The 72,089-nt window shown below is 37.2% G+C and overlaps 1 protein-coding gene across 2 annotated transcripts; it reads left to right on the forward strand.

Annotated features, from left to right (window-relative positions):
• Positions 1-16,612: 16,612 nt before the first annotated feature.
• Hasp (Hig-anchoring scaffold protein) lies at positions 16,613-28,564 on the forward strand. 2 transcript variants are annotated; one of them, XR_013059523.1, is made up of 6 exons: positions 16,613-18,460; positions 19,405-19,535; positions 20,453-20,693; positions 21,522-22,323; positions 22,948-24,458; positions 26,019-28,564. XR_013059523.1 is itself a non-coding variant. In XM_033342234.2 (5 exons), exons 1-5 carry the CDS (start codon positions 17,662-17,664, stop codon positions 24,374-24,376), a joined length of 3,402 nt encoding a protein of 1,133 aa, XP_033198125.2. In that variant the 5' UTR covers positions 16,613-17,661; the 3' UTR covers positions 24,377-25,912. The 2 variants fall into 2 exon arrangements, 1 of the variants encoding a protein (XP_033198125.2); XM_033342234.2 differs by lacking the exon at positions 26,019-28,564 and having other exon boundaries at positions 22,948-25,912.
• The last annotated feature ends 43,525 nt before the right edge of the window (positions 28,565-72,089 follow it).

Genomic DNA, 72,089 nt, shown 5'->3' on the forward strand with positions numbered 1-72,089 from the left:
GAAAAATGCTTAGTTTCCTCAATATCCTATTTCTTCAAATAATTTTTATAGACTTCTAATGTGTGCAATATCTAGTCATTGAAGAACTTTTGTGAAGACAAAATTTTACGAAACAAAATAAATGACAACGAGATTCTAGCTAAGATTTAATAACTTTTATTGGTTCTCCGTCGAGAAAATGAAATGAACAATATTCTTTATATCACAGCGCAGCAGCTGAGGATTCATTTCGAAATACGTTATGGGGGATTTTAAAATCGCCTCCAATCCGTGGCGAGTGTAAATTCTCCAAGGTTTTAATGGCATAACGGTGGAACTGCAATAAATCCGCATTTGCTTTTCGCACTTGTTAATTCCACGAAGTTATCCGGCGTCTTTCGATTCGGCCAATGTTAACGCCATCGTATTTTTCATCTTGAAACGTTAAATGGTACAAATGAAAAGACTCATCTTTACGTAGCCGCTTGTGGCTACAATCGTTCTTCCTTCTAGCCGAATCGAGGAAAAAGAGAGAAAGAAATCAATAAAAAAATATGCACGTGAACATACACGTTCTTCGATGCGCGAGAGACTTTGTTCAAAGAGAATGCGATTGTTTAAATTAATATTACTAGCGATGAGATGGAAGCAAGACGAGATGCTTTCAGACATTTTTCATATAAAAAGAAGGTACAAAGTAAACCCTAAATCGCCAATATAGAAAAAATGAGACTAACTTGTTTCAAGAATTTTAAACTGCGTATTACAAAAAAAAAGTCAATAAATTCTCATTTCACTTTAATAAATTTATGAGGACTCTTCAAAAATTGGAAATCTGAAAAATTTTTATTCCGAATATTTTTTCAAAAATCCTAATATTTATTACTGTAAATAATATTATTAACCTACCTTTAAACTTTTAAAGGAACATGAGATATTTTCGGCGCATCGAGCATCCATTGCTGCACCCAAAGCTTCCGTAAAACGATCCCAAACGTTATACATACAACGATACGAGTCAAAGTCACTGAGAAGTAAATATTCCAAGATTGTTTCCTCTTTTGACTCTCGTTTACGAGCACTTCGCACCTACGGCTTAAAGATCGATCTTATCGAATTGGAACGACCACTCGATGCACCGTTAATACCCTCCGCCGAGATTTAATCAGCCTGCAATTTGCAGTTACGATGATTTCATTTTCATGAAACAATCTTCCCGTTACAACTGGCAACATGAATATTTTCGGAAGAACCTGCGCGTTTATTATTTTAAATTTGTCGATTTATTAAACCGAGCTGCTCCAATTAACGTGTAAAACCTGTTTCCGATAACAGTTGTACCTATATGGCGGTTCAGAGACTGCGTTTATTGCTGTTCAACCTGCTTTTTTGTTTGACAAATTAAGTTTTTTGCTGATACGCAAGACACGACTATAAAGCGAAATTAAAATTATTTACCTGGATATTAAAGATGATGTTAAGACTGAAAATTGCATTTAAAATCAGTTGTACTGGATTGGAAATGTTTTGATTTACGATAACTTTGAGAATTAAAGATTAATGAAATTTGATTTTTTAAGTATTACAGGCACATTTCATGCGGCATAATTTTTTACAAAACGAGTGGTTTAAGATAGACGGCAAATGTTTAACTTCTTAGATATCTTTCGTGTTATTTCGTTTATTATTCTCGTGCAGATGATTTTCGAATTATTTCAAATTACTAGATTTGCGTAATATTATAGTCGTAAAGTTTAGACTGTGAAAAATTGCAGGAAATTAGGAAAATCTTACGGATCTTCGAAAACAAACCTTTTCTTACACGTTTCTATCAAACCCCAAATTTTCGTTTGAATTAATCTCTTTACTCTGAGAAAAAGAATTTAAAATTCAACAACTCGAAAGCAAATCCCCGACTATTTATTTTTCTAAACCACAGAAAATCCACGAATTACAGCCTAACCTTTTATTTTCAACCATCACAGAGTCATCTGTAGCAGCCTATCTAATAGTCTGAAAACGGCAGATTTCCCTATTTACGATCAGTAGGAATTGGCGAGCGTGTCTCGATCGTAATCACAGTCATAATCCTGCGGGTATCGATAAGAGCTCGCGGTCCACTCGTCGAAATTCTCAAGTTTACGAGCCAGCCAAGCCGTAACGTCGCAAACTGACTTCACGTCCGGTAATAAAACGACGAGACTGTCGTACCTTGCCTCTCTCTCTCTTTCTGGCCCGTTGTTAATGAGAAAGTTTATGCATCGCCATAACGACACCCGGTTTCCATTAACAAGTCATAATCGTCACTTTATCGATTACTTGAACGGTACGGCGCTCTCATAAACACGAAGACGCGCTATCACACGCTCGTGGTACCTAATACCACGTGAACAACGCAGAGTACCACAGGTACCGCTTGAATTCGGGGACGTTTGCCGTCTTTATGACTGCCGCTGAATAAATGATAAAACTTTCCTTCCTCTTGTGAATCGCGCTTTTAGCAGCGTTAGTCTAGTAACGACAACGTTTATGATTTTATTTCGTGAAATAAACGAAGCTTAATGGTGAGGTTGCAAGGGAAGATCGTTTAGGGGGGAGGAATATTCATGAGCCGTAATGATGATGCAATGACAATAGGCAAGATAGTGTGTGTAAGGTTTTGTTGGGAGACAGAAATGTTGATTGTGGGGATTGATTGATGGGTTTATGTAAGTGTGTAATCTTGGAACGTGTAAAAGGTGGTGAGAGAATTATACGTTATTCATAAGATGAAAGAATTGTGCGGTGAGCCATTGAATTATTACGATCATTATTGAAAATTATCATTTGTTTGAAGTTGAAACAATAATATAATTAGAATCCTATATAAAATGATTGTTATGTTTTTAATGTAGCATAAGGGATTTTTAATTTGTAACTTTTGAACCTGATTATAATAGCAATAAATAGAAGCTTTTAAGTGAAAGTTGAAATTGGCATGAAAGCGTATTCAGCATCTGCTATTCAAGTAAGATAGTTTCAAACTTTGAAGTTGAATTTGAGGAACTTTCGTGTTCCTTATCAACTTTCTCGCGTATCTTGCTTCCTTTAAATTGTTAGTAATAAAACTATTTGGCTTTGACAATATTTTATGAAACACAAGAATTATGTCAAGCGGATCCTAATTGTTTTTATTTTAAATGTGTTCACTATCTTCGCAAATTTTTCACACAAATTTTGTGTTGTATCCTAAATTTACGAGTACAAAAGATAAAAGATACTCCGAAATGTCATAAAAATGGAACGAGGCCTAGTCTTTGGAACCGCAACGATTTTTCTCATTCGCAAGCCGCGATTACGAGGTGAAAGTGCTTAGGAATGGGAATAATAGCAGCAACCTAGGAGAATATTATCCATTATTCGCTTTGGATATCCCCCTGCTCTACTTTCACCTTCGGGGTAAGAAATTATGATGGATATGGCATAGTGGTTCTAAAACAAGCTCTTAAAACGCAGCCCTCGCGTTGAATGCGCCGGTCGTTAGGCATGCAACGCGCGAGCCTCAGGTGTATTATAATCAACCACCGTTCGTGTTATGTTCGGGGGCGTGAGAGAATAACGTATTACTCGAAATATTTTACGGGCCGGGCTATCGTCATTTCTTATTCGTGGTAATAATACACTGGCATGTTTAGGATCAGCGTTAGAAATCACGACTTTTATTGCAGAAGTGCTTCTTTCTTACAGAAGTTTTTCGTGAACAAGTGATGAAAATGTGAGTAAACGAATCAAAATCTTCTGCTTCTAAAATTCTATTTAATCATATTTCTTTACCGCTACTGCATTTTTTACTTCTATTTCTATTATTTCTGTTATATTTCTTTAAGAAAACGTTAGTATCCATCTAGAACAATATCAAGATATAAGCTTACCCCTTCTCACAAAATCATCTAAAAAGATACCATCATCGTTCACCGAAAGAAGCCACATAACGCAAATTCCATAATCATAATCCATATTCACATCTACATTCTCAATAATGATTCCATCCTTCAATCGCTTCATCTTTAAATTGCACTACAAGATAGGAAAACGAAAACCAGAAACGTCTCTTCTCGAACCACTTCACCGTTAATATCCTCCGCAAGATAAGAGAGCGAAAAACAAACAATCGAACGAACGCGAGACGAATTACAATTCATTTCCTGCACCACGAATCGTGTAACGCAATTCGCCTTTGAAATTCTGCGATAGCGCCCAAGCCACGCCCGTCCATCAGCCTGATAAATAACATTTTAAATAACACTTTGCGTCCGGTAATTACGTTTTAATTACACGCTGCTCTCCCTCCGTAACATCGTTCCGTCACCGGTGCCTGCTGCTTTTTCTTCTCTTTTTCAATGTACACCAGCTGGTACATTCGCGTGCGTTCATCCCATGTTTGGTGCGTCGAGTTGACACGTTCTCTCCCCGTTTTATCCACGTTTTCGCCAGTCGTCGTTTGCTTGGTCGTCCACGTGCCATGATCGAGGACGTCACATCCGTTTGTACACGCGTCGCTGCTGGGAAATAATCGTTGAATGGCTAATTAGAGGGACAATGATGCGGAACCGGCGCGCGAACCGGAAGCAGACGGAGGAGGAACTGTTCTCGGGCGACGACCGTCTCTTCCGCATCGTAATTACACGCCGAGGACTTCTCCGCGTTCCGGATGTTAATTAAGATGCACGTTGGAAAGTCCACCGAGGATGTATTATACTCGTGAAAATTCGCGCTGGCCCAATTTCCTTAAGGGTGAACGTAGTAATGGCGTAATAACGAACCCAGAAGTTTCTGCTTCTTGGAGAGACGGCTAATTTGTCCTTGAGGGAGTTTCGCGACGCAATGTAAATCGTTGAGCTCGATTCGGCTATTTCTTGAACTCGGAATGTGAAACAGGGCTGGGATATTTCCCGCTGGTATTTTATGTGGAAGAGTAGTTCCGATTTTATCTATTTTATTATATTATATATTATTCACTAAGCTAAATTCCTTAAATCTTTTATTTGAATATGGAAATCACAATGAAATTTTCTCTTCGAATATATAAAATTCTGTAGTTATTTATATATACAGATCCTAACTATGTGTAGTAAAATCTCAATTGCAGTTTCATATTACATCTCACTTATATAATTACTTTTATTATTTACGTACTGGTTAGGATATTACATTTTCTTTTCGAATATATATACATTTCTGAAGTTATCTATCTGTCATAAAGGTATTTATATCGAGGTAAAGTCTCGAGCTTCATATTACAAATTCAATTATTTTATTACTTTTATTATTTACACATCGGTTAAGATATTAAATTTTATTTCTATATGTTCAAATAACTAATCTTTACTACATAACATTTTCTACATCACACTTCTACAACTAAAGAATGTTACTTGCCTTTGAAAAAACTTGCAAATATTATTGAAACACGATTAAGTACAAGCGTAACTTATATAGTTTCCTTGTAAAAAGATGCCAAAAACAATCTAACAAAATACGTTTTGCAGTAGAATGTTTCCTTAAAACTCCTAAACTATCTCCTTACGAGCGATTCACACACATATAACAGCACCATAAATTGAGCTTATTCAGAGGTAAATAGCAACGGAACAATTTGATTAAAGAACGATCGTCGCGATATCGAGAATTACAAAGCGGCATAACTTCGAAGCGGAGTGGAACAACCGTTGGACGATTATGGAAATTCGACGCGCGTGACGACAATCGACACGTACCTGGTGGTAAAATTTGGTCGCGAGCGGAACGCGGCGTACCGCCGTTCGGCTACGCCTTAATTGAATGTCAAATATGAGGAAAGGGGCAAGAGTTATGGCTCTTAATGACGCCAACGTCCGTACAAAGCTTCGTCGATCGATTTATAGGTCATTGTTTGCCATCGTGTGCGTGTAATTTTTCAGGTTCGCGAGCCACGTTGACGCGGAACCCTTCCTACCCAACCTATGTATCGCATTCACGTAAATCATCGAGTAAATTGTGCAAACTTAGATCGGTCTAGACATTGCCGGGAATGTCCATTCGTTTGAATCGGACGTAAAACGAATTTCAATCACAGGGATATTAAGTTCGACCGCGGCATTGGTGAAGAGGCTTGGAAGTTAAATTTGGTGTACTCGTGGAATGGCTTGCTTGTTGCGTTGAGAAATGTAATTGCTCGATGATAGTGTGTAACGAGGAACGTTAGTCAAATGCTTAAGATCGCGCGCCTGGGAAATACATCGCACTGGAATCTAATAAAGAGCACGTGGCGCGCTCGTGGGACGATAATATTCTATCTTCGAGTGGCTGTTTCAATTCTTAACGTCGATGTAGTTACGGTTATGGTTTGAGGTGCACAATGATTCATTATACATATGTGTATACTATTGACTACAAGTATGTACACATTCTGATCTATTTTTTTAATGTCTGATTATTGATAAGAATGTGTATATATGAATATATATAAATTGATGGCAGACTAATGACCGAAATCAACGTTTCCTGTGGAATTCTACATCTTCTTGTGAAATCGGAAGTTGTATATCGTAAAACTTAAATCGCTTAAAACCTTATCAATGGTATATTAAATCATATTCTTTGTCAAAAATTGACGATTTAAGCATCTCAAATGATCTTTTTCAACATGTTCGACAATTTAAACGATTTTGTTCGCTTTGAGTAAATCAAGATCGCTTTAACTTCGCTTGAATTTTCCACACAATGCACCTGAATCTATACTTTAATCTACGTCCAGCAATTTTATGTTTCGTCTATTCTATTTCATTTTCACTCACAAATTTTTAAGATCTACTTCTTTATGCATAAAAGGACGATCGTTTAACAAACCAAAAATCCGTCACTTTCCACTGGCATCGTGGGTGAAAACCAACGAAAAAATATGTTCGCGAGAACGGATAAGAGCTACGTTATACACATGACGGCTTAATAATTGTATGCGCCGTGGCTCAGAGTGGGCTCGGGTGGGCCCACGGGAATCTGTTTTACATGGTGCCGCATAATTACTATGATCCCGCGCTTCACGGTGCTCCAGTTCTCCGCGTGAGCGAGGGACAGCCGGATTCACGTGACCCCCGCCAGAAAGCGGCTCAAAAAGCGCCGCCGCGAAAGAAAACCTGCAATCAACGCGTCAAAAAGCAGAACTTTCACCCGGCTCGAACGTTGTTATGGATCTGCTTGTTGTTCCACCATTCTCCGCTTTGGCTTCCATGAAACGGTGCACCGTATCTGGAACGACGTCTTCTCGACTTTTTCGATGTCTGTTCGATGTTCGATGACTCTCGAATTGGGTGCACTTTTTCGAGGTGAGATACACCTTTTCGATAGAAGATACTTTATTGTGCCGAATTTCGTTGATTTTTATCATTTTATCTTCTGATTAACGTGAATCTTTAGTCTTTCTCTGTTTCCTATTTTTGACTTATTGGAATTTTAAATTGATTTAGCGTTTTCGACTGTAAATTGTTTCGTTTAAATTTTGAAGATATCGTTCTGCATACAGTCATTCCTCGAGACCTAAAATGAGAAAACTAGAAAATTTGAAATGGCGAAATTGAATGTATCGTTCGTATTACACGTGTCACGTTACAAAATAAAGGAAATTTGTTAGAGTTTTTTCACAAATGTAACAAGTAGGTATCCTAATATTTCTGGCTAGCTAGTGTATATTAGTGTACGCATTGATATCTTTTTCAAGAAACTTTACTTTTCTACGTTTATCCATAATTTTGTTTTAGAATAATTTGCTGCGTAAGGGCAAATCGAATTGTTATAAGTTTGAAGACGAAGTATATAAAGTTTCGAATTCGTTGTATTACACTGAATGAGCACAATGTTTTAGGGTCAGACTTTTGATCATTGAATATTGATACAGAGTTATTCTCCGGAGTAATTAAAATTTGTCCACCGCATGATTTATATGTTTGCGCAGCATGTAAAGTTAAGGAACACATATCATTTGCCAGCGTGGAAACTTGAATTTAAGGAACAGACGACAAAGTTTCTGTGTCTGATACTGCCTCGGAGGCTATAAAACAGAGAAAACTTTTCAAACAAATGTTTCATGGCTTGTTACGTAAATTAACGTTCTTCGAGGCATTTACGAATGATCGAACGAGAAACGTATTTTTTTCGTTTTTATTAAAAATTTAATGATACGATATTTACATGTGCAAGAACGATTTTGAAATTGTCAACTTTTAATTGTATAATTATTGATGTTTTCAGCTAACAAACTAAATTCTACCGATTAACAAGTTAAGGTTAAACATTCCCAAGTTTCAATACACAGAATAATAGTATTATTTTCTATCAAACATAAACTATAACAAAATATATCTATCCATCTAACCCTTGTCAAAGTCAGTAACCTGTAACTCTCAAAATTTCTCTGGTATCCGATGTCCAGAAATTAAGCTCTTACCAGTTAACATGTTAGAGCTACAAGAGCTATATTCTAAGTAGCAACATACAGGATAATAGTACATTTTTACATCAAACACAAGCTAAAATAAAGTAGATCTACCTATTTAACTTTGACTAAAGTCTTTAATCCTCGACTCTAAAATGTCCCTGGTAGCCAAAGTCCGGACACTGGAAACCATTTACTCCACCTCCCTAACGTCTCCTACGAGCACACTGCACTTCTCTGAACAAGACTACATCCCTAACCGAATCAACAGTTCCGTCAAAACACATCCCAATCATCCTGTAAACTTTCAACAGCAAGAAGTCGGACGCCATTCACCCCCTGAACTGCACTCGAAATTTCCTCTTCTTTCTCGAGTACGCTCGAGAGCGAACGCGTCGTCGTCTACTCAGAAGATCATTCCGCTGCAATCACTGGCCTCTCCTTTGTCCGCTTGGTGCACGACGGATACACGAAGCTGGGCTTTCATGTTCGTACGTGCCTTAAGCCAACGCTCGGGCTCTTTCGCGACTGCATCCAATTCAGAGGCAATTGAATTCACGATTCCGGCCATTACGGGTGTCGGGAAAGGATTACGGGAGCGTAGAGATCGGCGCGCGTGCCGCATCTGCGAGCGGACGCGGACGAGTGCATCTCTCCAGCGAATAACGGGAACCAAGCTGGGAAATAGTCTCGTAGAGATGCTGCACCGAGATTCGTGCTCCTTAACGACCGATTCTCACTGGTAATAAGCACGCTCTCGGCCAATAATGTCACCGTTATCGAGTTAATTATGGCGTGGATCCAGACGATCTGGCGACCAGACACTGGAAATTCTGCTGACTTTCTATGAACTTGTTTGGGATCTTAGTTACCACGATTATGGGATTTTCTTGCCATTTCTTGGAAACTTGCTATGTTTGAGATTTCTGGAAGTTTTGGATTGGTAATAATTGAAGAAGGTTAGAAAATGCTGGAAGGATTCGTAAGTAACTTTATGATTAATTTACGATTCGAAATAATTAACTGCTTAAGTTTCAATTTTTTTTATTTTTTTCATTTTAGCAGAATTGTTTCTTAGCCACCTAATATATATCGTTTCGTGATCATAGATTTTACTATAGTAGGAAGTGAAAGGAAAGCAAGTGTTTCTATAAATACGAAAGAGACGAGATTGTTTATTAATACGAAAAATGTGTCATAACAAAAATGGTTGAGGGATTAACTTTTTTATCAACTTTGATAACATAACACGAGAAAGATAGAAAATTCTTAGATAAAGAAACCATTCCACCAGACGAAATTGATCACTCTGAGTTATCGAATTCTTTCGTTAACAAAATAGCTGTTTGAAATACCTGAATTCAAGCTTGAATTTCATAAAATCTATACTCTGGACTGTGGAGTAAAATAGAACTCAAAGTCAGAATAGGTAGTACATAGTAATACAAATTACTTATGAATTACTTATGAATTACTTATGAATTTAGAGAATTTATACAGGGGTTGAATACATGCGTGATGAAAATTTGTAAATTCTAATTGGATAATTTTTGAAGGAGTCGTAGTACAACTAGACGAGAAAGGCTCGTAGTTGGTGATCTGGAATGCAAATTGACAGATGGATGTTTGAAGATGCAACATTTTAGAACGCTTAACACGATAGTTTCTGTTATGCAGGATGTAGGTGATGCAGCAGCCAGATGTAGGTTACCAATTGACTGCTTTGAACACCCATTCAAGGGGCGTTCGTAGTGAATAGAGTGATTAGAGTGAATCTAAGCGCCTTACCACCCACTTAACTTTGCGTGTGTAAGTCGTCGGTCATGCGTTCCTTCTATTTAATCCCGACAGAAATACTAATCTCCCTTTGATAACCATCCCTCCCAGAAACAAAGGAAGAATTGAAGGGGAAAATGGTACAAATATCAACATTTTTCATTTGATGAAACCTAAGTTTTTAGAAAAGAAATTATTTTAATGAAGTTTCAAGAAAGATGAAATTCTTTCCTTCGTACATTATGTAAAATTTAAATTAAATTCTTCTTTCTTATAACAAATTTTATAACTTGAACATCCCATTAAAGAATAGTAACGTTGGTCACCGATCTGTGAAGGACTTTGACTCTTAATTCTTCGAATTTCACTCGTTATTTACTATGATTATATTACACTTTGATTACCTTGCAACAATCTTTGAATCTTTATACTCCAACCTTATTTATGTTTCAATAAACAGAAAGGCTTTTAATGTTTCATGGAAACAATTTAATATAAAATTGGATAATCACGGTACTTTCATATCTGTTTCGATTTGAGATACTTTTCAACATTAGGAAAATACGATCGGGCCGATAACGGCTAAAAGAAAACTACATGATTAGTTCTAATATTAGATGTAAAAATTTCAATTTTGATTTGGAATGATTCATGATGGTTTTTCTTTCAAATTCTTCAATTGTCATTTTCCTGTTTATTCAACTATCTTATCACTTCTTTATATAATTAAGTTCTAAACAATATCTCCAACTTTGAAGTCGCTATTTGTTTCTCCATTCTAAAAGATCTTCTAGCATAAAGGTACCAAACGATATCGCGGAACTAATCTGGATATACATAAAGTTGTGACGCAGAGAAGGTTCGCTGATTCTTATCTTGAGAATAGTATCGGTTGAAATCAATTTCACCACGGCGTAATAGTAGGTTCTAGCGTCAACTACAATCGCTTCTGATCCAACATAAAAGATCGCGATCGAATTATATGTGAGGAGACACATTGATCACTGTCTCGGTGTAAAAATCGTGGACCATAATTTTGCCTCGTTATATGTGCATGTCATACCCCGAAGAAATTTTAAAGAGAATAATAGATTCAGGAAAACTGAATTGCGTAATTGACGTACAACGATCCTGGAAACGTGTGGAATTTCGCTGAAACTTTCAAAAATTTGCCACTCCCTCGACGCTAATGAGGATATTTAAATTGGATGTACGATGAGAACCTGTTGCGAGGGAAATTATTGTGTCTGTTAAAAATTCTGTCACTAAATTCGTATTTTTAATTAACGTTGAATCAATGTCTGTGTTCCTTCGTGATCATTCGAGTTTGAAACATTAGCAATTTTAATGAAAGTTAGAACTATTAAAGTGGTCCGATAAATCCAATTTTTTACAGAAATTTTATAGATTTACAACGGTGTATTTTTACATTTTTCCCTGCATTACATATTTCTTCGTACATGTACTTACTCGTTTTCTGTTCTACTTTAGCCATCGGTAGTTTCAATGTTTCTAGGAATTTTTCAATTTATTGAAAACTGATTGAGAAAACGAGATACTCAAAGAACCATGTTTTCGCAGTGAACCTTCCAATTAGAATAGACTAAAATCAAAATACTGAAAAGTTCTTTGAACTGTTATTGTGACATACGTAGATCGTGAAAAGGTTATGAAAACCAACAAAGTTGCGTAACACTAGTAACTTTTTCTAATCAGAATAGAAGTCTATTTGAAGTCAGATTGAAGAAGATTTTTAGAGCATATCGCATATGAGCCAACTTATGCAATCTTCATATGCCTGTGAAGTCTTACGAACGTCGGAACAGCGTATTACTTCAATCCGGCTGAATTTACCGATCGATACCTCGAGCATCGAGATAGTTTTCTTCGGTTAGTGAGCAAAGGAAACACCCCGCTGTATTTATTATCAGTTTTGTTTTGTTTCAATGGGAAGATAAATTAAAAAAGATAACGTGACATAACGTAGGCACGTAGTTGTAAGCTGACACCGTGAGCTCATCGTTCTTTCAACTCGTGAGACGGCTATACCGCCCACTGCGAGACAAAAAGGACGTTCTTCATTTGATGAAACAAGTAGAACAAAACTGGTTTTCGCAGAGAATCTCATGCCACGAACGCGCGTTTCGTTTATTTAATAAGGATGCTGATTTGCCTATTCACGGTTCGATCATTTCTTATGGAGCCATTATGCGAACAAAGAGGATCTCGTCTCTATGCTTACACAAGCTTAATAATTAGGGAGATTCTTCTCGACCGTGGATTTCTAATTAAGAACCGTTCAGTTTGTTTGACGTGTGACGGGCTCTGATTATGTGCTTCGAAAATGGTCATTGTAACCGAAGCTTTTATTGGAATTGCTTATAAATTTTTGAAATTGTTGATATTAAGCAACTCGTTTGAATCAGTTTGAAACTAGTTGATGAAGGTAGATTGTTAATAAAAGAAGGAGGAGTGTCGAATATAAATGAAATGAAGTGAAGCTAATTGAGAAAGAGTTGGGCTAGGTTGCAACCAGGTAATTAAATTTTCTCTGAAAATTTCCTCAATTAGAAAACTTCGATAGCTCGTCATATAATTTCTCCCAGAGTGCTGGTAATGATTTTCTGGTGGAACTGTGTGTTCGTTAGAAAAAAACTAAAATTGTAAAATAGTTATCGAAATAGTACAACTGTATTATAAATGATCAAAGAATGCTTTTTGTAATAAGACAAAAAATTAAGATATACGAATTTTATGCTTGAAAAAAATAAAAGATACTAAAAATTTACAATAGCGACTCAAATATCTCATACTTTAAGGAAATAAGATAGTACATAGCAAGCTGCGATGGGTGATAAATTATTTTTTAATGGTTTTCATTTTTCGAAACTGAAGCTTTTAAGACATGGAAGAAAAGATCTATTTGCATTTCTTTCATAATAGTTACATTTCTGGTCAAAATAATATTGTAAAATAAAAGGAAAGCACGTTGAGAGCCACTGATTTCTTATGTCCTTATTTCTTGGTCGGAGGATCCGCGAAGAGGCGCCACGGGGATGTCGCTGAGCGAGCTGTCCTCTCGTCTTTCAGCCACTCCCATTTTCAGCTACCGAGTTACTGCCACTCTGTCAATCTCACCTGACAGTCGCGTCCAAACGAAGATACACTCCCGACAATGAATAACCCTCCGAGTCGCCATTCACCTTGTCACTGAGAGGAAAAGTTGTGTCGTTTGTATCCCACGATATTGCAAACGCGATCAGTCTTGGAAATTAGTTCTACGAACTCGTTGAATACTGAATTTCAATGCATTCGCTCCAATCGAATGGAAGAAGTTATACTTATGGACAAAGATATTCATGAATTTCGTCTTCGTTAATGCAATCGTAATTATTATTTCTTTTTCATTTCACAGTCACTACAGGAATATTATACAGAATGCATCGAAAAGGGTAATACCCTATTTTGAAGAAAAAAGAGGAGAAGAATGAACCAATTTCTGTTCGACAATATTTTTTCGAAATTAAACTGTTTTGCATACAATTTCCATTTATAACAGTTATGTAAATGTGTAAATGCATTATAATTGTTCTCCATAGTTCTGAAGAACACTGTTAACAAAAGTAATTTTGCGCGAGATGAAAACAACCAATTCTGTTGGATAATGAAAAGAATATTTGATGATGTTGGGGACAATTGGAATCCTGATCATGTTACTATGTTTATTTTTTCCCCCATCAAAAGATTTCAGCAATCTTTCCAAATTACCTTCGATAATGCGTATAAATTATGTAACCTTCCAATTCACACCCTTTCGCACCAATACGTTCCAATTAAATTTTACCCCAATATAAAACGACCATAAAACTAAGGGAGAAAAGTGCACCAAATATTGTTTCGCCGATAAAAATACGACTTCAAGCAAAACTTTAAAGCTCCGAAAACACGAAAGCCTTGTCCTTAGGCGTCTCATTTGAATAAGACAAATGAAGACATCCGGGAGACACACGGCGAGAACGATGAAGCTGATAGCTGAGATTGGGCCAGGGATCACCTACGGCGTGTATACGAGGCATCGAACCGTACCGATTGATTACGATCGTTACGAAGACAATGGTGGACACGGGCTTATTCTAACGACGACGGCTCTAACTTTGGAACCGGGAGGATTACCTTGAATGGTCTGCCACGGTTAGCAAAGGATCGAGTTTTGTCCGCTGAAAACCGATCTCCTGTCTACTACCCACGCCTTGATATCTTTTACTATTCCTCAGTTTTTCGATCTGACGATCGTACTATCTAGAGATAAGAAACTGTCTATAATCAAAGTTCATGGCTTTTCATATTTTACAATGGCGGACAGAAGAAAGATTAAAACTGACACTCGTGTATATAATCACAATTTGTATCAACATCTTTCTTGTCGTTTATTATATTAATTTATATTAATTTATAATAATTATATTATACATTCATTTTTATCGTCATTTATAATTCACTTTTGCAAAATTATAACGTTTCTTCCGTTTTATTCTTTAAATTTTCTTCTGGATATTACTGTATATAAATTGCAATTATACGTATGAATATAGTTAACAGAATAGAATCTAAGAAAACGATTGTTCTACTTATTAAATATTGTAACAAACACTATACTTTGGACATTTTATCTCAGAAATTACGGTAGCAACTGGCAAGTCAGGAATGTGGAATAAATCTTTTTCATGAGACTTTCAGTTTCTGGAAAAAGCATATCTGTTGAAACTCTGTTTTCGTGGAAATGAGAACTTGAATAGGAAAATTGTATTCTACGTTTTTCACTTATTTTCGCACGTAGATTAATCTTCTGTTGTTTGTTTATTCATTTGGTAAGTACCAATTATAAGTTACCAATTGGTAAGTTACCAAATTCACGTATATTAAATTTCCAAGTACGATTTTATCGAAAATGAAGCGTAATATGAAATATGTTTACTCTATACTTTTGATTTTGCTATAATTACTGGCTCTCTTTGTATCTTTTTATAAGTTACATATTTGCATTCCGTGTATACTTGTCGATTTTTGTAACTTCAAATCAACATCTACATATAAATGTATGAAAGTTCACAGGATTTACGATCCTACACAAGAAAATGAAATTACGCTATAACCAATCAAACCCATCTTATCATTCCTTCGCATATTGCTACGTTTTATCATGCAAATCGAACCGAGTAACCGTAAAAGCGACCGTCCTTCGAAGCTTAGTAAAGCATATCGAATAAAATCCTAAGATTGTGGTGTCACGCGAGAAGATCTCGTTTTCGATCCCCGGTTTTAGTCTCGAACGACTTGATTGAGCAGTTGAGGCCGATCGAGACGTGTTGGGGATCGTTTAACTCGTGGTGGATCGAGGTTACAGGCGGTTTGCCACAATTTGTCTGGACGGCGAAGTAACGTGTTAACGGGCTAGAAAGTGGCTGCAGGTGCTGTTAGCTTTCGTGACTCGACGCGTTAACGGGAGCGTGGCGTTTTCGCGTGTCGTGGCGCGCGCGGCACCTTCGTGTTGCGAAAGAGTAACGTTTTCTCGAGAGCAACGCGAAAATGTATGTAATCGAGGAACGGCGGAGATTCTGGTGGTTCTATGCGTTTCGAATAATAGCGGAACGTTTTCCAGCAAACGAAACTTCCTATTCAGGAAGGACTAGCTCGAAGGAATCGAGAGGCGCGTTATCCTGGCGACTGTGTCTCGTGAAAGGAAGAAAGTTTGCTTACGAAGCGTACGCCGGTATATGAAATAGGTTTTCCTTAACTTCTCCATTTTTATCCTCGTTCAGAGGAAATTTACATAAAACTGTTGTAATACTAGGTTCTCGAAAGTATGAACTACGGAAACTACGGTATCTCTAGAGGGAAGGTAATGATATTGGGGATTGAGAAACTACGCTGACAAGTTAGGTTAAAGGTAAGTTAAGTTGTTGTCACCCTCTGAAACAAGATATTTTAAAAGTTTACGGGAAAAGTGATTACAAAAAGTATCGATGCGCATCCTTATTTTTCAATGAAGCGTTCTCTATTGAGTTCTATACATTTCATTTTTATAGTATCAAATTTTTGTAGCCATATGACAATGACTAGATGATACAAAATTTATATACATGGACTTAATTAATAAGTATGCAAATACTATAAGAAGTGCAATGACGTGTCTATCTTTTTTATAGTTATCGTAAAGAAGAGAAAATTGTGGGTAACTAAATATATATGATTTGTTGAATACGAAAAGGATCTGCAAGTAGAATATATGTTACTAGAAAAATGATCAAGTATATAGAAGAAAGATTTAACGATATTATAATTCATGATTTAAAGAATTAACTATCGTGATACATAATTTTACATCACATGTCGGATATCTATTTCCCGATAACATTCTTGTAATCTTAATTAATCGTTATCGTGCTATATTCATGTCGTGTCATTACATCATCTCTAAGCAACTATGCTAAAGCCTACATCATTATGTCACAGACACCTATTCTCTACGCCTACCATAAAACTTTCTTTTCATAATTCAAGTATTAAAATCCAACTCGAGAAATATCTTACTCCTACCGCAAAACCATCTTTCGGATACTGGAACCAGAGAAAATACATGTTACACGAAGTTAACACGTCGCAATTCCTCCGCCTCCGACATATGGCAAACAAATCTAACAAATATAAATGGAGGAAGGAAGAAGATTTGTCTTGATCAGAGGAACATATTCGATACGGTTCTAGACGCGAGGCGAATGAATCATGTTGCCGACTGTAACCGTGTATAAAACTATATCGAAGCCACCCCCTTACAAGAACGTATAACGGTTGAAAAAGGGGGGGTGTATGTGTCGGGATAGAAGGGGAGGATGGCACGTTTCTGCGCAACTCCGAGGGCTTTTCCCCTGTCCCTCGCCATCTGCTGGAAGCTGCACGAGTGAGGAGATGTATTGAACAGGCTGAATGCGCGTGCAGAGATGCGCGAGTATCCGCGAATTCCCGGCAGCACGGGGCCGCAGTCCGCACAATAAAGAAAAAAATTGCCACAGAGTTAGAGGAACAGAGAGGTGGCGAGCGAGACAGAGACAGAGATACCGTCCTAATCCTCCTGGACGCCGAAGAGGCAGACTCGATTAATAGTCACGGTCGCGAGAGAAACGACGTCGTCCTCGTGCGCGCGGTGCCTCGGGATGAGACTGCTGCTACTTTAAGCGGAGCTTCCGGAACGGAGTACCGTTCAATGGGCCACCGCGTCTGGTGATCATCATCTCTGGTGAAACAGTTTTTCAATTTGTGTCTCCCGTCTCGTAAATCGTTCTCTCAACGCGTCGTTACTCACGAGTTCAACGAATAAAACGAGTTGTTCGGTCGGCGTCGAAACGCGTGTGAGTCGTTTTGTCCGGGAAACGAGCAGTATCAGACAAACGCCTGATAAAATGAGACCCGGCGGCTTCGTTTTGTTCCATCTTCTGCTTGTGTATATGTTTTTCCTCGTATCGGAAGCGAGACTCATACAACAAGCGGCTGACGACGACGACGACGACGATGACGATGATTGGGACGACGAGGACGACGAGGACGACGACACCGATGAGCAGAGTTATCAAACGAAACCGGAGGTGGACGATGACGGACGCATATACAAGAACCCGAGGAATTCCCCGTCGGCGGCGTGTCCAAGAAACGAGGGACAGGCGGAATTGCTCGGCCAGAAGTGTCTGCGAAAGTGTTCTACCGATGAAGATTGCAAGAGCAAGAAGAAGAAGTGCAGATGCGACGGTGTTTGCGGGATGTCTTGCATCAAGCCTGAGAGAGAATGCCCGGCGCTGGGCGATATTCAGCACGGTGTGAAGTCGGAGACTGGAAGATTTTTCGGCGATCAAGTCCATTACACTTGTGATCCTGATTATTTCACCGTCGGTGTTACCGAGAGAACGTGTAGGGCCGACGGTAAATGGACCGGCACGACGCCTTCCTGCAAGAAGGATGTCAGTTCCTTCTGTTCTCAGCCGCCTAAGGTGAAAAACGCGCGACACAACGCGCTCTCTGAACAGACCACTTTCGACTTGGACAACGAAGTTCAGTACTTTTGCGACCATGGTTACACGACTACCGGTATCAGAAAGGCGAGGTGCCTGTTGATGGAAGGTATTGCTAGCTGGTTTGGACCTGACATCACCTGCGAGCCGCAGAAATGTGGACCTCCCGCGGATATTGCGAACGGCGGGTACGCGGGTATGTATCATTTTGGCTTTAGGAGTGGTTTGTTACGGTTTAGTGGGAGAAGATATATAATATAAGAATAACCGAATCTTTGTTGAGAAATTGAACCGTTAGAAGGATATTCATTATTTGATATTATGAGAGTAGTAAAAATGATTCATTCGTAATATTTCGTGGAGACTATAGAAATACAGCGGTGCATTTTTGAAGATTTGAATAATTTTTTTTGGAAAAAAAAAGGATAAAGACTTCTTATATTTGATATTATGTGCTATTTTATGTATTTTTCTTTTAGATTCATTTACTACAGGTTTCATATCATAATTGTCGGTATTTAACTACTTCATTCGCAAGTTTAACAGACAGTAACGTTTGTTAGACAATTTTTTCTTTATTTAGAAACGCGCGAGGATTCTTTACACATGGAATAGAATTTATTTGTGATCATACAATGGTGATCGAATTATTCCGATTATGTACTTCGAAGTTGTCGCTTATTGTATGGAACAAGAAAGAAGAGAATAGCGAATATTTAATACATAGCAAGGATTTTAAAATTCGTCCAAATTACTGGAAATTTGGAATACAAAATAATTTTATCATACTCAACGATAGTAATATTCTACTTCATAATTCTATATACGTTGTCATAGAATTACATTTTTGAAATGCTCATTACCACCGATGGTGCAGAAGCACCGTTGACAATAGCCATGTATTTATTTTTCGTATGAAAACTGAACAGAAACTGAAATGAATTTCTCTAAAGAAATAATTATTACATATTAGATACCGATTAAATCTTTGATCTCTATTAGAAATTTATCTTTTTTGAATATATTTTTAACTTGTAGAAACCTATATAAGCAGACACTTGATGTGAACCATTTTCATCTTATATTATTTCAATTATAAGGATTCTTAGGCGAAATCGCAACGTTTGTTTTCTGTTCAAGGCGAATGTTATACGTACGATTGTAGTGTGTCGTACCATTGTATGGATGGCTACGAATTAGTTGGCAAAGCGGAGAAGCTATGCTTGGCAGATGGCACATGGACTCCTAAAGAATCACCACAATGTGTGCAAGTAAGAGTTTTTCGCGACATATGAAACTTGTTTCTTCATGTTCCGTTCCCTTTTTATTTGAATCCTTTTTATACCTTTTATTTTTATTCTTCATCCTTTTTAACTGGATGCTACAAAAATCTAAAATAATTATATGTTCTATGGGATCAACGAATCTAAGAAAATGTCAACTGAACGCATTAAGGGCCAAACGATAGTTTGTCATAATTTATCAAATTTCATATAATTGTAGGATCTGCATACTTGGAAAATATAGCGGCGAAAAAAATATTAAGCGAATCTTTGAGATTTCCTTCCATACACACAATGTTAAGGACCAGAATTTGCTTATGTAAACTGATTGAAAAGAAATTGTAAATGTAATGTCGCGTTAACGTTGGCTTCTAATGAGTCAAATTTGTATCAGCTGAAAAAGCATTTTCACAGCGAAATTTATGGAAATAAAAATCAGAAGTCTTACATCTCTTACGACTAGTTAATAATTAATCATTCTTAACACGTTGACTGCCACGGTGGTAATCGGTGACCCACGTTTTATTAAAATTTTTACAATGATCGAAATAAGATAATTTTCATGAACTAGAAAATTTTCAACAACGTGAATGATTTACAGGATATTATCAAAAAAGTGTGCGCAAATACGATATAATATTTTGTAAAAGTTAAATGTTATGGTGTAGTATATTTCAATACATCACAGCTTCCAGGTTAAAGAATATAAAATTTGTGTGATAGTCAACGCGTTAATTAATCATATTTAAATTAAAAAAAAAAGAATATCAATTTTGTATGAATAACAAAATTAAAGAGATACGATATATTTAAATAAAATTGAGAAAGTGATCGCGAATTTGTTCAATAATGACCAGTAGTGTATGTGTACGTACGTTTCGAAGCAGGAAATGTTTTCTGTTCAGGTTACAACGGTGCAATGTCCGAAACCGGAGAATCCAGTGAGCGGGAACGCGGTGTACACTTCGTATGCATACAATTCCATCGTGTCGTACGAATGCAAGTATGGATACACAGTGGTCGGCGCGACGACCAGGCGTTGCGGGGCAGATAGAAAATGGACCGGAAAGACACCTACCTGCCAGGAGATTAATTGCGGTTCACCTGGTGTTCTGTACAACGGTTGGATTGAGAATATCGAGGCGGGTGAGTCGCACGATGGAAGAGCGGAGAAAATTCTTCGCCGTGTTTATTAATAATCGCGTCGTTACGAGAATAAACAATAGTAGAAGTTTATGAGAATGTTGCAACTATTTTGCGGTCGAAACAGTATGATACGCTGAGAATCGTAAATATCGTGGAAAGGATTTTGTATAGATATTGGTTTGGAAAGTTTAGGCGTTTTATTCGATATAGAGTTGATAAGGTATTACTTGAGACATACTTATTCAAATAATTGAATATTTGCCTCAATGTTCTTTCGATTAATATGGAATTATCTTTTTCGTAAGAAGAATGACAAACTTTTACATTTTAATCCCTACATCATATTTAAATATTAATACTTAATTCTATTTTAAATGAAGGATCATTCAAAGTGAATTTTCTATTCCATCGATATTCTTACATCTTCGTAATTTTTTGAAAATTTCTTTTATATGAAATCATCAGGAAAGCATCAGGACAATGTTACATTCACACACAGACATATTAATATCTCATTAGATTAAACATCATTCAAAATGAATCTCTCGCTCTATCGATATTCTTTGTTACCGGTAAAAGCTTTATTTACGTAAAACTATACACCGCAACAAATATATTAAAACATTTACAACAATGGATTAAGCATCATTCAAGCTAAATTTCCCATGTTGCTTCTTTTATTCACTTCCACAATATCCTAAATTCTCCTTTGTTCAAAACCAGTCAAAATTCCGAACGGCAAACTGTTAAAACACTTGTTTCATATTCTCAAAAATAACGAAACCCACGTAAATCCGGACTGACCTCTTTATACGCTGACTCCAACAGGTACCGGTCTGGGTGCCAGCATAATTTTCCGCTGCAACGACCACATGAAGCTCGAGGGAAATACCTCGTCGGTTTGTCAGATCGACGGAAAGTGGCGTTATCCATTGCCGCAGTGTCTTGCACCTTGCGTCGTGCCTCAAATAGAAAACGGTAACATCACGGTGGCCAGCCACGATAGGGATCACATCAACAACGTGACTGTGGTCGAGCATGGCGAGAGATTGCTAGTTTTTTGTGAAGAAAATTATGAATTCGCTGCGAACAACACGCCCGTAGTTTGTAATAATGGCACGTGGTCCATCGTGCCCAGTTGCTCGCCAGCCAGGTGTAAACAATTGCCTAAATCGCCCAAAAATGGGATGGTGATAGCACCCAAAACCGATCACGGAATGAAAGCGATATTCAAGTGCAAAGATGGCTTTGAACTTGTCAAAGATGGGCCAGACAACATCACGAGATCGGTGAAATGTCAATATGGAAATTGGATCGGAGAAATTCCTCACTGCATGCAAGTGTTTTGTCCTTTCCCTGGTTTCATCGAGAATGGAAAGGTCTTCTTGATGGGCAACATGGGAGTCTATGATTATAGGCCATATGTGAAGAAGGTTGTGAATAACAAGCAGATTATGTATGATTGTGACAAAGGATACGTCCTGGATGATGGACCCACTGGAGCAACTTGTGTTGGAGGAAGCTGGAGCCCTAAGGAGCTGCCCAAGTGCATTCCTGGACAGCACCCTAGGCTCAGATGGAGCAGACGTCGAAGATCTGTGAATGAGGAAGATCTTACTATGAATTACAGGTAAGTTGAAGATTTTTCTATTATATTTATGAATGAATTGTAGGATTCAGAATCGAATGTTGATTTAAGAAGAAAGTTGATCGACATGGTAGCCATTGATGATTGGTATTCACGCTAGAACTATTGATCTTTAATACGTACCTAAATATATTATACATTAACTGGAATTAAAACATCATGAAGTGAATAAGTATATGTAAACAAAAATAAACATTAATATGACCAAAGAACACTTGCATCTCTTTAACAGATAATTGTAAAAACAAAAATTCGTCAATGATAAAAAGTTTGATTAAAATACTTCCATTGAATAAACGATTATATATTCGTATAATTTTTAATGCTTCCTAATGGTATTTCGGAGATGTAAGACATTTTTTAACTATAAGGAATTACGATTAATCTTGAATAATTGGAAAGGGGATACATATAGTAAATTTCATTTTGAAATATTTAAATGTCGCTTGTATTTCAACTGTGGGTATAAGAATTTTGCATTTATGATTACATTATTTATATTTCAATTTTTATAAACAGATAAAGTAGAGAAAAAATAGGGGAATTTGAAGTTTAATTTCTACTGGGATATCTGTCCTTAGGAAGTCGAACTAAATCTTTTTCCAGAAAATTCATCGGGTTCTTCCGCAAGATCGGCAAGAAGCTGCTGCATCTCGAGATGAACAAGAGCAAAGAGCACTCGAAGCACAAGATCGAGGCGAAGAACTCGAACTCCAGCCACCACGACAACAGCACTGAAGCTCTATCGTGGAAGAAGCATCCAGGCCATGGAAACAGATCGCGTCTTCGCGAGGAGAAGACGATCGACTTTCTCAAAATCGTCTATCGTAAGCTGCAACGCATGGACGCCAGACAATCTAACAATTCCACCAACGGCAGTATGCACGATCTTCTAAACGCTATGAGTAAAAACTTCTTCCACGTAGATTTATCCGAATCTCGGAAGAATAATTCCGGCAGAGGTCGTTCGGAATTTGAAATTCGAAACCAGAGAGAATTCATCAAACTTAAACGAGAGTTCGAGCGGATCATGCGATTTTATAATAAGTCAATGCGTTGGAACGAGAAGCAGAATCGAAAGGATTCAAAGAAGAAAGGCCAATCTCACGGAGAAAAGGGGAAGAAATCAAAGGACAAGAAGAAGCATCGTAAAAATTATTACAAGGGATTCTACGAATTCGTGAACAGTTACGTAACCGAAAAACTGTCTATGTTGGAGGCCCGGAACGCCACCGAGGAGCTGATCAAAAATATGAAGATCGACAAGTTCACCGTGCGAAACGGCACAACTTTCACAGTAGGTGAGATGTACGCGTTCTTCAAACATATCATAGAGGCTAAATTAAACAACACGGAGGACACGACGCAGGGGGAACCGTCGACAACGGCGTCTTCGTTTTTCACGAGCACGACCGTCGCCATTGGCAGGGAGAACAGTAGCAGCAGTACGGTGACGACGTCGAGCACGTCGACGACAAGCGGCACGACTACGACGCTGGCGACGCCGAGGCAGATCGAGGCGCGCGATAATCGATCTTCGACGATGGCCAGTAACGAGTCTTCGATGCTGGACAACGAGATCCCAGCCAAAGAAGGAGTGCCAAAGCACCGCAGCAAGCGAATACGAAACGCATCCGAGGACAGTGGTCCTCCGCGTCAGAAGAGGAGGCTGCTGTCCCTGAACGAGCTGCTGATAGCCAACAAGAAGAGCACCAACAACATTGCCGGCTCGTCGTCGTGGAGGAGCGAGAAGCAATGGGCTACAAAGAGGTTCAGGGCCTACGACGACGAGAAGACCAGGCTGTTTACGTTCAAAGAGCTCGAGGCTCAACAACAAAGTCGCTCTAAACGATTCCTGCCACCATCTGAGCTGGATAATCAAATCTTTTTAAAAAATTTATATCTACACGCGTACGAAGACGAATATCGGGCAAACGTGAAACGCTCGATCGTTCAAGGAAATCATACGAACGAGCAGCAGCCGACTGTGTACAGGAGGCGCAAGGGCAATCTGGGCGCGTACGAGATCAAGTGAACGAAAAGCGGAATTAATTGTGTTGTGATATTATTGACGGAATTTACTGAGGTCATTAATACCGATATCAATTCGATTTTAGGCGAGTATACATAATATACGATAGGATTATAATCGTTGTCCCTCGTCGATGCGCATTGTAAGACGTGTATCGCGCTTTTTTCAATGAATCAATCTTTTTCCATTTGTCAAGTCTCGGTGTAACCTGGTTTTACGATGGGGTTCAGTCATTATTCGACACTTATTCGCCGCGATGCGAGCTGATAGAATTTCAACGGTTTGTTCCAGGTATTCCCTTTTGTTTTTTCTTTCCTTAAATTGTGTTTTCCTCGTCGTGATAATTGATGGTTATTCGATAAGTCGATGATTATTCGATGTCTTTTTATGTATGGAATGCGAAGATTAGTGCACAAGCCCCTTGTCCAGTTGAAATCGTTGCTGAAAGGAGAGGGTTAAAAGTGTGTTACAGGGTTTTTAATACACAACGTTTAAGACTGATCAACTTCGAATTTTTAACATAACTTTTATGGTTTCTTCGCTTTCTTCTGTCTACAACGGATAAATTTTCAACGTTGAATTTTTAAAGAGAGATTGATGAAAAAATGCTTGCCAAATTTCCTTACTTTTATTAGTTTGTGATACTACGGGAAAGCAGTAGTTCTTCATTTAATGTAACGAGCATATATCGTTAATAAGATAAATATGAAGAATGAAAGACAGAATCAAAATGGAAACGACGTATTGACTACAAGGGGCGTAAAAGTATTTTGGATATGGCTGTCGCTGAAAGTAGAGATAATTGCCAGCACAAGAGCAGCGTGTCGTTTTGTTTTCAAAGTAGCCAGCTCGCATTGCAAAAAGTATTTTAAACTCTTTGAAAAATCGTATTAGTAGAAGGATATGTTAAACGTATTTTAAGTATATCGTGGAAAAGGCATCAAAAAAAAAAAAAAAAAAAAAGAAAAGGAAAAGGATAGAACGAAGAAGAAAAGGATTTAAGAAAAAGAAGACGAGTCGAGAAGGAAAAAAGGTAAAACACGTTCGGAACTCGTTCGATTAAAACGATCTTCCGTTGTATAATCGATTAAGTTTTCACGAACCGCGAGGCTGTGTTTGTTAAACTATTATATCGATTAAAAAAATAGGTTTTTTAACTGTTATTATCGAAAGGCATTGTAACGTTACGACGTTGTATATAATACATTCACGTTGATTTCATGTCTTTCTCTCCTCGGTTTGATACCAAGACGATAAGATATATATATATACACATACGGTCGTATCAATACTCCCGTCCTCGTCTCTTCGTAATTAACTTTTACTTGCGAATGTTTCAAATCCACAGTACACGCATACATATTTGAAACCATTTGTATCGGTCGATCGATCGATCGACCCTTCTCAAACAAAGAAAGACACTGCAAATCAAACCATACACCACTCGTATACAGACACTCGTGCATTTTTATGAATGACATGTCATGGACAAGTATCATTAGTGAATAATAAGTATTATGATACGAACAATATCGGTAACGTGTACGTTATTCTTCGATCTCCCGAATTAATTTAATCAATCATTTATTTCATTCTAAGTATTTAATTTTATGTTTTTTATTCACTATGTTTAATTTTATTTCAGATTTCGGTTATGAAGTATCAGAAACTGGGAAGTACAACTTCATCCTTCTTCATCCTTCGCTCTTTTATTTTAATCCACTGAGAGTTTAGTAAATCTCTTTATCTCATTATTTTGTTATATATTTTGTATGTTAATTGAATAATTATATATAGATGATTAATTCTATCTATATAAATTTCTAATTAATATATAACAGATGCAATATTATGGGGATCTTAATGGGTTTGTCACTGTACCAAAATTTCCAATTTTCATGGATGATCAGTAGTTCAAATATCAAGCAATACATTCAACGCCATTTAGAAAACGAAGAAAACCTTTAAGAAACCAAAGAAGAAGAATAAAAGAAGAATTAAATTTTAAGAAGTTAATATTGAACTAAAGCTTCTAGATGATAATGATTCACGAATGAAGCAACACATTCACCTCCATTTCTCCCATTCCCAAATTGAAATATCTTGCAAACATCCTACGATAAGATATTCTCCCTAAAGAAAATCAAACCAGATCAAAAAAAAAAAAAAGAAAAAAAGAAAAGAAAAGAATAAGAAAGAACGGAAATGAAGATCGGCCAATTAAATGGTCAAATCAACCTTATAAGCGGAAGCCATAAACAACGGATACCATGTGATTTTTTCCATCGCCAATTCCAGTGAATTCCTCGTACCACCCATATAATTTTGCGAATAATTTAAATCGGCGGTGCGCGAAACGGGAATCAAGTAGCTGATTCACCGATGAAAGGTACGTGTATGGTGGTAAAACGACGTTTGGCGCGTATTTGATATCTCCGTAGATCGATAACGTCCGAAAACGGGGGTCTGTGGTCCCGATCGCTGATTATGCCGTAACATCACAGGTAATTAAGTCCGAAAATAAGCGGAGCCTGAAAAAAAGGGGCGCGGTTCCATGCAACGCGCGCGTAATTCGCGTTGCTTGCGTCTCGCCCCGGCATTGCTCCACCTGTCAATAATCGAACAGTGTCATTAATTACGGACCAATTATAATTCGGTAGACGGCGACGAGAACCATGTCCGCGATGTTATCTGGGAACCGCCGCTCGTTAACACATCCGTCGTCGCTTCGAGGAATCGTGTTAAATCGATTAATCCCCGACCAACACGCACGGTCGTTATGATAAGAGCAACTTGGATCCACGGACTCCACGTGTGGTGTGTGGTACGAGTGTGTAAGTATAGATCTGTACGTGCGATAACACTGCACCGGCAATAAAAGTGCGAGGCTACTCGTCGATGGGCCGGATTGAAGTACGCGATGATTGGTAACTCGTAATTGGACCGGACCATCCACTGAGGTCTGACATATGCGAACCATCTTTTGCTTTTGCGAATACATTACCGGGATAAGATACCTCCGGATTATTATGGGAATTTTTCGATGAGAGGATTTTAATCGTGGGGATTGGGGATGATTTGCGACGAAGATACGATTGGTTTTGCCCGTGAATTTCAGCTTCGGAATTATTGAATAGCTACTTGATTTCCTTACTTTTCTTTTCCTTTTTGGGGTCATTATTTAAATAGTTTTTAAGGTTTTTTTCCTTGTTGATTTTTTCTGAAATACACTACCGGCTATGAGTATTAGGGCACTTGATATTTAGTACAGATTGAATGCTTTTTACTACTTTTATTTTCTAGTTATTTTATTATGAATTTATTACATTGCATATTACATGTATTTTATAATGTAAAATATTAAATGAAGTAAAATTTACTTGAACTTTTCAATAAGTGTAACGAGTAAGTGTCTTAATATTTATGATCAACGGTATATATGTTTGGTTGAAGAACGGCTTCCTCGATTTTTAAAGGAAATTTGTATTCCTATTTCTATAGATAATTAATCGGCAAGTTTTAAAGGACTTTTTATTTGTTTGTTTCGAAAATGTAGGTTTCACAGTTTTTGAAGAAATTTTATTCCTAATTCCGTTTCAACCTTTTACGCTTCACTAGCGCTGTTTGAAAGGTATTGATGATGTGTAAATTGTTATTTGATTTTATCTTTACCGATATAAAAGGGGGAAAAAAGAAAGCTATTGCGTTTGTGTATAAATAAATGCATGATCCTGTTTTTTTTTAATTAAACTTTTAAGCACAAAAAACATGCTGACCGATTGTATATAGCATTTGAAACAAAGAATCTTCTCTTCTCTGTTTTTAATGTCTATAATATTGTGATTAAAAAGAGACATAAATATAGTTTGCTTAGAATGTCGAGGTAATATTCGAAAACTCCATCAACTGTTTTATTGAAGAAACCGGAAATTTCTTCGATCGATTACTTGAAATCTTCAAATTGTATCAATCGTAAGCAAACATTTGCAATGAATCAAAAGATAGTTACATCACAAGGTGGCCCAGTTTCATGCTTATTAACATCATCGTTTCTCTTCCAATACTAATGAACCAGACCATTGAACATCTCGTCTTTTATGGCACATATTATTCGTATCTGAAACGATAAAATTGCAAGAGACTTATGCAGCTTTCACTGCCACATTTATGCCATATGGTGCCCTGACATTTTAAAATATGTTCCTTGATAATTGTACGTACGTATGCCAATACTTTCTTAAAGTTCCAGCTCCTTTATTTTTTATGTATTTCTGACGTAATTAAATAAATCCAAATATTTCTACCTTTCTTTCAGGAAATTTTTCATAACCTACACTGCGGGATGGTATAAATAGATAAAACCCTATTCTCAGTCCAGGGATTACATGGGTATACCGTGATAATATTCGACACAACAGAGTATACGGTTTAATAAATCTGAATTTTCATATCTTTCTTTCAGTAAATTTGCTATATATTTTTATTCCGTCTGTTCCTAAATGTTTATATTAATTTTTTAATTTACATTGAAAATTTTGTATGATTTATTCCATACTCTATTCAAAACTCAAAGGTTGCATAAATACCATAACAATATTTTACAGAGTACTCGTATAGCATTTTTTACCAAGTTTTCCTTTGCTTTCAAATTTTTCTTTTCAATTCACTTTATACTCCATTCAAAGGCCGAGAATTGTACATATATCATACTCGATACATAATACTATCTAGAGTAACAAATTTGAATCTTCTTATTTTCCTTTCAATATATTTCCCACCCATATCCATGGACGACATAGATAGAGACAGTTCGGTTCAAAGGCTAAAGGTTACATAGGTATACGGTGACAATACGCTACAAACACAAGGACCTTAAAACTAGCTTGAAATCGATAAACGTGTAGCAGTGTGCTTAAACAGACTACCATTGGTACGCCTGCGCCTAACGAGAGGTGTGAGAAAAAAGAGGAAACACACGAAAGAAGCACGGTATACTAATTCATTTAGCAAGGAACGTGTTCAGTCATTATTCCAGTTCATACGACGATGATTATGCGGTTACTCGATCAAGGTGTTAAATAACGCTAAAAACAAGAAAGACTAGCGATAAATGGCTACTGGTGCTTCGACTTTGTACTCCATTAGAGCCATCCCTCGTGTCTCCTATGTAAACTGAACACGGCAGTCTCGAAAAGTAGTGCTAATGACGAGTAAACGAAAACTGAGTCGAGAAACAAGAAGGTTCAAGCATTTCGCTCACTGCTTCCAGTGTAATCTATTATCTACTCCTCAATGGATTTCGAGAAGCACGAATCGGAATCCGTTTATTAAGCTTAATTAATTAAAAGGGATATTAGAATTCAGAGTTGTTAACTTCTCTGGAATTTTGGTAGTTTCAGTTCGTCTCTCGGGAAGATTGAGAAAATAGACTTCTTGTTAAGGTAGTTAGAAGTTTCTAATTGATAGAAAGTTATAGCAGCTTCTTTTTATTTCTTGGCATTGCGTTCCGTCTTCTATTTCATTTCATTTCGAATCTAATTCAAGTTCTTATTTTTAATGTAATATTCGAGATTCCAAAAATACTACAAAAATGTATAAAATATTTTACATAAAGCATTTATCATAATATTTAATAGAAGAAACAAATTTCTATTTAGATTCCATCTTTTTTTCAATATAAAATTGCATAAACAGTCACTATCTAATTGTCAGAATATTAATTCAGGTTGAATTTTTTTTCCGAGTTAATAATTTTCCGCATTCTTCTTTACATTTTCCATAATTTAAATTTGTTAAGACAATAACCAGGATCCTAGAATATATTTGAACACTCTAGATAACCACAATGATCTACACCGCCGGACTATTTTGCTCTATTTTGCATTTTACATTACAAGATACCTACGATGTGAACGAAATAACAGATTTATCAATTAAAAAATAAAAGCTATTCAATTTGTGCCAAACGTTATTAGATATGCTAATACTTTTGGTTAGCGGTTTACATACATACTTTTCCTAAAAATCTTTTCTCTCAACTTCCTCGTAACTACTGTACCTTGAAGCACAGAAGTGACGCTACGTCAGATCCAAAAACGTTTTGTACGCTCACCGAATAATTCTCTAACAAACCCTTCGTCACACCTACCAAAGAAAGATTTTCAAAAGCAACTGCCACGTCAGCTAAAAATCCGAAAAGTAGAAAAATGTACTCTTTACGTTAATTGTATTCGAAGCATTCGTATCACCTGGCATGAAAGATCCACTTGAGACGTCGGTGAACGGATCGATGGTAACATAAAGGGTGCTACCGGAGCCACCGTTTGACGAATCGAGCCCTCGAACGTTTCTAAACGCGACAATGCAACCGAGTGCCCAGGCTAGTCTGTTCGAGGTGGCCGGTGATAATCTCATTGAGAGACGAGAGTTAAGCGGCGCGGGTTTCCTGCCAATTGAACCGGCCAAGCGTCGCCTTAGAGCAGTCAATGCCGCCACGAAATTGCTCGGTGGCTTCAGCTCAATGAAACCCGCCGGTATTCCACTGGGAGGATTTGCCTAGATAACCGAGTACGGAGGACAGGCGTTGCCAAGAGTTACCAGCGGACCATTGTACTTTTCTAGCGAGAGAGTTTATGAATGGATAGTGGCTTCAGAACGGCCGGACGCCACCAATGAGTCGGAAATGCGGGGAAAAGGACACCGAGTCAGCTTTGAATCGCACGGAGAACGGACAATCGCGCTCTGGTGGGATTGCTCCGTGAGCAAGTTTCTTGGAATTTGCTGTTCTCGCGAAAACGAGCAGACCTCCGAGTTTTCGACATGACTTTTAGAATGGCGATCTGCAAGTAAACGACGCAACAAAGGTGTGACAGTTCTTTCAATCTTTTGGAATTGGGAACCAAGGTTTATCCTTTAACCGTCTAATCCTGTCGAAGAAAGTTTTAAAATTTCGGCAATTTTTAATTTTCATTATTAGATTGGTGCATATGAAATGTTTCTCTGAATAAAATTTTAACTGAAGTTTCTGCGAAACATCATATATATGTGGTATAAAATAATTTTCATTTCATTCAATACAATTTTTCCATATGTTATACCTAAATAGTTTGCGGATATTCATGCAAATCCATATTTCTATGAATATAATTTAAAAAAACGGAACCATGATAGACAGTTGCTTTACTCGAACAATATTACGACGAGTATTATAACTGGACATTTTATATGTTTTTGTATATAATAAACATTCTGTGAATTTTTTCACTTTTAAATGTCCCGTTATTATATAAAAATTCACAACCTAATAATAATTCATGTAATTTGAATGACAATAATGTATAAATTGTAATATATTATAATGGATTAATTGTGTTTTTAACAATACGAGTTTAGACAAACAACTCTAGTCTACTTATATTATTTATCCTACGCTTACGAAATTTGTCTAATAATTAATTTCATAGATTTCAACGTACGTCATTGTTTCAAATAATCGGTGTTAAGTAAAAATCTAAACTCTTTCAACTAACTTTAGACTAACGACTCAACAGACATTTATGTATGTAAATCTTTTCCGAAGCGACTAGGTCATTGTCTTCACCTTCGAGCCATTTAACGAACGATGCTACTCTTTTCGCACCTATCGTTTCTCCAAACTTCCCGTTCGACGCTCTCCAGCAGAATTGGACATTATTCGAATAACATTGCGAATAAAAACCGAGGATAAATGCATTTATTCGAGAATAACAAATTATTTTTTACTCGAATAAAAACTTATTCGAACATGTCTTCGAACGTCAAATATAATACATAAAGAATTATAACTATGCGTGGATGTTATCGTAGTGGTATATACTTAAAGACGAAGATCAATAACATAAAAGATAAAGATCAGGCGGCCGCTCGCCGTTCGTAAACTGTATCACGTTAAGAAGTAGAACGTCGAATTGGGCGATTCGGGCGGCGAGTGACCGCGATCGCTTTGTCTTCGAGTAACTTTGTCGACGTTGGCATCGCACCGCCCGTCCTCTTGTGGACGGAATTTTGCTTTCTAGTTTGCCATTTAAATCTATTATAATTAATTCTGAAATTGAATAGCGAATAAAAATATGTGTAGATTTATTCGTGACTAACGAATAATTTTTCGTAAAATAAAATCGTTATTTTTTATTCGCGAATAAATTTTAGCAATCTATTCGTTATTCAAATAAAATTTATCCAACTATGCTCTCCAGAGACCACAATTAAATAATTTATCCCATAAAGAGAGGCCGGCTTTGCGATCCAAATTACGCGGTGTTCCATTAAAGCCTCTCTTCCCCTTTAACGCCTTCTGCTGTCTTCGTCTACTTTTATCGTTTTGCTGGCCATCCGTGTTACACGTTCCAGCGAGCATCGTTTGCACGTGCCGACAAATTAGCCAGCTGTTGTTCGGCAAAGCCTGAGATTATGACACTGTCTCTCGTCACAGGGGCTCGATAGCTCGAGAACCTAAGCATCGAGACATCTGGCGACCTCCTATCGTCGAATTCTGTTACAAAAATGAAAGGATTTTCCCTCGGAATCCGAGAGGGTTCGAAATTGTCCTCTTCTGACACTTTCTCCAGGATTTTTCTTAATATTGTGTTCATGTTGACTGAGGACGATGGTAAAGAAAAGCAAACTCGAGTCTATATTGGTGAATTCGTGAGTAGAAAGTGCACAGAAGCGTTACAAATGGACATTTTGATATATAGTGTGTCTCGCTTGAAATATCTTCGTTATTTCAAATAATAAACGAAAATATTATTTACAAAAATTATAGCATTTTAAGAAAGTTCATGATGCGATACCAACGGATTCTTTACAATTGACGGCGTACAGGAGATTTAGAGGTCAATATTGCTTTAAATTAGAATCTCCAATTTTCTATGTTCAAGTTTAATAGAATGGCGGAAGTTGAAAGCTTTTTACTGAACTTGTACCTGCACCTTACATATGAACCATTTTTATAAATAGCGTTCCAATTATTTGTAAACATTGTAGTATCTATCATCTATTGACAAATTATCATTTATAATATTTACTATTTGGCTATTTATAGTAGTTAGAGAAGTAAAATGTTTGCACGCAGTCCTAATTCAATAGTCTGTATATCGATCTATCTAAAAATTTCAATGTACCATTTCCAGAATATTCGCTATTCACCAGTTTGCGTTAACGATCGTATCTCGAATAAACACAGTTCCCGATCTATTCAAGTGGAATACTAGTGTAGGCAAGGGAACCATGAGTTTCATCGATGGCTTCGAACGATCATAAAATCGAGTATGTCTCATTAGCCAAGCTCTATTGTCTCGGTCTCGTGAATTTCTACGAAGCTGGAAGCAGAATGGAAGGCGCTCGTGAATTTCGCGCCTAATGACCGCCTGCTGTGAACACTTTTTGTCCCATTCTCCTCTCTCTTTCTCTCTCTCGCTGTTTCTACTTCTTCCATGGCCTTAAGTAGTCGCCGCTTGATCAAACGTAATCGCACGCGTGCGCTGAGCTATGGGTCCGAAGAACAGGTTGGTAATTAGTCGAAACCGAATAGAAATACCGTCACTTTCAGCCCGATAATGAGATGAAAATGCGGCGAGATTCTCATATGCATACGAAATCAATAAATACGACGGTGTTATGCGCGCCGTTAAATTTCGACTCAGGCTGGGTTAAAAAACGCATAAAATGATGATTTTAAGGCCGTAGCAGTAGTTGAATGATATTCCGATTGTGTGGGATACGTATGATTAATATCGATGGTTGCTTGCTAATGGATACCTGTAATAATAGAAATAAACAAATAAAATAATTTGAATTTATATGGAGCTTTTGGACAGATTATATTATATATTGTTTGATAATTAAATTATAATATTATGTATAAAACATTATTATCCTTTGGTTGATTGACATGGAGTATATTAAAAAAATTCATACGAGAATTTTATGCAATGCAGTGATCATATTTAAGAATTCGTTTCGAGGATTGAAAATCAGAATTTTAAAGAAATGATAATAAAGGGACGTAATGAGGATATGGACTCAAAAGAACTGAGTTGATTTTTTATTGCTTTCTGCTGAATAAAATATTCTGCTTTGCAACCATCTCATTAACGAATGCCCTTTATACTTAAATTACACAAGGTGATTGAAAGAATATCACTAAATGAAACGTCTCATAATTCTAAAACAAATGGACTTTTGGATTCACATTTTCCAGAGCTTCTTTGTTCAATTTAAAAAGTACTATAAACCAAAAATTTCGGCACAATTCTTTAGATATCATATAATTCATCTTTTGTCGTTACCTTAAATCCGCATCTTGTACTTCCTGAATCATACAAAATTCAAGAAAGATTTGTGGAAAGAGAAAAGACTATTAATCAACAATGTTCGAAAAAGTAGCAATCAATGGGCGATAATTAACAACCACGTGCATCAACTTTCTTCAGCAGCCTCCTTTTTATCGAATATTGAATAATAACGAAACACTTGGCACGGTATTCTGAAATTTAGAGCGATGCCTCTGCAACAGGAAGGATATAAAGCGGAGGAAAGCGACTGGAAATTGCTGGTCGGTTATGTTTCAGCCCTCTTCGGACACAGATTTATCGAGGCGTCGCCAAATATGGCGGTCAGAGCTTGCCAGCGCCGCTTCGTCCTACAAATGGCAGATTTCGCGGCTTCCCTCGCCGGCCGTTTAAGGCGTCCAACCACGAAACGATTACACGCCGGTTAATTTCAATAACGAGGAGAGTCACACCATACCTGGTAGTTTTAAGTGAATCTCTGTAGGCCACCAGCAGAAACAAACGTTCGATCTTTGCGCGAGTCGCTTCCACTTTTGGCTTTCTGTGAATGGGGGCGAATTATCGACGCTGTAATCTTCGATCACGGTCTGAATAATTGACCGATTTCTCTCGTTGACCCTTCGTTCGATACCTGTATCTGTGTGGCCGAACGTGTGAAAGGCGATTTTTTATGATCTGTTGAAGATGAAGAGGAAGTTCCTTCGAAATATTGTTTCAAGGGTTGCAAATGGAGTGTAAAATGTGTACATATCTTGTTTCATTTTATCAATTCCCGTCGATGATTCGAAATAATTATCCATTTTCAGAAATATATATATGCATCAAAATTTATTTCAATATCGAAATACATATTCCATCTTACAAATCTTTATTCATCACTTACTGTTTACAGTATCGAGTAAAATGATTGTATGGTAATAGCATAAAAAAGTAATTAACTTCCTGGAAAAGATTTTTAGAGAGCGTAATCACAAATCTGATGATATTGATAAATAAAGCCTTTACAAAGTCACATACTTTACCGTTTAATCGAAATTTCTTCCTGGATTAATCCTAGAGGAAGAATGCTCGATGCACGTTCTATTAATGGCAAATACCAGACGTTATAAATCGCCGTAGAGCGAGAAAATATTCGAAGATAAATGAATTGCAGCGTGGCATTATCGAGTCGACATTGAATCGCTTCGAGCGAAATAATTCCCAGCCCCTGCATCCGAGAGAAAGTCGCACTGGACCTATAAAAGTCAGCGTCATTAAATTAATTCCGAAATAATTGACACTCGTTTCAATTCTCATGTCCAGCGTGGCCAATTCCACGGAACCATTTTGCATAATCGATGAAGTTGTGCGACGTCGAGTTCCTTGCGAATTAAATCGAATAATGACTTCTGACTGGCACCGCCAGGGAAGGTAAAGGGAACCGCGAAGCGGAATCCTTACCGCTTGGAAACGGTATTTCGCGAATGACCATGGCCGATGCAGTTTTTAATCGAAACGCTACGTCTTTATTCGCGCAAACGAACGACTCGATAATTGTCCAGGGAGCTTTAACTCTCCATAAAACAAGCCCGGTCATCGTCCATTTAATTTACTGGATTAATGCGCGCTTGGGTTGATTCAACGGCAGTCGTGGGAAAATGCCGTTTCGAAATTAGTGATCAGGCGATTTTACGATTTAACGTTATGCTGGCCAATGATGATACTTCGATATCAATTTCGCGATAAAGTATTGATTGAAGGATCAATAAAAAGAAATTTTTGGGATATGAAGACGATAAAAATTACGATAAACCATACGACTTTTTTGCACGAAAGAAGTTTTTTAAATTCAAAGGTGTGCATTATCATATTATTATTATTTATTATATTATCAAATATTATTACAAAATATTATATTATGTTATCAAAATTCAATATTGAATATCTCAAGTTTTGAATCATGTCTAGAATATGTTATTTACCAAGTGTTACCAATAACAATATTAAACATCATGCTACAATACTGAACCAGAATATTGGCATATTACGAAAAACAAAACAACTCTGTCCATTGTATTCACCTACAAATAAATTTATTCATACAGTTCTCTTCCCCGCAAATTATAATTTATGTATATTACTATATATCTAAGTACACAAAAGCTTTTAGAATAGCTAAACAAACAAAACGCTTTATTTTCCGAAATGACTCACCTATTTCATTATATGTACCTGTATAAACCAGGAAGGTACAAAAGTTAAAAAATTTCAATTACCAGAAATTAATTGAAATCCTTTCAGAGACCATCAAACGGCTCCAATTTAATTTTCCAATCTGAATCGCTATAAAAAAAAAAAAAGAAACATCCTAAAGAACTGATGTCTAACACCGTAAAAATCAAGGATTGTTTGGTATCTGCTTTAAAAAGATATTTCAAAAGAGTCGATTCACCATCGGTTCGTGTGACCGAGTTTCTTCGATTGCAATTGAAAATTCCCACGATTCGAGGAGTCGATCGATTCGTCACGTGTCGATTATCTTGGAAGGAACTCGATTCTATGGACAAAGGAGAACGACTTTTCGATTCGAATATATCCAGTGGCCAAAACGATCTTTTCTCAGCTGGCTGGACTTCTCATGGGCGGCCTCATGAATCATGGGATTTGTAGATGAATTAAATCCCATTGCGTTGGACCCGTTTTCAATTCGTGGCGCACGGTCTACTACGACGAAAACGAGGCCTGCACGGTGGTCCTAGCCTTGCGTCGTAGTAAAGTACTGGTCATTGTTAGTGGTGAATCCGCTCCGCCACCCTTTGCCACCCCTTTCTTTTTTTTCTCTCTTGGCTGGCTCGCTGCTTCCTAGGTTGCGTTGCGTCTTTTTGTAGCCGGGTTTAAGGATGCACAGGTGGCACGGACGCGCTGCATGGCCAATGGAAATGAAAAACGACTCGCTTCCATAGGACAGATTAATCTGAACTGCCTACGAATTAGACGGTGCTTGGACCTCGTTGTTGGAGATTCGTATTCACTCGCGAAGTTTGTACTGGCGTGGCTTTTTATGGCTCGTGAATTTCAGATTTATTGGGGGAAGATAAAATGGTACGTTTATATTATATAAGAATGGTTAAAATAGGTACAGTGACTACAAAACGTACTTGTGTTACCCTTATTTTCCAATGAAACGTTTTTTTATGAACTTCACATTTCACTTTTATAGTGCCACATTTTCGTAGCTAAATACATCAAGAATATGCTAAATGATACGAAATTTAATATACTTGGACTTCATCGGTATATGAATGCCATAATAAATACAATAGTGTATAAATACCTTTTGTAGCCATTATATATTTCTGTCTACAAGTTATTGGGAAATTTAGTTCTTAAGTTCAATCTTCAATTTGTATCGTTGAGTCGTAAATGGCGCGTTTGAAAAAAAGTTTAGATTATGTTATTTAATTTTAATCTGGATTTTATATTTGAGGTAGTAAAACATAATTTCTGTGTTCACTTATTTCTGTAAATATGAAAACTTCTTATATCTTGAGAAGAAATAGGAAAGGGGTGGAAAAAACTATAAATAAAGACACAAAATATTTATATTTCGTTTAATTTAATTTATAAATTACATTTGTCAAAAGTTCTTATGTGAAAGTTTGCACTACACCATAGATTAAATTCACCGTGTCGCTCTTACACTTTCATGGGATTAAAAGACAAAGTTAAAAATACCAGCAAAACATAGAATGAAAGCTTCTAACGCCATCTTAAATGAAACCAACTAAAAAAGAAAGAGTATCTCCATTACAGTAACTCCGATCTCAATAGGACCAAATTCAAAAGAAAGGAATTCAATCTGCTCCAATCACAATGGGTCGAAAAAAATATAGACCAGCCTATAGGATAATTACATTCCCGCTCGACCCAAGTTGTCGAATTTAGAAGAAAGGAACAGAAGGTGAAACGAAAGAAGCATAAAAGAAAAATCTAAAATTGTAGCGGGTATCAATTTAAAAAGAATAACTCCATTATTGGACTTTCCAATCAGCATAAAAAGGGAATCGTGCATAGGGATAAATCCAACATGGCTCATTTTCGAAGAAAAGCCACTCCCTAGTGTCCGTAGTTCTCGAGAAAAAACATCTCTGCCCGGCTTAATTCGAATTAGATTGGATCCAATTTATTCCCAATTAACAGAGAAAGACGTGGCTGGTCGTGGCGAGAGTATAGTATCTATTTCACGTCGAAAGGGAATCTCATTCGCAGGAATTGGTCACGACAGCCACGGTATTTCGATTTGATCCGGCCTGTCCTCTCGATAAGTATCCTATGGTCCACCAGTCGTGGACCATTTCGAATCGGGAGTGGCTCAATTCCCGTTTCGCCTCGAAATTGGATGCTGGGCAGGTGTCCGTGATTCTCGTCGAATGCAAAAGGGAAGCGAAAAAGAAGAGAAGATAAGAAAAGAGGCTAAAAAGAAAACTGTGAAAGATAAAAACTAAAAGAAAGATTGTAGAAGAGAGTGGTCTAATCTTCGAACGAACTGGGCCCTGAGTTTCTTTTTCGATCGAAGGACATAATGATGTCCTTGTTGGACGCCTCTCGAACGTCTCTCGTGATCTTCGATGAACCCTAACCTAAGCTAAGCCACAACGCGATCCTCTGTCTCTATCGTCGAGCTGGATGACTGTCCGCCCGGATGCTGGCCGGGATCGTGGCTGAAAGGCCGCGTTGTTTTAGCCAACGAATGCGGCCCGTCACCGTTCTCGATGCTCTTCATCAACGGATAATGACGAGTCTTGTACCTTGAGACAGCCATCCGATGAATGGACTGTTTGTGATGATGCTCCGACCGCGTGAGATCGCGTTCGTTACGCCACCAACGGACATTGGATGGTTTTGTACAAAATACGAGCGACAGGAAGCACCAAAGTCATCGTGAACCGGAAAGGGTAAATGTGTTCAAGAGAATAGTGGAGTTTTTGATCGGTAACGGAAAGATTTGAGAAGATTTGACTCTTTGAACTATACTGTTGGTTTCTGAAATAGTTTCACTTTTAGGAAAGTTTTTAGTTTTACTAGGCACTTTAACTCGGCTGCAATTTTCGGATCATATTTTATTCAACCTGAGTGATTTCTTAAGCTTAAATAAGATACAAAATAACGAAGATGTAAATACTGTTATAAGTAGAATGAAGCGTAAATGCTGCCGTAACCACGCTACTATTATATATCAGTTACTAACATAACGAATGAATACATATTATATGAATAGTAATCTTGGCAAAGTTTTTGTTATAATAAGAATATGTATATATCAAGTGTAGAATGAACTAACAGCCAATTGTATATAATATTAACAAATATTTCTTTCAACAATAATCAGGTATTAACGATTTAAAGCCGCGATAACCTCAGAATTCTTCACAAAGCAATGTCCGTCGATCACCTGTTCCGTTGCATAGTTCTGCGACGTAACACAGTTTTTCAGCTTTCGTCAGGTCGCTAGAACTTGATGGGGTTTGATTAACACTTTCGATAGCCCGATGGTCCCTCTTTAATGTCATTCGCGACACGGCGCGATCGTTGCCGGCGCGAAGAAGGTTTTACGATCGGAACCACGGGAGATACGTTCTCCGAAAAATTTAAGGCTTTATCTCGCGGCGGCGGACCAAGGCACCATGGAATTCTTTTTCGAACTAAGCCTTCGACTGCTCGTAAAAAAATCTCTCTGCCGTCCGGAGGGCCTCGTATCACGTCGTAAAAACTAAAACTCGCGTCCCGCTGCATTTACACGCTCGAAGGTATTATGATCTATTATTACAGGCTCGACACGATCTCGTCGGTTCACGATGGGAAAAAGGAGCCGCGTCGTCTACTCGATACGCGTCACTTCCTGTCTCTCAAACCTCGAATTTTCGGTGAACCCGGCTACGGTGGTCGTTTATGGTCTCTGGTGAACGGAACGAAAGTGTTTTAAAGGGAGTTAGTTCTTCTATGTAGTGCTGGTAATAAGGTGAATTTAGGTGCCGCGGTGTGATGAAATAGGCGGTTTCTCGAGGTGGTCGTAAGTATGATAAATGGAGCACGGATTGGAAAAGAAATTCCTCGGCTGTTATGGTTTAGATTTTCTCGAGAAAAATATAAAAACATGCTCTTTCTTCCAACAAATGTCCAAGTATAAAAACATATTCTTTCTTCTAACAAATCTTCAAATATAAAAACATGATCTTCCTTCGAACAAATATCCCGACAACTGTCGCAAATAACGATTGTCTAAACTCATATAGACGACAGATGTAAGCGCAAAGAAACTTACTGTTTTCTATATAATTAAGAAGATTTTTCTTATGATATTGAATATATGAATTCAATACAATTTAAAATTCCAAACAAGGTCAACAATCCTCGAAGATTTAAAATTCGATTACCCGATCGTTGAAGCAAGATATCGAACTTCCACTTCATTTGATCGCAACCAAAATAAGCATTTCCCTTTCTACTTCCCAAACCTTCCAAAACGCTTTAACAAAGTACAAAAAAACTTAGCCCCATCGCTGAATCCTCAGGGTCCCAATTAACAAGAACCGTCCCGAACCAGGCGCAAAATAGCACAAAAGTTCCTCGGTCTTCTGGCCTGTCACATCTTTTTCTGCGTGGCTGCGTCAGGTTGCGGTGTCCCTCTCGTCCGGCAGCCTCGTGTCGTCGTACCTCATCGTTCAAATTATAATTCCTCTTTCATACAGCAGACGACGACGATGGGAGATGGGTGAAGAAGGGCGGGCAGTGGAGGCTGACGCGCACGCCTCGAAGAAATCCTCACAGAAGGACAAAATAGTCGCTACTTGATGGCGACTTAAGGTGATTTTGAATGGTGCCTAACGACTTGGAGCCGCGTCATGGGGGCCCAGTGTGCGCGCGCCGTGCCAAATAATACGGAGTCACGCTGAGCACCTCGTGTCCCTCGTGTCCTGACGGTGAACCAGCGACGCTCAAGATAATATCCTCCCACACGGCCGTCATTTCGCTATTCCCTGGTCCTTAACCTCTCAACCCCGGCGTCCTACGTTTAATCCAACGCAACAATAAAGCTTCGTCCGGCCTCGCGTTATCGCGAATTAATGCTTTTTTCTGCTCCTCAGAGAGAGAAAGACGGCCCGGCTCGATTCAAACGTCGCGGTACCGGGGACGAATAATCGCGACATGGGGCGCGTCATCGTCGCTCCGCTGATAAATTGCTCCATTCGCGTAATGAGGTAATGGAAATGGCTTGTTCTGGCAGTTCAGTGGCCTGGTTTCAACGTTCGCATCTTCGTTGATCGGGAATTAATACACCGTAGGCTGGAATGAACATTTTCTGTAATTCGTGATGCATCGTTTTTTGATTATGGAATTTAGTTTTTGTAGGAAATTACTTTAAATATTATTACTATAATTACTTTAATTATTTTAAATATTATGGAATTTACGAATAATTATTGAGAGAGAGAGAGAGAGAGACAGAGAGAAAGATTGTTGTGCGAGCGTTGCTGATCACCTTCCATAACCTTTATTTATTTATAACGTTAAATCGTTTTCTTTCTTTTCTGCCACGGCGCACTTAAGTTTTGACGTTCCACGCTGCGACTGTCAAATACTCGCAACAATATTATCAAATTATGAATGAATATTAAATATTACGAAACTATGAACATTAATTATATAAATTTTACCAATTTCTGATAGAAGTTTTCAGCAAGTGAAGAAATATTATCTTTCTATAGACTTTTAAATCTATTTAATGATAGTCTTAAATACACGAAAAATGATCATTGATAGTCTCACGATGTAATTCGAAAGAAGGATATCTCGTATATTCCCATAGAATTCATGGAGGGCAGCCCGCTGCGTCCTTATGGTTTCTGTAAATCCTACGCGAAGCCATAGAGGAAAGGACGGAAACTTCAAATCCTACTGATCTACACTTCTGTTAACCATACTCCTAGGGGAGTTAGACGATCGATTTATTCACGATTCACTGCGTCCATAATCCTTCGATCGTTGGGATTACTCAGAGATCCGGAAGATAACGATTGATGGTGGTAACATATGAGGGTGGATTGTGGTGGTCGAGAATTTTTCCAGCAAACGCAGGGAACTTAAGGGACGTAAGAAATGTCTTTCTATACTGAAGCATTGTGAGAAACTGAATACTTCGCAAGATTGAAACTTTTCATATATTCTAGTAGAAAATAAATGAAACGTTTAACTATCTACTGTGTTTAAAATATAGCTCAGGCGTAGATTTCAGGAAAGAATCTTCAGTTGGGTTTTTGAAAGATACGTATTTTTGAAAGATTGGTTCCCCTTGCACAATAGAAGTTCTTTATTCTATAGATTCTTGATAAGAATGACTTCTACAGAATTCGCCGTTCAAAAGGCTATTTCCGATCATTTCCCAGCGGGAAAATAATAAAGCACACCTGGGCAGAGATAGCTTTCGGATTACAGGAAACAATTCCGCGAGACAGGTGTAGATGCTGCACTGGAATCATTAATAACAGAGATAATTTGGTGAAAACGATCTTGGGTTTGATGCACCAGTCAATGGTTGAAGGCACAATTCTGCAGAGTTATTCATCCTATGCTATTTTATTTAGTACCTAGTTTCTCTCCTTCTTCCAGGTTTATAGTTTTTGACTATAAAAATATCTAAAAAGTATTCAAGAGATCGTGTCTTTTAAAATAATTTTATAATATATTTGTATAATCGCAATTTAAAATTTTTGAACATAAAGCTAATATAAAATCAATATAATATAATATAATGAATGTTTCATTTTCTTGACGTTTTCTCTTTCCATTTTCCTCTTTCACATTCGAAGATAAATCTTTGAAAATAATTCTACAATATATTATACTATTATATTTTGAAACTCATAAAGATGAAGATAACATATAAAATTAACAGTAATTTTTTTATTTTTCCGCGAATATTTTCGAATATACCACTTTTCTTAATTATCTTTCATCGTCATATTTGTATATTCCAAATATTTATTTCTATAGGACAAATGGACTGCCTAGGTAAACCGCACTTCTTTTCGGCAATTTGTCAAAAATGGAAATTCGTACGGTGGTGGTACGCACAGTTTGTCACAATTATTCCCCAGGTCGATTTAGGTTATTTCATCCACAGTGTCGTCTCGCTTTACATGATAAAGTCGAAGATCTCTCATTGTGAAAGAGTAACGAGTGACAGAGGGACGCTCGCGTGACGTTGCATGTCGGGGAACATCGATGTCCGTTTCTATTGTCTGGCCTACGACAGAGACTCCAGGATATCTGCCAGCAGGACCTCACGCCGTGATCGAAAGCTTGTCAACCAGTTTGTCGAAGCACGAAGCGTGACTGGGTCTTCCGAACTAAACTGTACAATGATTGATATTAAGGTTCACACTGAACGTTCATTGCTAATCAACTAAAATGAAACATCTTCGCACATCATACGGATATATAGATAACTAAAGTGGCACAAGCACAATTAGTCCTATCTCAGAATGAATACAGTTTACCAAAAAAACATCCCAAAAGAATCCGACGAAAAGTAGATAATTCAAATTCTAATGGAATTGGATCGTTGATTATTAGTAATATATAGGAATGATAATAATAATATTTAATATCTAGAAGAAACCAACCAAGTAAATATACTATATATAGGAGATCATAATTAAAGTACTATGATGGAGATCAATAAAGGTGAACATAAAAAATAGAAACAAGAAACAAGTGTAAAATAATACAAAGAATAATAAAGGTACGACACAATTCTCGGAATTAAATTTACCCTAAACAACCAATTTTTTGAGACAAAAAGAACTTCTATTAAGTCAAGATCTATAATTCATAATGTTCTTATAGTATTTAGTAACCTTGATAAAAAAGATAAGAAACAAAATTTCGAGGATTGTATCAACAATTCAAGCTTTCAAATAATTTATAATATCCTAATAGATATTTCGTAACATTGCTAAAAGGAAGAAAAATACAGGATTGGATGAACAATAGGAGTGTCGACATAATTTACAATACTTCAATAGTAGTTAATATCATTGATAAAAATAAAAGAAGAAAAAATGAAATTCTAAAGATTCGGTGAACAATTGAGGTTTCAACACCTACAGCTTCGGCTTAGACATCTCAGCGAAATCGTGAACGCGAAGTCTCGCGAGCTCGTCGGCATTAAGATGTCATGGTATGTTAAATTGACAGCGCGCGGCCCACGGCACGTACGACTTTTGTCGTGAGAGGTAAGGACGATGGAGTTGTTTTAGGATCTCGAGACACGGTGGTAGCTTCGGTGGCAAGGAGGAAAGTGGCCGACGATAGACGCGGCGAAGTTTGTTTTTATTCGGCTACCGACGGAATCTTCGTTCGTGTACACTGTACGCGATTCTTTGACGGATGGTCGTTCCTCTGGCTCGTAGAAAAATAATATCGTCCCTCATCGACGACCAAGATGACGAGGAAGATGATGAGAACGGAGTCAAGCATTGACTTGTCCGAGCACGTCCAGTTGTCGACGGTCTCTGAGAAAATAATCTTACTTTCCAGTATTTACGAGTATCCCTTGAACAGGATACGTTGTGTATATCCTTCATAGAAATCCTGCGAGCCTGCGTGGGGCTCGAAAGTTTATTTTTCGATGAGAAGTCAAGAGGAGCCGCTCCTTGTATTGGCGCAGCCACTACGTGACTGCTTTTCCGGCGAAGGAGTTTTCTGCTATCGGATAGAATACTTTAGGCCACGTTCCAAAAGGATTTCGAAGATCCAATAGATTTTTTGGTTTATTTATTGTGCCTGAATTGAGTTGTTGCTTTGTCAATAGGAACAGGATGATTGGGGATTAATTTTGCAATGGATACTAAATACAAAATAATTTTGAAATTTTTAGTAACATGAATATGCTCGTACTTGTTGCAGGGTTAACTTTCTTTTTTAATCAAATTTATTTTCAGAGATGAAATTGTAATACTTTATACAAGATCTCGAAGTTTGATACAATATTCCTGATATTTATATTTTTGTAGATTTAACTTAATATATAAGCTATAGATATATATGCAAATTTATATCTTTACAAACATAAATAAAGAAATGCAATTTAGACGAAAATTTGTTTCACCCAGTAAATATAATAACGAGTACTATACTTCGAGTGTTTTATATATTTTTGCATATTATGTGCATTCTGTGCACTTCTGAATCTTTAAATTTTCCATAAATGAATAAAAAACCACGGTTTACAAATATATTCATTCAAATTCAATCAAGAAATATCTACAGTGTCCTTTCTCCTGAACAATACTTTAAACCGAAAGCTACCCGATCATCAATAACTGCTTCTAACCAAATCCAACTTCAACATCTTCACCTGGTCAAAATCAGTCGAACCAAACTCCATAATTTATCCACATTGAATACAAGTAGGTACATACAACGATCGTCGTTTCCCATTACTCCTACAGAACGAAACAATCGTCCAAGTTGTCCGACGCCCGTGCTCCAACGGAGTTGGACAATACTCGAATCTCCTTTGGACAAGGAGAAAGCAAAAACTGGTGGGTCGCCATGACAATAGGTGTGCCCGATGTTGGTTCAACTTCTGGACGACTGCGTGAATCTAATTGTCCATGGTACCGTACCGGAAGATGTCTTTTCGGCCAGACTTTATGTTAACCGCGTGATGTCTTCTTTGACGCATGCATTCACAATGGACGATAAACGACGATCAGAATGGAGGTCGCAGCGGGAATTGGAAACGCGTGCCAAGATTTCTCAAACATTTCACGTTTGCAAGAGACGCTTGTCGATTTTACTGGCCACCCAGCAGGTCTCGTGAGACGAAACCCTCTGTGAATTTAAAGGTCCAGACGGATGTAGACATTTTTTTTTCTCTTCCTCGTTGGAAACGTTGGAACGGAATTGTTGCGGATTGGCCGGAAGCCAAACGGCGCAGGTTTGCGTTATGGAGTCAGACAGAGTTTGTTCTCCCGCGCGGTATACCATATTCCTCTTTGCTTAATTGCTCGACTGTTAGATTATATCTGAGTGCCATGAGTAACGTGGCGCGAGAGATTATTTCATGTATAACATGTGGTCTTTTAATGCCATTCGTATATTATTGTTAGACTGCGGATGCGTATGCAAATTCAGATTTGAACAAATGCAATCAAAGAAATAGAAGTTAGAGGTTTTTTTCATCATAGTATTGAGGCTTTCTGAGGCGTTTTATCTTCTAAATACTACAACGATTATTTTAAATATTTCGCATATTCATGCGCATTATGTGCATTCTGTGCATGTTTACATATTTATAATAAATTTTTCATAGATGTATAAAGATCCAAAGTTTAGACTATAAATATTTGCATTACAATAACATAGAATCCGTTTAACGCCATAAATTAAAAAATAGAGGAAAGTAATGATATTGGAGATATTATTTTTTTAAATTTACCTTTGTATTTGCTGTTATTTATGCCATTCTTGCGTAATAAGTGAATTTGTGGAATCAAATCATTTGATTAATCAGTAGTTTCTTGAGAATTAAATGGAGTTGATTTAATAGTGAAATTGTGAAATTGAAAAAGTAATCTAGCTAGCGGGAATTTATCCTATAAATTCAGATTTATAAAATATTTTTTTTTCTTATATATTCTTTCTTTTAAAATAAATAACGAAAATGCTGCTCCCTCGTAGAATAATGAATGCATTGTTTACTTACTGAAGACCTCGGATCTGAAAGATTAACGTGAAATGTTCGAAATAAATATTTCATATTAATACGTGAACAAATACGCGAATTTTGCTAAATTTGTGAATATTACGTGTTGGCCTGAATCTTCCTTAGAACCAGCTACATTTCAACAAATAACAAATAACGGAGCCGTGTGTGGGTGCTCAGAGGATATTGTCCCATTTACGTAACGAGATGTCTTGTAAACAAAGTTGCTTGGACACCATTAATCTATCCTCGTGCGGCGAGTACGGCCGTTTGATAAGGCTGTGAACCTTATAAATAAATGGTCTGGAAAGTATAAATATTCTTGGCTTGCATTGGCTTCCTTTTGAACGGGTAAATAACGCCGTGGATAAAAAAGAAGCCGGCACAAAGTGATTCTTAATTGCCTGTCAACATTCTTTTTTCTCGCTGTCTTCCTTTTTGCAATCTAGATTTACCCTGTAAACCATCCATGTGTAATGGAGTGGATGTGTATAGTTGGGGCAGAGTCGTGCTCGATGTATCGATTGATTCCAGAAACTGGGACAAATACATAGAAGGTTGTTTGCGAACGAGGACAAGGAATTTTGTGTGGCATTTGTTGCAACGGTTAGGTTCATACGGCATATTTGTAGGCTTTTGTAAAATATTGGAAAAATAAATATGGTAGTACAGAATGGGATTATAAATTCACAGCATTGTCGCAGAGAATTTATATGCTATTTTAGATAGTAGTATAGAAAAAGGTAGTTCAGTCGTAAGTCATATTTTTAATATTCTGTGAAATCAAAAATACTATCTTTTAGGGTGATTATTTTTAAAAACATTATTGCTTTGAAATTCCTACTTTGAATAGTAAAATAGGCAAAAGTTCTTTAGCGGTTAACTAAATAATTTACGAAAATTTAGATCAAGAATTTAGAAATGGAAGATTCCAATAATTTGGAAATGAAAATTGGTCAGTTACAAACATTAAAGATTAGACTAATCTAAGTTTTTCTACAATAGTTATGTATATTCTAAAGATTATCCGAATTATGAATTTAGTCCATAATGCAAAATAGAATACTGATGGAACACTGGTAAAGACACCGCTGGTAGATTACATCATTGAACTGACATATCATTAAAGAAGTTGTTGTTTTAAGAAATGGAATAAAATTCAAGTTCACGTTACAATGCACATTCAAATTGGATCGCATCATGGTTAAACTGAAGCGCAGAGGTGTTCCAACGGAACCCAGCTGATAGAGCGGAAGTTCGACGGAACCAGGTTGCTCGTTTTGCTCCCATGTTTCTTTCGCCAACTGAAGGAACGTTATTCCGATCTTTACGCTCCATTGCTCCCAGCATATTATAGCGTACTTCTTCGGCAATTTACATCCTTACTGTTTCTTTTGCAGCCTCACAGTAGCTCTCCTTTTACGATAATAATCCAGAACGTCTTTTATCCTCTTTCTTTTTCTCACCCTCTTCTACAATTTCAACTCTACAACGATTGCCAAGTGTAAAGAAGAACAGTAGATATAGAAGACGTGTTCTAAATTATAAGTTTCTAAATTGGAGACACGTATAATGAGTGGTAATATCAGTAATAAGAATCGCGAGAGGGTAATAAGATTAGCGTAGGAGGAATTTTTAATTAGGAAATTCGAAGATTAAGCCCGCTGCGTTCTTTCGGTCAATATCAACCCATTTGTAATTTTTTAGTGTTAAAAAATATCTTGTTTGAACAAAATATGAAAAAACTTTCATTAATATGTATCACTCCTCATTTAAATCTTATATTAAATCTTCTTGAAAGATTAAAAATCCTTTTTATTTGCTGAAATGAGAGCAAGGTTGAAATATAAATATTCGAGAACTGCAGCAGGATTAAAGACACATGAACACAATGTAAACAAGGGAGAGAATGTTAATTAAAATTTTTGTACCACAAAAGAACAATTTTCTGTTATCGCGCGGTTGCCACGCGATAGCTACCCTCTTAAGAATCCTGAACATCGCCTTCTTTTTCTCTCCCCATCCTACAATTTCAACTCGTAAAAGGCTGCGGAAATGTTTGTTTCGAAAACACGGCAGAATTCTAACCTCGATACGACGATCGCTTCGCGATTTGTTTCGCGAACGTGCACGGTTAGCAAGTCGACGAAGGAACATCTGCTGACTGTCTAGCGGTTGTGGGTACAACTACACACTAGGGAAACTCTAGAGAGGCGAGCATAAAGGAATGAAGATCGTCGCTGAGAGATTTGCATAAGGAGACGAGCAGCCTGGCTGGCTCGTAATACTGAACGTTGCAAAGTGCAATGCGTCGCTTTACGAGTGCATGTTTGCAGTAATGGGAACTATAAAGCGAAGAGGTTCGTTGATTTGTTGAACCGCGCCACGCTCACCATCGATTTATTAGATAGCGTAAGCAGCTGCTAATAAGTTACGCTGGAGGATATAATTTGTCTAATTTAAAATGGAGAAAAATCCTAGATAGTTTCTGTATGGTGGTAACGAGTTTTGGGATATTAAGTTTGTCAGAGGTATAGACAATTTCAGTATTGATTAATTGGAAAAATATTAGGAAAAATTGCAAGAGACTTTATCAAAAGCATACATGAATGTAGAATCTAGAATTGTCAGCTTTCATTTAAGATTTTCTTATTCACCTCAACGATTAGTACATATACTATGATTAAGTTGCTTTTTCATACATATTAAAGGTTCGAACATTTTCATTTTTACAACATTTACATCAAATGAATGTCACACAATCGCAATGTATATACATACAGTAAAGGATCTAAAAAAAAGAGTTGTGCTTTACTATACCACCATTTTTTATTCCAAATGTATACTTCATTATTCCACTAAAACACACGTGAAAATTTGTTTATTATAATCCAAAATACGTCCAAAATTTGTTTATTATAATCTTGAATAAATAATCTTTAATCCGGCAAACCTGCATTTTCAATTCCAACAAACTAAAATTTCCACACACTTTCAAATACATAAAAATTTCCACGAGATCTCCAAGAATCGCACAAGAAGCACCGATTACTCCACTCACGACTACCAGAATCAAAAAATCGAGCAACAGTACGATCATCAAAATGCTTCTACTTCGTCGACTCATTCACCACCCACGTATGGTTCCCAGAAATCCAAACCAATCGTTGTCCCGAAGAAACACTCCGACTCGATCATTTCTATCTACGGAACTCTGATCATAATGACGTCATCGATGAATCTCGATCGATCGAGTCGTTGCTCGACAGTCGTGGCACGCGGCAGTGGCAATTATTCTTATACTTTTTCTCTCATTAGCTGTGCACCCCGCAAGAAGCTGGTCGGAACGGAGCAAGAACGAGAAGCAAGCCGAGTGTTCCCCTCCGGGGGATGACGCGAGGATGAGAAAAAGACGAAGAGGAATAGCCGCGTGACCCCACCAGAGCGTGCAGCATCTTGCCAGCGCCGCTTCTTCTCGCGCGATGTTGCGTCGCTCTATTCTTAGACTATGATGGGACAGGTGGTAGAGCCAGGTAGTACGCGTGCACCTCGCTCGTACCTTTGTACTTATCTCTAGTTACGTTCCACAACCACGTTCTCAGCGGCTGTTTCTACTAATTATGGATCACAGCTAGCATTCCTCGATCAGTTATCTAGCTTCTGGCTAACGCGAAGCTGCTCTTTGAGAATTGCTGTCAGCGAATGATTGGGTGGTTGTAATGTGCGTGGGTCTGTAGAGTAGAAGTTTGTTGAAATGAAATTTTATTTCATTTTCATTGACTTTTTTTTACTCGTTATTTATCAAAGTTTAGAAATGTTTGGTAGTATGTAATAGAGAAATATAGAACGTAATTTAAGTTTAATATATTCTAACGTGTTTATTTCTTAAATTAAGTTAGTTGAAAGTATAAATGGAATAGCGGAGAAAGTACTAAAAAATTATAGTCGTCCTATTAAATTTTATTTGATTTGGTCGCTTAACTTTTCGATTTTTGTCCTCATCCTTTTAATTGAAAGTATTATCCGTCCTTTTTAACATACAGAATAATTCCATTGTACTGTATTACAATTCATATAAAACAACAGACACATACAAGACAATTAAATTATACGACAAATACTTTTTATCTTAATCTTAACTCTCGGCCGAAAAAATTCCTCTCCAAGAACAGTAAATCTCGAATGCAAAAACGATACCTGAAGCTCGAAGAGGAATTGATAAATCATCGGTTGCTTCCACATCTCAAACTCGATGCTTTAAATTGAACGCAAAAATTATGCAACTATTATGCAATTCCACGACGATCAACGGCCTCGAAGCAAGCGGAGGAACAAAACGAGAGAAAAGAGAGAGAGATGCAGCCGTTGCAAAAGAACGGAGTATGCTTGTCTTCTGGTCGGTTCCTCGGCCAGCACCTGCCATGACTCACCGACCGCTCCCCCGCAGAACTTCAACGGATTATAAAGACTTAAATACCGGTCTTCTGCCGAATATATAGAGCTCCGTCTTGGACTATATGGCGCTGAATGCACGCTCGAGTTCACGCCAGTGAAAAAAACATCCCCTGGGAAGAAAAGAACCGTCCGTAAAAAAGTAGACGCCAGTCTGAGAGATTAGCGACTCGTTAACGTTATGGCTCGTAAAATTTGCAAATTTTTGGTGCTTCCTCCTGATGTCACTGAACTATTCTTCTGGATTAAATTCATCCATGATCGTATACTTTTTTCTGTAACTGAGATTTGTAACTTCTACTTTATATGCAGATCTTCATTTCAAGAGCTTACTGTTCTTTGATTTATGGGCGAAAGAAATTGGAAATTTGGAAATCGTAATAGTTGAATGCTACTCTGTGTTTGTAAAGTGTGACCTTTGTGAATTATTCAAGGCGATCTTTGAATTTTAAAATGATTATTTCGGATCAATTTAAATAGATCCGAGTGTGTCTACCATTCTTCCAAAGAAATAATTGCAAGATAATCTTTATGCCTACTTTAAGACTTCTGACTGACACGAACTTTCTGACCGAAAGTATTTGGTTTAAAAGTTACTAGCGAATTGAATTGCTGGTCTAAAATTATTACTGCCACAGATTATTAGTTCATTAATAATTTCTAAATCTGTACACAGGTTTTACTACATGTTATTTTCTTTTCTTTAAATACTTTCGAATAAAAGTTCAAGAAATACGAGAAATAAGAGAAAGCTTTCAAACAAAAATTCAAGAAATAAAAGGAATGGCACAAAATATTTGTTGAATTTTTTCGAGTCACTCGAAAAACACTCACAGCCTATTGAATTTTTCCATGGAGAGGTTTCTCGCGTCTCCACCGCGATACCCTACGAGAGCTTGCGTATAAATAACAGGCTCGTGAGCGGTGGGCCTCGTGACAGGAAACAAAACACTCGGTCTCGCGTTGGTTCCTAGATCTGCCGTTGATATCTTCACTAAACGAAGCACCACCCAAGGTGTTAGTCGAGCTTAGAGATGGTAGTGCACGATAGGCGTCACCATGCCCGACGCATTAGCCATTTCATGGTGGGGTGGCCTGATACACCTTGAAGGAAACAGGATGAAGGAAGATAGGAAGCGAAAGATCGTGACAAGTGGGTGACAACAATGGCTCGACAGCCTTGAAGCCACGGGTACCACCTTGGTGGTCTGTACCACTACACGATCGTCATTCAAAGTTTTGCAAAGATTCGCTCGAAATCTTTAAATCTCGAAAAAAAAAAGAAATAAATCCTGCGAGTGGCGTTGATCTATTGCCCTTTTCTGAAACTTTTACTCAATTTTAACATTCAATACGCACAATACGTTCAAAGAATGGAATATAACTCTGGTAGAATTATATCCAAATTATTGGATAATATAATGTGATTTATCGATGGGAATAAAAGCTTCAATTTGTCGGCGAATAAATCAAAGGATCATTGGTCGACGGCACTGGTTTCGTTACAAATGCAATAAAACGTGTAATTAATCTTCGTAAACGATCGTTTACATACGCCCATCGCGCACCGCGGTTATAATAACCGAGTATTCTTGCGCGCGAAATTTATTGTCAGCAACTATTGTACCGCGATCGTAGGTTACTGATAATTACCCATGGTGTGCCGACGCCTCGATGCAATTTGCACGGATTTATTATGGACATACGTTTTATCCTCGGTATGCATCTTATGGATACGGCATTGTAATCGTCGTCCAGGCCTGCCACTAGATTGCACAACGCACTATTTACATTCTCCAGACGTGGTCTATCTCGAACGAGACATTTAGTCGGTAACTAAATACATTCTGCTTTGAGGATGTCATCGTGCATTAGGATGTCATTATCTAATTGTATTATAAACCACAATTTTACATTAATTATATATATATATTTACGTAAGTTATTGACATAGTAAAGCGCAGACTCCAAAGTTCAAAGAAGAATGGTGAGAAACGTGATATAAAAGACGTGCCTGAAATTATAACTTAGAGGCGCGTATAATGGGAGATAATATCAAAAATAAGAATTGTGAGAGGATAATAAAATCGTATAGTTCAGATCAAGATTAGTACAGAAAAACTTTTAATTAGGAAATTGAAAGATTAAAGGCACATAAAAAAGGGCCAATTAAAATTCTTGTACCATGAAAGAACAATTTTCTGTTATCTTTATGACACTTTCTCGTCTTCGCATGATTTGGACTATGCTTCATAACGAAGTAGACACTCTTGAAATTGTTATTTCCACTTTTAATAAGGACATGAAAGCCTTCGACTAACTCCAGGATTAAAAATTGTTGCGTAAGAGCAACATTATTGAAAAACAAGTTCATTACATGATTCAGGGATATGATAGATATTTCTGTGTGATTTGTAAAATGACATTTTATCACAGCAATGTAAGCAAGTACATAGAAGTTCTCTTCATTCTCTCATTGAAATGAAAATTGCCAAAAAATTACTTTCCAATATCCAAAAACAAAGATGTAATGGTTGCAGTAATTAAAGCGGCACAACGTATGCGTCAGTGGCAAAGTTCGTCGGCTTTCATCTGAAGATGGAACTTAAAGTAAAGAAAATCGAAAGAGAAAAAGTAACATCTACTTCACTTTTATCCCATCACAAATCATTCGATCCGCGTGAAGAATTTCCACTGACGGCGTGATGTAATTATCGAAGGAGCCAGGACAATGAAAGATCGCGCTTGATCGAGAGAAAGGCTGTTGTTGGTGAAGCGAGGGGGACGAGTGGAGACGGTAGCCGCAAGAAAAGGAAGAGACTGTACACGGTTTCAGGAGCAAAAGAAGGAGTCCAGGCACAGCTGCGGCCTCTGACGCGGTGCTCGTGCCACGAGCGAAGCGCAATCGTATGCACACGCCCCGACGTGATTGTTCCGAGAACGGGAGGCCTGACCGGAGAATGGAAAGCACGAAGAGGAAGAGAGAGCAAATGAGACCGAAGCTGGAAGAAACTCGAACGAACGGATCCAGTGAGCAAACCGATCGGAATGTCCTGCGTGGTTTCGTTGAAAAAGCTTATCCTTTATCTTCTTTTTCTCCTTTTTTCTTTCTTTTCACCTTTCCACTTGCTTACGCGTATATGTATTGATTGTAACTTAACAATGGAAATGGCGCGTTCGATGATTCGCAACATAGGTGTCCAAGTCTACGCGCGACCTTTTACATTAGGTGAGATGTTTTAGCCTTTTCGCGGTGGAATTTATTTCTAAGTGAACTTTCGTTGATGGAAATTGAGTGGCGATGCCTGGAAATCTGATGAAATGAAAAGGTACTCTTTGAATCGTTTGGTATGCTATTGTTCAAGATTGAAAAATTGGTAATAGGTAGGAGGATGTGGTTGGAGCTCGTGCGCGGTTGATAAAGGCAAGTGAAATTTAGTGTGAGAATCTGACGAAATTGAAACACAATTATTATGGTTATAAACGTCTTATTCTGTAAATATTTTAATACCAATTATTTAAACATCTAATAAATTATCGAAGTCGAGTAGCAACTTTAAAAATAAAGGAAACTTTCAAGGAACATGACATTCTGGGTAAATAATATATTGCTGAAAACAATTAGAAGACTTATTTTCCGTATCATGTTAATTTTTATGCGTATTCCTTATATCCGTACACTATCACATGAATATCAGATCAATCTATCAAGTGCCGTTGATTAGAATAATGAAATTATACGTATTAGCGATTCTCCCATTACAATTATTTTGAGCAGTGTATCTCTAATATCGATCAGAGATTCCAAAACATCTCTTATTCTAAAATGTGCTCTTAAAACTCTAAACTTTTTACGCTAGACATACATTCACGTCTATTGTAAATCTTTTGCGGTCTTTCGAAAAATATGAATTTCCATAGAAAATTCCATAGAAAATCCGTTAATTCGTTTACGTTTACAATGAGATGAAAATCGTTGTTGCAAATTCTTCACGTTAGACTTTCAACAATCATTCCACCACTACGCAAAATCAAAACCCAACAGCGTCAGAAAGAAATTCGACCGATCCCATCAAGCACAAACAGCAATCGTTTTCGCAGGAAAAAGGCTGGACTGGACGCAGCTGCGGTGTCCAGAGCGGTCGTGCACGATCGTTGGCGTTGGAACGGGCCAGGATAAACGACGAGCTACGTAGTAGAAGGATGCTGAAGCAGGATGGAACGAAAAGGAAAGGGAAGATCCGTGAGCAAGAGCAATTGCAACTGTGTCTTGTCGTGCGCTCGATTGAGCCGGCGAGCCTGTAGCAAACGGCGAACTCGTGTAGCCTTGGAAGTGTGTGCTCCAAGAGTAAGCTGAGTGAGAAAAGGACGAGGAGTGAGGGGAAGAAGGGAGGGAGAACGATCTCGAAGAAGTTTACGAGGAACGTGCAGAGAATGCCGCGCAAAGAGGATTCCTTAACCTTTGGCACGCCGACTTGGCGCGCCTTGCCGCTCGATTACGATCGATCAGGATTCATCCTACTATCGTTCCGAAGTAGCGGATCTCGTTCGAAGTACGTGCTTCCTCTTCGTGAAATCGTCCTACCGTCACATCCGCTTCATATCCTCCTCGACTATACCCAGGTTTAGTCGTACGTGAGCAAGAAGCTGGAGGTGGGGCACCTTCCTATGGTTGGTAAGTTCGAATCGTTTTTGGAGCAAGTTTCCTGATCTGGTTGAATATTTAGTGGATACGACAGAATGGAAAATTTAATAAGATAGTTAATTCTGCGAAAATTATGGTTTCTAGGGTTACGTAGAATCGGATAGAAACCTGAAATAAAGGACATTTAGCATATTTTGAGCAACAGCGATTTTTAAGTTACGCTGTTTCATAAGTTTCAAACATGTGTTCTTGCATATAATGTGCTTCTTGTTTCCAACATTACATCCCCTTCTGACGAAATATCTGCAACTTGCGTTTACTGGGACGATCGATAGACACTAGATAACCATACTTGACTGTTAATTCAACTTTGACCAAGCGTAGACATCTTGTTTGCTTAGAAAGGACAAGAAAAGTTCTCTATTCATAATAAATTAAACGGAGTTTTATTAATAAATCCTAATCTAGAAAATGATAAATTTATTGATTGTTTTATTTGACTTAATATTATAAAATTAAAGAACTGTTTGTATAATAAAAGTATAGTACAAATATACTGCAAGTGTAGAACCTAAAATTTATAGCTTGTCAATATATTATGTATATGTAAGTTATAATGTGCAAGAAGATTAATTTAAGTTATTTTACTAGAGGACTGCGACTTTTTAAATGATATTTGAGAAAGTATAGGAACACCAAGGCGGTTTTGAATTACTGCTTCCCAAGTTGTAGCTATGTGCAACATTATTACGAACTACTCCGCAACTTCTCGTAACATTGCTACAAACGACTAAATCACAACGTACCAGTTTATAACTTATGGTTAAATCAACACGGTTCTCTATATTACAAACGGCCCTGTGCAACTTTATACTACATCATCATAAAGCTCCAAATTGCAGCGAAGTAGTTTGTAACTGTTTGAAACTAGCGCAGTGCCTCGGATTAGAACTTAACATAGGAGTAACATAGTGATTTTAAAATATGGAGACTTGTTTTGCCGTTTTGTATTAAATAACTCTACGACCTCGTGCAACATTGAAAGTAAAAATGCCTGTTTTTAGTATATGATTCATCACGTTGGCACAATGTACACGATTATCACAAAGTTTAAATCATTAGTGAGCACTTTGTAAATGTAATGGTTAATGTAATATAATATTTGGAACTTTTTACCATTTTATATCAAATTATTGTATCGTTCAACAACATCATGTGATATTAAAGTGTTACCTGTAAAGTTTTACAATATGACATAGCATTTTTCAATAATATAAAATGTTGTTACAAAGTTTAGGTCATTATGGAACATCCCATTAATATCGTATTAATATCGTGTTGCAACTACATTTTCACCATCGTCATTCTTTTTACGAATAAACCCTGTCGATTACATTTCACCCGGCTTTCAAACCACTCAAAGGCAGCAGGTCAACTCCACCTTCGTAAGTCTTTTCAAATTCGTCTTCGAATTAACCCCCATTAAGCTGTGATCTTGCAACGGGCTGGACTTTGAAACGACCATTCATTAAGGATGAACAGAAGAGGTTAACGAAGGTAAGCGGCGCTCGTGGCACCTTTTCGCGAAAGGGAAAAAGGAAGACGATGATAAGAAGGGAGAAAAGGAAGAAAAGACGATGCGTCCTTGAGAAAGCGAAAGAAATGGAGCGAAAACGAGCAGAGCTCCGGGCTACGAAGCAACGGAACAATGAACGAAGCCGCTCATGACTGCCTTGCGTTCCATCGCTTTCATGATGTATATACCATGTGACCATCAGGGTACTTAAAACATTTAGTTGTTTAAAATTTCGCACAAAAATTAAACGATGACACTGTATTTCAAAATTTGATAGAGAAGACTGTGTATATATGTAATATCTTTTTTGTGTCATACATATAATTTTTTTTTGTATATTTCAATCATTAGAAGTAGGAATTTTTCTGCTCGAGGAAATGTTTCCCAGTAAAAATATTTACACGTAATAGTGCAGCGTTCTACACTTCCATTGTTTCAAATAAAAAAAATTTGTCAATGTTCGTAAAAAGATTCCCGAGTTAAAAGAATCTCTATAACTGCTGAGATAAAGCATCAAACGTTTCAGAGATTGTACTAATTGCGAAAAATACATAGTGGATACTTCGAATATAAGTTCATGTTGTAAACTATGGTGTCTTTTTGTACTTCTTCTTCTACTTGATACACTTTCTTTTGTCCGCTATACTAAAACTTTTTTGTATTATATATGTTCGTATAATTAAGCTTCAACATTCTGAAGCTTTTCTCATATTTGTTCATTAATAAGTAGTCTGATGACCACCCAGTATACACCTCGGCCAGAAGCCTGCAACAAGATGAAGTCCGATTGCACTCCCGCGCACTCTGCATGACCATTACAACTACTGTTAAGCGGCAGCTGTTCGGATTCGTGTTTTTAGCCCGTAGTTGCGCGGATGATGAACAGATAGAGAAGATATTTAAGAAGATTTATGAGCTCCCGGTAAGACCCTGAGGTGTTCTCCGGCCGACCTGGACCGAAACGAATGTCACCAAGTTCTTTTGGTTTTTGGTAAGCCTCTATTGGTCCGTACAATTGCCTTCTTGATTGTGTTGTCTTGGTTTGAAATACTTTTTTGTCGTGTGAATACAAGTTGTGAAATTGAGGACTGAAGTTTGCCGGTTTCTTTTCTCCAGGGATGGTTTTTTGAAAGTTTGATAGTGGAGGGGGTTGGGTGAAAGTGTTGAAATATTACAGACGTTGTGAGATGATCTTTTCTCTTATTATTATACGGGAAATTTTGTATATTTCTTCTGCAATTTAAATTTTTATATCTCACTGGAGAATACTGCATTTTTCAGTATATTTTTCTTCTTTTATTCCAACGTTTTACTATATCTTTTCGCCTCCATTTTTCATATATTCGTATTCTATATTCTATATTTTTCATATTCCAATATGTTCGATAAAAATACATTTCTAATTTACATTACGTTTCATTTCTCATCACATCCCCTGCTATCGATACATATGCTGCGTCCATTCTATTATTTCGACAGAAAGTCCTACGAGTATAGATAAATCAACGAGTAGTATATTCAAACAATAATTATTACTTGAAATAAACAAATTTCTGGTGAAAGAAAATATAAAATTCTCAAAGAAGGATAAACATATTTCAGTAGCAACGAATGTATTAATTACAACGCGTCAAGTGTTACTAATTCAGTAATTCAATTGTCTAACTCATCTTATCACCATCCCCTACGGATATCGTTAGTTAAACAAGTTCGAAACACGGCAAGAAGTTACGTAAAGCGTATTACATTCGACAAATTGCATAATGTACCTATGCGAAGGTAGGAAGGTCGGAGGAAACGGAGACACATCAAAGGTAGCTGGTTCTCCCTTTGTGAAACAGATCGGTCGCGGTTGGACGAGTCTTGGCCGCGTAATATAAGCTACGCGAGGACTCCTTCGTCGCTTTGGTGCTTCTCTCATTATCCCAGCGAGGGAGATCGTCCGAGTGAGGCCTTAAATCAACGTCCCTGCGACAATTAACTCGCTCGTGTGAGTGAATAGGGGTGGTATAGCTAGCTCGAAGCGAGCGACCGAGTGAATCACGTGTACACCACCTGCCGGAGCGTGACCTCTTAATGTGCATGCCGAGAGATGAGGCCCTATGAACATTGGCGTAGACATCGACTCGATTCTTTCGACTTTTATCAACTTGCGAACATCAAATTTATTCCGATCGATAATTGCATCGAATTTCTATTTTATATTCTTTAATATACTTTTTACATTTTCATTGGAATGTTTCTATAGGATCTTCCTATATTGAAATTCTATCAGATTCAGTTGGTAAATATGGCGTACTTCTAATTTTATTTATTGTGAACTTTCCGAAATTTACTAAGTGACGAAAAGTTTCTTGTTGAATACCCTAAAGAGTTGTGAAAGATACTAAAAGTGGCCCATTACCGGAAAATAAGGACAAATTTCTTGAAAAATGTTCATAAAGTAAAATCACTCTTGCGATACTGCAATACTGTATAAAGCAAAATGTCATTGAATGAAATGGTAATTAAACAAAATGTTAGTTCTGAAAATTTTCTCAAATTTCGCAATCTTTCTAAACACAATCTAATATACTTAATTCAAAAAATAAATTACGATCCGAAAAATGTTCTTGTCTATATTACAAAGGCTCATTCTCTAACTTCCATCCTCATCGTTATATTGTAGAAACTAAATCCCTTTAGAAATAACTGAAATCATCGACCTGAGAAAATTCTCGACTCATCCACCTTACAAAACAGAAGTCATTTATCCTTCACACCATTCAGCTTTTTCATTTTATCATTTAAAACTGATACTGATTTTGCCTCACTCAACATGTTCTTCGCATCAGTTCATTTCCTCTTCAAGCCAGCAAGAAGAAGCAAGGTAATGGAGAAGAAATACAAGCATCAGAGATATTCCTTTCTTCTCGCAGTCGACACTAAGCTTCTCTTCCAACCTTTAGTTTCTGCCTTCAGTCCGATGGCCGAATGTAATAGTTGGCTTGCGAATTATTATCCATTAATATAAAATTTAAGGGTGCAGAAGTATATACAAAAGAATGCACATAGTACGTGAAGATACATAGAGTATACAAAATGTGCTACTTCTTATAATATTCGTAGATTGAAATTTGTAACTTTTATGGGAAGATGAAGATATAAAAATAAACAGATTGCGCATAATGTGCAAAAAAGTATAAAATATCCAATGTAGGATGTACGTTATAATTAGACAGTGAATTTTTATGCAAATTCATATTTTTGAGAATATTTATAACTGACAAAGGAACAGACAAGGTATAAAAATTGTTTTACATATTAAATATTAATAGAAAGTCTATAATTTAAATAGTTTATATTTTGTTTCATATTATGTATAATCTATGCAATTTTTCACTTTAAAGTTCCCTATAAATGCATACAAATCTGCAATCTTCTGCTGAGGTTCCAATTTTTTAGTTATGATGAGAAAAATTTGCATCTGCGTAAATGTCGCCAGTCTATTTTTTTGGAATTCTGTACTTATATTCCTCTTTTTCTAATATTTTGTTGGTGGAAACATGATTTTGTAGAAATATCCGCAGTCTAGTAATAATCAAAACAGACGTCGGACGTCTCTCATAATATCCAGACCAACACGAAGGCGATGCTCGGAGTCTGGGTCTGGGAAAATGACTGGATAATCGGCGTACTACTATAAGCTCCCTTCGACGCATCGAGCAGCCTCTCTATCTCGAACGCGGTCTGGGTCATGGGTCGTCGCTATAAACCCACCGATGTTATTGCAGGTGTGCGAATCGCATAAGGATCAGAGCAACGTGACGCGCCGCGGCAAACTCGTTTGCGGGAAACGCATAAAATTATAACTTACGCTACATTGACTCACAAAGCGGCTGCAAATTATTCTCTCCTCCTCCTATATTGCTAGCCTAGCGACGCCCGCGACTCCATGATTTTATGCAGCCCTGAATATGCTCTCTCTGTCTCTCTCTCTCGGCGCCTAGTGCTACAACGTTTTGCTACGTTGCAGTCGAGCGTCAAGGAAGAAACGGGGATCGAGACTTGCATGAGTTATGGAGAAACGTTTCGCGAGATTTATCGAGCGTTCGAGGATATTTCCCGAGAGGAATAGGAGAATCGCGGTCGAGAAGGTTCAAAGTTTGAAATTTTGCCGAGAGTAATGGAGAGAGGTTGACGACGGACTCTTGAGGAGAAGGTGAGTTGTAAAGCGATCACTGGGTGTATCACAGTTTTCGAAGATGTTAACGTCTTTCGTTAGAAGCCAAGTTTTGTAGAGTTTCTGTGAATCATCTCATATTGAATGCTTTAGAGCTTGAAATTTTGATGAAGGAATGGAGTGGTGCCTTTTGACGAAATTCTTGAGGCGGGGGTGAGTTGTAAAATGATCAGTGGGTGCATCAAAGTTTCTGAGTTAGGATATTGCTGTCTTTTGTTAGGAGTCAAGTTTCATAGGATTCTATACATCATCTCATGTTAAATACTTCAAAAGTTGAAATTTTATTGGTGGAAAATGGTGGAGTAGAAGATAACTTCTAAAGTGATCGACATATTCGAGCCTCTAAGCTAAGATATTAGTGTTTTTTCTTACAAATCAAGTTCCATGGAGTTTCTATGAATCAATTTAAATCGAATACTTTGAAGTTTGAAAATCTATTGGTGTGGAAATGATGAAATGATATTTGGAGACAGAATTGCTGAAACGATTCAGTATATTCACGTTTCTAAAAGAATAAGATACATCTGTTTGATCATGTATTTGATCATGTACATATTTAGATACATGTATCTAAATCATTTCTACGTTATTTACTGTTCCACATGTTTAAAAGTTTGAAGCATCTAGCTATAACTAAGCTAAAATATATCTGGAAGAAATATACGCGTCTATGCTTTAATATACGCATCATTTTTTCAAGTAAAATAAGACAGTTATGGACAGACGCTTCATTCATTCGCTTGTGTGTTTACACCCTGTACTCTAGTAATATTAATACACTCGAATGCGCAATACAATAGTGTTACATATCTTCTACATGAGATAATACTGTTATTTTATCGAATGACAACTTCATGCATTTTAACGACATCGTAATGCATCAACTCTATGTCTATTCGGTGCCTACTCGATGCAACGTCTACTCAAACTTAAAACATGAAATACTTTCCAGGAAAAAATACAAATATTATTTTCACATGAAACCTACCTTCGCAAGCTAACACATTCTCTAAATAACGTTTCATAAAAGCATTCAAAATATCCAATCATTCCCAATTTCTCTTGAACAATCTCCTCATCAGAAACAAAACTTCCTTATCTTCCCAAACCACAATGTGTCCCCGGTAATTGGACACGAACAGCGTCGACTTTGATTCCCAAACACCTTATCAGTAACAAGTATCTTCTCCATACCCATCAAGGTCTATCTCTCGATCATCGATCACCGTATACATAGCCAACCCTCCATTGATCTCGGTCTTTACAGAAGTAGTACGTAAGGGGTTAGCCAAATAACACTCATAACTCGGGCATTGCGAGCGATAGAAACGCGGTCGAGGATATATAGTGTTGAAATATACACAGTGACAACGGCTCGAGCTGTAATTATACAGTAAAAAGCTATAATTATAGCTTGACTGACTTATAGCTTTTACTATACGGAGTGATATGATGTGGCAGGTCGTTGAATTTCTCTCAACATCCGCTATCATACGATGAATAAAAAAATATAGGGTTCGATTTAAAAAAGTTAACTTGAGATCCCCTTCTAAATACAAATTACTTATACCACATAATGTCCGTCTTTATGTCATACAACTTTTGCAAGAACATGTTTTTGATAGCTTCAATCCCTCAAGAGATATTCCACTGTTGCCGTTTAAACGTAACACACCATATGTTTTACGTTACTGTAACACTAAATGTTCTTCTCTACTGTAACAATGAAGGTTACTTAACATTTACATTCATTCGTGTTAGTGTTCTCTGTAACCAAACTTCTTCGAAAGACGTCGTCGGTGTGCACAAGTCCGAGGTATCTGTTCAAAGGCTCATCCGTCATCAGTCGTCCAATCACGACGGTCTAGCGTAATGTACCTCGGCGAGTGCCATCGGCGTAATCATTTACTCCCCTTCTTTGATTAATGACGAGTACGGCGTGCGTCTTGACGAGTTGAAACGCAACACCGGCAACTCCTGGACGTGGCGAGATCGTCGCTTTTTGTAGCTCCTCGTCAGTACGTTCGAGAGCCTGATGGACGTGTTCACATGGACAAAGGCGAGGACCGACATCGTTTCGACAGTGCCCCGTGTTCGTTTAGTCCGCGACTAGTCGTACGTCTTTCGGTTACATACAGACATACATAGGCGGTTGGACTGAGACGACAACGCGCGTCGTGTACGAGTACGAAGGTTAATGGACACAGAATGCCGATCGATCATCCGACCACTGGTATAGGATATATTATGTTTTAGGGGATTGAGATAGGAGAGATGGGGCGATAATGGGGATTCTGTGTGGAGTATATTGTTGGATTACTGCGAATTTTTATGAATATTTCTATTTTTATAAATTCAGGGAAACGGAGTTTAATTGTAAGTAGAAATTTCTTTCATCCATATAATAAATCCATAATATAATAAATATAATAAATATAAAACCATAGTATAATGAATCAAGGATTGAAAAAGATCCGAAAATAACTGTTTCAAACTGTTATATATCGATTTTGACCTAATATTGATTACGGTTGCGGTTCTAATGTCGATTCTGATATCGATTTCATTTCGGTTCTATATTCTATCCATACTATTCACCAGTAATGTTAAAGAAAGGAAGACACAGCACAAATAATTTTAATGATAGTGGTAAGTAAAGTTGTAAAAAAGCGAAATTAGATTACCCATAGTGGATGCATGCGTCAAATTAATGATAGTGCATGATAAACCGCACTATTTAATAGATAATGACACGTTTAGAGATATAGTTAAAATGATAAGTTTGTAAAAAGAAAAAGTAAATACACAAACTTATTAAATAAATATTATATTGCATTGGATATTTTGTATATTTTTGCATATTATGTATGTGCAATTTTGCAATTTTAAATTTTCTATAAATGTTTATCAGAAATTGTCGGGAGACAAACAGTTTATATAATTGAAGTTCATATGATAGGAGCTCGCCAATTTTCCTCGTTACCTATTATATTTTCTTTCTCAGTCTTCCTTTATTCTTCAATAATCAGTCAGCACGTGTGGCAGAATCTCAGGAATTTAAAAGTTCCCTAATAGCGAAGTTAATGTTAAGAAGTTTAAATATTGGAAACAACAGATGTAAAATAATAAAGTAAAACGTTGGAAGAGGTATAAATTTGAAATGCCCGGTTCACAAAATAAGAAAATAACAGGGTTAGGAAGTTGAAGAAAAAAAATGTGAGAAAATTAAGAAATGAAAGTATAAATAATTAAGCAGCTAAAAATTGAATTGAATCATTTTAATCAACTTATCTTTTCACTTTTTACTATCACATTTAATAATATGGCTATCGAGATCATAGCATTTTGATTCTTAACAAATGACAAATTAAATGTTACTTACTACTATTAAAAAACGATCCCTTAAACAATACAGCATTGCTGCTGTTTCAAAAAAAGTTGACGTAAAACTCTTTTATCCTCTCCTCCAACATCGATATCAAGGTACCACAATTACAGACCGGCTGTACAAGAAATGGTTCTTACAAGCACCGAGGAAGTCCGTCACGTCCGATTCGTCACGGTCCACGTCAATTCTCTCGATCGATTTCCCAAAAAGTTCCGATATCCGAATTACCTACACCGATGTTGCCGACGGGTAAAAAGTGGAACTGCAAGAAGACGACACAAGAAAGGAAGAACAAGCATGTAATATATGTATACATTCACTCACAAAAGTATTCGGGCACTTATGGAAATCTTTTACAAACTGTTCTAAAATTTCTAATTCTAAAATTTCACGATAATTAAATAACATATTTCCAGTTTCTCGATTTTTGGTCGTGTTTTTATTAATACGTTAGGTCTTGTTTCGACATCTCGTGAACACTCCAGTTTACTTCTTCGGGACAGATATGAAAACTACATATTATAGGAAACATTTTGAAATTTCACTAGTACTGTAACGGAATACAAATATTACGATTATATTGGTCAAGTTTGATACAAATCTGAAAATGTATATAGAAACTACAAGATATTTAGCGTAAGTATATATTTCGCAAAAATCATAAAAGTATTTAAATAGTCAATTATCCATTACATTGGTAAGCCTAAATATTCTATGAGACCATCTTTAACGCTTAGTTATACTAATTTGTTACTAAATATAAGTTTGCAGTAAATATGTCATAGCTTCTATATACGTAAAAGTTTTCTATGGTAAATGTTGTGATAACATATTTATCGTCCTTCGAGTTTCCATCGTGTTTCTAATACTGTTCGTGCTTTCAGTAGTATTCATTTCTTCAGAGCACCACAAATATGTCATCTAATGATCGTAAAAATTTAATACGCAAAAAGTATTCAGATCCCGCCGTCAGCCAGTATAAGTATGTAAGTACATGGCAGATCTTTATGTAACGGAGCACGAGATCTGAACGCGTGTCAGCTCCGCATCCGGGCGTGCTGCGTGCATTTGCCCACCTGCTCGTTGGGCCGTGACCTCTTCTTATTCGGGTGAAGGGAAGGAAACGCCGACGAAGTAAGAAGAAGCGGAGGTGGCTAAAGAAAAAGAACGGACGAGTGTCTCTCGCTGATTGACGAGCGCCAGAGTCTCCGAGAGTCGAAGCAATAAAGCACGTGCGCGCATAAACGCGCGAGAAAAGGATCTCTGGTGCATCGAACACCTGCCTCTCCTCTTCGTAGCGTTCGTCGAGATTGGTGGTCATACGTACACAACATGTCTACTGACAAGTCTATGACTCGTTTCATGAGGAAATTAATTACTTCAGCGAGAATAAGCTTGTAAATGGGCGATCGAATGACGAGGTTGATGAAAGATTATTAACGCTCTTAAGGAAAAAAATTGTAACTTGCATGGAAATGTTCCGTGTAATGTCTTATAGAGTTGTTGAAGATCTAAAGTATTAGGTTTGTTCTTATGTATGTATATATGTACGACTATGACTTGTTTGAAAAGGGAATTAATTACTTCAACGAGAATTAGCTGGGAAATGGGTGATTGTGAAAGTTTATTAACATTCTGGAAAAAAATCGTAAATTGCCCTGAAGCGTTTGCTGGAGTTTTTTTATAAAGTTGTTGAAAGTTTAAAGTATTGAATGTCACGAAACAAAAAAGGATTTTTGTGTGAAAAGTATACTGTCCTCTTTAGTTGATATGTCCCACCTACCATTTCGATATTGAGGAAAATTAAAGTTTTATGAAAAGGCCAGCATAAAAACCAAGATTGAATTTTTTGGTATTCGTGTCTCTACCATTCCTTGATAAAAAAATTGGAATTCAATTTCCATCATCTCAGAGAATTTTACTTATTATACTTATTTACATGTATTTGAATTATTTACATGAATTTTACTTATTTACATGTATATACCTCTTAATTTATAGCGACGGTTTAGAGGGATAAAGTGTTATTAAGGCTGTTGATATCGAGTCATATTTTTACTGATTGAAAAGAAATTTAATTTCCATCACCCTGAAAAGCTTCAATTAACCCAGTTCATTAACTTTCACTCGTCGGATAAAACTGCCTCTCTTCTCTTTAAGCAAATGTTTATTATTCGATAAATTCTTCCCCCTTTAATCTCAATTTATACGAAAGATTTATGCCAAAAGCGAAAGCAAAACATCTGACGAAGTAAAACATCTACCAACAAAAAATGCTATGTACTTGTAGGAGAATCAAAAATCAATCTGAATAACTTTCCATAAATAGCATTTGCAAAAAGTCCTGAAGTGATATCAAAAAGCTACGAACCACGAAAATTCTAAGACCATAATTAACTTCTTGCCTTATGACTTTTGGAATATCTACTTTGGTAAATCTTAGCTATTCGTTATTAAAACAAAATATATGAAATATTATATACAGGCAACAGATGTTAATATAAAATTAAATATTTATGAATACAAACAAAAGCATATGTAGACGGTAACCAGAATCTAAATAGAGACCCGTTTCATCCTCTAAATATTTTAACGAATGATTTATTCTTGGAGTTTTCTATATTTCCATTATATTATCTACATTCTGTATAATTTTGCACATTTAACTTTCTGATAAACACACAAAGTCTGATTATACATAATTTATAATCAATGATTCTCTCTGAAGAATTAAACAGTTGAAAATCATATTGTTGTAAGTCATATTACGAACCGATATCTTATCCTTGTTGTTACAATGTAACAAATTTATTATATCTTCTCAAGTTATAAAAGCGTATTTGCGGCAGAGAAAGAATTATAACTTAATTAATTATGAAACTAAAGGGATAATATATTTCAAACTTGAAATACATGACTAAATTCAAGCTCTTAAGATCTTGATTTACACCAATATGGATTTCAATCTGCCAATTGAAGCTAGGATTAAAGGTGAGACTAAACTGCGTTGAATTAAGCCTCTAATCCATCACGAGCGTTACATAATATCTTAAGGCAAGGAGTTAACACGTGGCACGCACGATTAGGCGCGATTAAGCGCGTAAATCCATAGCTAACGAACGGCGTTCTCTAAACTGTGTACGTTCTACATAAATTTGTATGTATATGAAACGTTCTTATGATTATTAATGTGTACACAGTTGTTGACTGTTACGGTGCTAATCGGTGACCCACGTTCTATTTTGTTAAATTTTTTAGGATGATTAAAGTAGGATAAATTTCACGGAGTAAAACATGTTCAGCGATGTAAATGATTTATGTTAATGATATCACAGCCAGAGAAAAAGCGCGCAAATACGATATAATATTTCGCGAAAATTAAATGTTAGGGTATGGTATATTTCAATTTACGACGGCTCCCAGAGCAAAATATATAAAATTCGCGTGACAGTCTGTATTAACGGCAAAGCGATTATCGCACGACCCCAGTGACAATCGTAAAAGCCTGCATTAAATCGCAAGAACGCGTCGTGATTCGGCTCAATGGCGCGGGACAGAAGGAAAACGAAGAGAAGCCGCGAGAGTCACGCAATCGGACGCAGGTGCGCGCTCGATCTCAGAAACAGAGTGGGGCACGCGTAGCACGATCCACAGCGCGTGCGCGTGAAAGTCGCCACTGGTGCTCTTTCTCTCGGCTTCCACGGCTTCTTCTTGCCTCCCTGTGCAAACTACCGATCGCGAAGCGCGAACGGACGCCGATTAATTAGAATTAATGCGGCTGCCTGTCATCCCCAATATCGCCCTTTCGTCCCTACCACACTGCGCCGTGCCGCGTTTCGTCGAACAAGTGACGGGAGCAACAAATACTTTGAAAGAAGTGCTTTTAGCGTAGCGATCGGTGAGCATGATACGAGAGTCATCTGATGCATCGTGTTCTTTCATATTTCTTTCCTTTTTCTCTTTTTGATGTATTTCCTAAGAGATGTTGTAGTTGCTTCTTTGGGTTAAATGCAGGTTTATAGATTTGGGTTTGGAAGAAAATGAGATTCAGTTTGCAAATGTGGTTCTCAGAATTTATTATATAGAATTATTCATTGAGAATATATTCTCAGAATTTTTGATTAGGAATATCAATATTCTTAATGAATGACAGAACATGCAGATAGTTGATCTCGATACGATCATTTTTATTTTCATTTCACTCTTCTACTGTATCTTAGTATTTTCTAAAGTATTCCTAATTCTAGATGATGACTTTTTAAATGTTTACTAGCATTTAAAAAATATTGAGAAATTTATCTGATGATCAATTTCGTTATCGAAACATTTTATATCAAACATAAAAAGTACACCACGGATTTTTTAAGTATCTATCCTATAAAATATTATTCAGATAAAATCACAAAGAATAAATTAATCTTCGTTAAAAATGAAAGCCGCAGGAATCTTCGCGGATATACCGTCGCCCAAGATACTCGAGATAGCAGAAAAAATGTTTATTAATTGTTAAATTAATTTTTTCCAGCTTATCAGGAATCTCCAGTACCATGTTCGACGCATAGTCAGAACAGAAATAAACGACCCACCGGGATAACATCGAAATGCCACGTCCGAAACTCACAACGCAAAGGCGTGAAAATTACGCGGAAACATAAATGCTATCTCGGTTACGATATCTCGACGTTGAAATCGAGCGTAGAAAAATCAGTTTATGCTGTTGGGTTGCAAGGTCCGTGCCTGCTGAGAGTAATTTGCGGCTCGGCACGGTAATTAATGATGGCCCTTATTAAACGTCCTTCGTGTTAATGATCGCCTCGCGCGATGCATCAACTGCGGCGCTCGCATAACGTATATGGCCGTGGACAATTACAGTTTCGTTAAATTGAAATTTTGCTGCTCGTTTTCCGTCGATGCTTTAAAACGTAAACGTCGCCGCAACGAGGGGGCCGCTGCGTATTAACGACCAGCTAATTAACTTCGCCTTATTGAAACCGGTTCGTCCCGTTACCACCGCGACGCGACGCATGGAATGCCCACGGATCGGGGCTTACATATAATTATACTGAAATATTATGACCAAACGAGAGCGTTATGTCGGTACTGAATCCGGCTTGCCGCTTCTTTTTTTACAGCGACAGTCGAAACACATTGCGTTGTTAATCATCTGCTTATCGTTCTCTATAGATTCAGATACGTAACATGCAGTTAGGAACAATTGGTATATTCGAGATTTGTTTCCTGTAGGCGAGGAAATATTTGGAAAGTGAAATTTTTATGTAATCCTTAGTCGATACCTTGAATTTATAACTTTGTTTGTAACTCTTGAAACTTTAAACCTTTGACGTACAACCTTTCTTCATCTTAATCGGTCAAGAATGCATAATTTTTATTCATGGAATTTTGTTTGGCTATATAATAATATTTTTGTCTAATATAAAATACCTGATCTATGTCTTACGTTTTTAATACAATTAGATGCGAAACACAGAATAGGAAACCAAAGAAAGCAAGTAATTTTGATGATCACAAAAACGTAATTGTTTATTAGTCCAAAAAATGTGCCAGAAATTTGCGAGCTATGCTCATTCCCTGTACAGACTTGGGTGTAAAGATTTAATTTATACCGTTGATCTGACCTAAATAGATCAGCTGCATCATCGTTCATAATTTAGACTTTGGAAATTATATTTAAAAGAAACTGAATAAAAACTGCAACCCTTGATCCAATTATACCTGTAATCTATGTAATTCCATTGTAACAAGACTTTATACGATATTCGATATTTCGTAGCGCGTGGTAAAAAAAGATACGAAACCGAGGAAATTGACAGTATACAATGGCGAATTGTAAACTAAAACAGAGAGGCGACCGCGGGAATCCGGCTGGAACGTTTCTTTCGCGTCTACGAAAAAGTAGGTAATATCGTGGACCTTTTTGCGTGCAGCTAAATTATAATCGAAAGCGATCCTTTGATCACAAGGCCCTCGCGTTTTTCGCCCTTAAACGCGTCTTGTCACTTGTTTCGAGTCATCGTTGGTAAATACTGCAATTTCGCTTTTTGTTCGTGCGTCCCCTCGGCGTCGATGCCTAATCGTAATTCAGGCCAGAAAAACCAACGGCCTGATTTCGAATTGAATCGCGGGGAGCACGTGCGATTTTCTACAGGAAATTTGCCGACAGTTTGTGTGCCCGTTCGCGAGTTACTGTCCGGCTTACTTTAACGGCGACCGGTGAAACAAATTATCCGATTGGAGTAGCAGGATGAATCGCAATAATCATAACTTGAATATATCTCGTGGAAGTTTCTCCTAATTTCGCGTGTTTACGAGGTAAAATTAATTTTTGGCCAT

Source organism: Bombus vancouverensis, chromosome 11 (genome assembly GCF_051014615.1).
Source record: "Bombus vancouverensis nearcticus chromosome 11, iyBomVanc1_principal, whole genome shotgun sequence".
NCBI lineage: Eukaryota > Metazoa > Arthropoda > Insecta > Hymenoptera > Apidae > Bombus > Bombus vancouverensis.

Coding starts and splice junctions, on each gene's coding strand:
- Hasp (XM_033342234.2), top strand. CDS start 17,662: ATGAGACCCGGCGGCTTCGTTTTGTTCCATCTTCTGCTTGTGTATATG. Junction 19,536..20,452: donor AATCACCACAATGTGTGCAA/GTAAGAGTTTTT, acceptor TTTTCTGTTCAG/GTTACAACGGTGCAATGTCC. Junction 22,324..22,947: donor GATCTTACTATGAATTACAG/GTAAGTTGAAGA, acceptor ATCTTTTTCCAG/AAAATTCATCGGGTTCTTCC.